This window comes from Schistocerca americana, chromosome 8 (assembly GCF_021461395.2).
Source record: "Schistocerca americana isolate TAMUIC-IGC-003095 chromosome 8, iqSchAmer2.1, whole genome shotgun sequence".
Taxonomy (NCBI): Eukaryota; Metazoa; Arthropoda; class Insecta; order Orthoptera; family Acrididae; genus Schistocerca; species Schistocerca americana.
Window position 1 is genome coordinate 47,791,555 of NC_060126.1, and position 72,089 is coordinate 47,863,643.

Here is a 72,089-nt window from a genome sequence, read left to right on the forward strand (position 1 = left end):
AGCACTTCACTGATAGACGGTATATTCAAGTCCTAATGGTTTTGTAAATCCACAGTTTTGTTTAATGTATTTTGTCTACTTCCTTTTGATTGATTGAAGTGCTTCAAAATAAAGCCAAACATGCTCAGTGTATATAAAACTTTTGTTACAGTCGTGGAAGAAGGAATATTTCTCAATGTTACATACGACACCTTTGTGGTACTTAAATGAGATATTGTTATACAGTCAATTTAATATGAAATTTAGGTATCTTGTCCACATTTCATTCTCAACATTGTGGCAACTAAAATCGACTATACGGAAAGTATACTCTATGGACTTTTACCTCTGCAAACTCTTCAAAATTTCGTGCAATGGTTTACTATATTCAATGCTGCGTAATAACTGCGTTGAACATCGAAACAAAATTAAGTCATTTATGGGGGGAAGGTATCAGTCAAGAAGATGTGTAAAAATCAAATTTTTGGGCCAAATAGTTTTTGTGGAATCGAATGATAAGGGTGTCAAAGCAGTCGGAACACGATGTGTCTGCACAGGCGAGCAGTGCAGTGACAAAATCACGCACGGCGCGGATTGCAGGGAGCACGTCTTCGTAGCAGCGAACGGGTTAATGCGGCCGTGGTGGCTTTACTTCATGAACTGCGCGCTTCCCCCTAAACGTAAGCTTGCGAACTATGCTATACTATGTTGCTGCTTCTATTGGCGCGTGTGTCGTGTGCAACTGGCAACGCAGCAATCTCCCGCGTCTGGGCGGGCATGCGCGAGCCGCCAAGATAAAAGAATTGAACTATAGTACAACCATTCACATCAACTCCAACCACCCACCAGTACACAAACTCTCAAGTTTCAGACATATGCTACACAGGCTCAACAGAACGCCACTGGACATACTCAACTACACACAGGAACTAAATACAATACACCAAATAGACAGAGAGAATGGGTACAACACACAAATGATAAACAAACTGAACAACAAAATTAATCCTGCCGGCCGCGGTGGTCTCGCGGTTAAGGCGCTCAGTCCGGAACCGCGCGACTGCTACGGTCGCAGGTTCGAATCCTGCCTCGGGCATGGATGTGTGTGATGTCCATAGGTTAGGTAGGTTTAAGCAGTTCTAAGTTCTAGGGGACTGATGACCACAGAAGTTAAGTCCCATAGTACTCAGAGCCATTTGAACCATTTGAACAAAATTAGAAAACAGATTAAAAGAGAACAAACCATCAACAAATCACCAGCCGCAACACAGAACCAAGAACACAAGCTCCAGACAAACACAGGATATCAGGAACACCCTACAACGAGTACAGCTTGGCACACACTAACATACAGCAACAAAAACGTAAACAGGGTGGGAAACATGCTGAAGAGACATGGGCTACAAATATCATTCCGCACAAATAACACAGTACAGAAGAATCTAAGACCTAAGATCACCTCTGCAGGCAAATTCTCCGAATCTGGAATATATCAGTTAACCTGTAGTTCATGCCAGTCGGTCTATATAGGCCAAACAATCAGAAATTTCAAAACGAGGTACTCTGAACACCTCAGAGCCCTAGGAAGTGATAGTACACACTCCACTTTTGCAGACCATCTAATACTAGAAAACCACCACCCAAAGAACATTGAGACTGATCTTAAGATCCTCAGAGAAAGAAACAGTCTCTACCAAAAACTCACAATAACCTACCACATACAAAAAGCAATAATACAGTGAAAGAGAGTCCTGAGTGAAAATACAGCACTGTGCAACAAAACACTGTCTGGAACACTCAATGAACTACACAAAAGTGACTACCTACAAAAAACTTAACAGGAAAAAAAAAAGATCTGTTTTCTTGGCTCTCTCCCCACCCCTCTTTCCATCTCTCTCTCTCCCACTATCTCTCTCTCTCTTTCTCTCTCTCTCTCTCTCTCTGTCTCACACACACACACACACACACACACACACACACACACACACACACACAAATTCAAAATCAGCGCCATAACACACACAAGACGGAAGATGAACAAGTGAGCAACGACAATAACATGACACATCTCACTGAGTGTATTGCCGTAAGTATCTGCTCAGATCACATTTCGCCACGTTCTGTGTAAGTGCTTGTGAGCTGAAGTAGTGGAGCGGAAATTTATGAATAACTGAGTGAAAGCAATGCACTAAATAGTAGCTGATTGAGACACCAACCAGGGACACGAAATAGGACGGGAAATGTAAGTACATAACCTCTAACTTCGAAACGTAAAAAAAAAAAAAAAAAAAAAAAAAAAAAACACGACGAAAACGAGCACTAAAATCGATGTATAATAATACAGTTCAATTAGCGATGTAATTTGAAGGCGAGTATCCAAACAAAACGGCAAATATTGTACTTCTTAGGCCTACAGTAGTTAAATTATTACAAATGTGATACTGTACTTTACTGAAAATAAAAGTTCACCCACAGAAAATGATGCATTGGTGTCGAAACATGTCTGGGGAAATATAAAAATTAACTAGTTGTGTTTGCATAAGGCTGATTTTCAAAATAACCCAGCTGTAGATAGGTAATTATGTTATTATAGTAGTGTATAACTTATCGTAACGCAAGTGGAAGAATCGGTTTTCCTCTTCTTCATTGTTACAGGCATATCCATAACTAGAAACTATCATAACAGCACCCAGCACATTAAATTCAACTCCAAGTAAGAACTCCGCTGCAGAGTGAAAATTACATTCTGGAAACATTCCCCAGGCTGTGGGTAAGCCATGTCTCCACAATATCCTTTCTTCCAGGAGCGCTAGTTCTGCAAGGTTCGCAGGAGAGCTTCTGTGAAATTTGGAAGGTAGGGGACGAGGTACTGGCGCAATTGAAGTTGTGAGGACAGGTCGTGAGTCGTGCTTTGGTAGCCCAGGCGGCAGAGCACTTGCCCGGGAAAGGCAAAGGTCCGGCACACAGTTTTAATCTGCCAGGAAGTTTCAAGAACTGAACTGATTAAGGAAACAACAAATGAGCTCAGAAAGGCCAACGATGTGCTGTAGTTGGTTTTGGTTAAATTAGAGATGAGCGATAGTCGACTGTGCTGTCGATGTATAGATAGTTTAAATCTATCGAAGCCTTGTTGACTATCCATAGTACGTAACCCTTTCTCGTCGTATTATTGAGAATCAAAAATCTTTCGATTACACGACGCCAGCACTAGGTCGTGTGTAACTTCATTTAGGTGATACGGAGGTCCGGATATCCTGGAGCCCTCCTTTGGCTATGCCGTTGGTGGAGATCAGTCTGACGTTCGGCGCCCTTAGCAACGTCAGAAATGTGTGTCATTCCTAAGGATAGTGATTCTATAATAAGTAAACTGCACCAAATTCCTGATAATAATTTTTCTCAATTAGCTCGTTCCTTGTCATTTCAAAAAAGTGTCGCTTTTTTTATTCCGTAACAGGGATACAAGAAATTGTTTATGTATTCTAAACGTTGCTAGAACTTCGAGCCTTAAACTGATTTAATAAAGCATACAGTAATCGACTTCAATTCGATTTGATTTTATAGGAAAGTAATAAAAATGTAATCGGTGTCGCCGCGCTTATTAAATAACAGTTACTTGCTTTTGTACATTAAAATTATGTTTTTAGGTTACATACCTTTCTTAAACCAGATTTTTAATAATGACCTTGACAATCAGACACATTTTATAATCTGGCAGTGGCAGGTTCCCGAGCATGCCAGACTGTGAAGGTCCTGCGTTGCTCGAACCCTTGAAACGCATCACATTAACGGTTATTATTACAGGAAGCACTACTGTCATATCTGAGAAACGGTTAGTTGCTGTCGAGGACTAACGAGATGAGCGTCAGCGAGGTTGTCCAGACATTTGGGTGCGTACCCTCATTAATAACATCCCATCTAGGATACCGAAGGGAAAAAGCTTTTGAAGGTTAGCGTCTGAAGCGAGCTAGGAAAGTCCCACATTTGGTCGTGGCAAGAAGGCTCCGCCCAAGTGTGGAAGTGTAGTTAAGCTACTGAGGCATAACGCCGCCGACGGAGACAGTTAATTCATGGGGAAGACGGCACTGTTCCTGGGCGTCAACGATATCTCACAGGTCAACCGCAGTGGTCTCCACCCTGTAACACGAGAAGGCAACTTGACTGTAAAACATACCCCTCAATAGAGAGTGCTGTGTGGGTTTTGTCTGCAATTCACGTGTTAGCAGCTCCCTGATGGCTGTATGGTTCTGTACCCCACAAGTCGAGTCCATCAGCACTGACTCCGGCAGTTCGCCGGCACCCTCATCAGAGCCGACACCAAATACTGTTGCGATTCAACCATACCCAACTGCCGATAGTATTTTCTTCCACTTCTTGAGCCGGCCGCTGTGCCCGAGCGGTTCTAGGCGCTTCAGTCCGGAACCGCGCTGCTGCTACGGTCGCATGTTCGAATCCTGCCTCGGGCATGGATGTGTGTGATGTCCTTAGGTTAGCTAGGTTTAAGTAGTTCTAAGTCTAGGGGGCTGATGACCTCAGATGTTAACTCCCATTGTGCTTAGAGCCATTTGAACCATTTTTCTCACTACTTGAATTTGAAACGATGCGACACAATACACACCACACTTGCAGTTGCGTGCTAACCCCTTAATGACGGCTGCTGCGAATTCGCATCATAGCAGTGCAGTGCTAATATTGTTAGGTTAAATGCTTTTGGACGCCAGTGCCGGCAGATGTTGAATCTTCATGAAGTTACGAACGCTTCTAACAAGTGCTGCATTCTCCTGAGTGCTTCGGGTACCTCTAAGGCGCCTCTGTTATTGATCTTTCATCTGGAAATTTATTCAGGTACTGAGGGGTTAAGCAACAGGGCCGTCGTCTGGCGCAGATGATGACGAGGGCAGTTAACAGCTGACGCTCGCTGCGGTATCTGTGGGAGGGCGAGAAATATCGGATTCCTTGTTCACTTTCTCTTTCAAACACCGACCAACTAAACGTATTTCTTCAGTAATATGCAACACTACTTGTCCTACGCTGAGCATATTCACTTTTCTGAACAATTAACCTGGAAAATGCGTGCGGATTACGCTCAGCTATGACATTTATGGGGAAGATTCTGGACAGACAAAGCAATTTTTACATGCAAGAATTTCTTACAGATTTGCTGGAGTTTCTTAAATTGTTACGTGTTTCGTCAAGAATTACATTTAAACTATGCAAATTCGGAACTCCTTACCGGGACGATTTGTGCTCCACATTCTCTTCAGCTGAATTTAATCAACATTAATGCCCATAAAAAAAGCGTAATAAGTAACGACACAGCGGATATCTTAGGGCAATCGCAGGTCTTTACCGCGGAAGACGCAAATGTAATTTCTTTTCATTATCTTGAACAAGTCACTCCCAATATTTTTGACAAGAATATGTCATCATTTTCTCGGCACATAAATACTTGAATGCCACTGTTCAAGTAGTATGAACAGCCGTGCTTTACGCTGTAGCAGTTCTAAGCAACGAGCTCTCGAAGCATTGCCTGTAGTCTTCACGATGGTCTCTCCAAGATGACGATGCAGCATACGTAGCGCAGTAAGGCCTCAGAGTGGGAACTGCATCTGGAAAATTACAAGTAGTATTAAACTCATATTATTGACCAGCTGCAGTATTATTCGCTGTGTACGGCTGCCAATGTTCCGCTAGTAAATGCAATTGTTAGTGGGGCGAAGTGTATCATGACACAAAGTTATCTGCAACTTTTACAGATTAAATTTATAAGAATCGAGGGACATGTAAGGGAAATGATAACTGAGAAGGAAGCCCTCGATGTTGCTTAATCGGAGCAAGCTGTGAAGGAAATAAAGGGAACTTTGCAGGGAAATTAGAATTGAGGGAGAAGAAAGAAAAACTTTGAGGGTAGCTGATGTCATGACACTTGTGCAAGAGACTGCAAATCACACGGAAGATCACTTGATTGGAATACATAGTGTGCTGAAGTGTTGAGTGGTACTTAAGTAAATAAATTAGTGAAATCAAAGTGAAGTAGAAATTAGAATATAAGTGAAAAAATTGGTTTAGTTTAGAGAGTTACATACTGGCAAACAGTGGGCAGAACAGCAGAGCAGAAGACCGTGAAGTCAGCAGGTTCCACATAAGCAGACGCTGTCAATTCAGCCATCAAGGCATCGCCCGACCGGCTCACGTGTTTCTCAGTTGTCACATGTGAGCAAAGACCCTTGCCTACATTGCAAGAGCAAATGACCGACGTTAAGAAGATTCTTCGAGAAGCTTTTCAACGTGACAGAAGAGGCAATGTCCGGCTCACGTGTTTCTCAGTCGTCACGTGTGATCAAAGGCCCTCGCCTACACTCCAAGAGCCAATGACCGACGTTAAGATGAGTCTTCGAGAAGCTTTTCAACGTGACAGAAGAGGCAATGACCGTGAAGTCGTTCACCTCCAGTAAACTGAAGTGAATAAATACGCGAGACGCAGTGGGCCCGACAGACGAAGAAGTGAAGAAGAGTAGATTTGGAAGTAGGCTGTTTAGGTTTTTTTATTGGTAACGCCACCTGTGTATGAAAATCACTGGCTGTGCTGTGTGCAGTCTGTGGCTAGTTTGCTTTGTTGTCTGCCATTGTAGTGTTGGGCAGCGGCAGCTGGATGTGAACAGCGCGTAGCGTTGCGCAGTTGGAGGTGAGTCGCCAGCAGTGGTGGATGTGGGGAGAGAGATAGCGGAGTTTTGAAATTTGTCATGAACTGCTATATTTATATATGATGATATCAAGGTAAATACATTGTTTGTTCTCTATTAATATCTTTCATTTGCTAACTATCCCTATCAGTAGTTAGTGCCTTCCATAGTTTGAATCTTTTATTTAGCTGGCAGTAGTGGCGCTCGCTGTATTGCAGTAGCTTGAGCAGCGAAGATTTTTGTGAGGTAAGTGATTTGTGAAAGGTATAGTTTAATGTTAGTCAGGGCCATTCTTTTGTAGGGAATTTTGAAAGTCAGATTGCGTTGCGCTAACAAAATATTGTGTGTCAGTTTAAGCACAGTCATGGATAATTGTTTAAAGGGGACGTTTCATATGTCGACCCTTAGCCGAGGATACCTCACTGGAATCTTCTGATTTTTTTTTCCTGTAGTTTGTGTAATTAGTGTAGCTTTTGTTTATTGCTAGCGCGTAATTGTAGAGAAAATCTCCTTTGTAGTTGCAGTCTTTCATTGTTGTACAGTAAAACAGTTGTGGCATGCATGTAGATTTGCACCAAGTATTTCGCAGCTGCAACTAACTAGATATTATTTTCAGTGTTATGTTAATGTGTTCTCTTATTTTTGCTCTTCAAATTGTGCTTTTCTGTGTTATCGTGAAATATTGTGACAATAATGGCGTGTGAAAAACGTAATACTAGGCTCCAAAGTAAATTGAGAAATGACAGTGAAGACGAAAGCAGTGTGTTAGCGCCGCAGAGTAATGAATTAACTAATGTTCAAAGTAGTAATTTGGTAATTGTGCATAGGGAAATGGAGCGGGCGGCAAACAATGGTGTGGACAGTGAAACAATTAGAGAACAGGGAAGCATTATCGATCGATCGGTCGGCAACAGCTCGCCTCAGGAATCCGAAATGACAGGAAACAATCTCGCAAATACTGTAGATTCAGGTTTTGGATCCTCACCGTTTTCTCAAATAAGTCAAGACACATTTTCTGCTTGTCAAAATGTGAATGTTTCCGGTGCAAATTCGCTGCCGAAAAGCACTGAGGAACATGTTCCAGACACCAGTGCATTGTTATTACAATTAATACAGCAATTGGGACAAAGACAGCAAAAGCTTCAAAAGTTAGACACAATGGAACAAAATCTTCGAAAGTTAGATACAGTGGAACAAAATCTTAAAAAGTTAGACACAATGGAACAACATCAGAGACAAACACAGCAACAGTTAGACACAATGGAACAAAATCTTCAAAAGTTAGACACCACACTTGAACAAACACGTGAAGATTTAACTACTGAGTTACATAACATTGAATCGAAATGTCAAAAAGTCTGTAATGACGTAAAAACACAAATTTGTGAGCATTTTCAACCTATTTTTTCGCGGCATGAAAATGCATTACAGAATCACGAAGCAGCCATAAAAGAACTGCAAGCCATTGTTCATGAAAATCATGAGACCTTGTGGGCTAAAATTGACTCAGTTGCATCTACCGATTCGGTTACGCAACTTGCAATAACTCAGGAAAACTTAAAGGACACAGTAGATTCGATTTCAACACAAATGGACACTCTGAAACTTGGTTCAGAAAAACACACTGAGGAAATGTGTTCACTATCGGAGAAAGTAGCCGAACTTTCGGATCAGGTCACTAACTTATCTACAAAGGTAGATGATGATCTGAATGACACAAGACCTGTAGCCTTCACTGACACAGAAGAGTATGAACAAATTAGAAAATTCAAACAGAATCAAAATCAAATCAATACAGAGTACAAAAGAGAAATCCGGGAAGTACAGGATCAGCTGACACAGGTAATACAAGAATTACGTATTTCAGAGGATACTCGCGCCCCAATACGGGAAGAGGGACACAGAAATACGGAACAGCCACAAGATAATAACACAGGGAATTTCGGAAGTTATGAAAGAAATTGGCAATGTGCACCGAATTTTGATATGGAACGGCCGACACGACCTAACAATGACCGATATGCGACTCGCCGACATGATGATTTTGACTATAAGCTGTTCATTACTACACGTAAATTCAAAACATTTAAGAATTCTGGCAACGACATTCATCCACAAGCATGGCTCCATCAATTCTCGCATTGTTTTCCTCCCAACTGGTCGTTAGAACACAGATTAGAATTTATGTGTGGCTACTTGGAGAATGAACCAGCTGTAAGAATGCGATCGGTAATTCACGATTGCCACAGTGAAGGAGAGTTTTACCATGCCTTCCTCTCAGCATATTGGTCTCAAGCCACACAAGACCGAGTATAACATAGCATCATAATGATGAAACGTTTCGAACAATCTGAATTTTCCAGTCTTATGAAATATTTTGAAGACATGTTGCATAAGAATCAGTATCTTTCAAACCCATACAGCCCCTCAGAACTCATCCGCATTTGCTTAATCAAACTGCCTGAACATTTACGACATATTATTTTGGCAGGACGTTGCAAAGACGACATTGAAGCATTTCAGGGACTTTTACAAGAATTAGAAATTGACACTGACAATCGCGGAACGCGAAACCAGGAACACAACAATTACAGGTCACATCCGTCGCAATTCCGCGATGAAAGAAGTAATAACTGGACACGACAAGGCTATTGTCACAACACATATCGTGACCAAAACAGACACCACCCGTATGACAACCGTTGGCAGAGTAGTAATAACTACAGGGAAAGATCACCTCTCCGTGGTAATGACTATCTCAGAGACAATAAGACAAACAGACAATATGGGAACCAAAATAAATACTATCAAGGGAGGCAGAATAACTTCAGACGCAACAGTTCGGCGCAGAGTTACGATTCCGGGAGAAATTCTCCACCACATGACCGACAAAAAAGAAACTATGTAAACTACCGACAAAACGACAGACCTGAATTGCATCAGAACTGGCGGGATTTAAACAGGGCAGGGCCCTCTCGTCACGGTGAATTTGTAGAAGTTAGGTCTCCAAATCCCAAAAACGACGCGCGCCAACAAAGAGACAATAGACAATGACTCGCGCCGCAGGCACCCACGTGCGCCGGCTGGCTCACAGAAAAATAACATAGACGCTAACCTTGAGCAAAATTCCAGTATTCTTTACCGACGTATACCACATGATAATTGCGTTGAAGTTGAAACTCTGCGTACTAGAAAGGATAAAGGATTGCACCGTTTATTGAAAGATAATCTGCTTTTTAACTTTGTCATTGCCATATAACTTTTCACTTTACATTACTAGTATGCTTGTCAGACTTAGAATCTGTTAACATGCAACAATGTTTGAAGTTAAATATCCAGTCAAGAACCAAGAGAACTTCATGAAACAGAAATGACGAATGCATTGTTATAGTGAACAGACGTCACAGTGTTATTGTGTGTGTACATTCTTGCTTGTTAGTTGCACGATTATGGAACGACTATAAGGCTTACATACTTAGAACATTTACCAGTATTGCTAATGAGATATTAATGCAACATTTTGGTTTACTTGAAAATATATTCTGGATTTAAAGTACTTTCAGTGAGATACCAGACGGCACAGTGGTTAGTTTATGTGACAGCTACACGATTTTATCACGACGCTACTAATGAGTGACAATTTACAATGTTGCTTTTGCGCTATATCTGTTTTATATCTGCACAGTTTTTCTGAATTATTCTGGAAAGTAAAACAGATTTTAGTAGTAACTTTTGTGGTATAGCTACAATGAGACTGCCTTTTCCGTAGCACAACAATACGTTACAGCACAGTACTTTCCTCATCACGGCAATAAGCGTAATAACTAAGACATTTATACGCAAAGCATTTCACTTTTGTGTATTATGAGGTAAGTACATTGACTTCTGCAGAACTTAGCTTTCGGAGGACGATAACTACGACACTTCCACACAGATTATGTTGCAACAAGACGCACATTTAGCGCTACAGTACACGTATTTGAGTGATTAATTTTGTACTTAAAACATTTATTTTTAAAGACTTTTGAATTACAAAGAAAGTTTTCCGTGATACATTTCATTCCATTGCTGTAATCTGTAACACCTGAGGGTATAATTACATTAATCCTCAGGGGGGTATACGCCTACTTTGTGTACCATGTGTGTGGCAACCACAAGGAACCCTAGCTAATATGGTATTTGCTTATACAACTTTACACATCGGTACCATATTTCTCTAACACACAAATTACACAGCTATCTGATCATGTAACTGAGAGATAAACTTTTTTTATTACATCAGTGACAGATGTTTACGCAATTAAACAGTTGGATAACTTCACACTTATGAAATTGTATTTTGTCTGTACTTTGTGAAATGCTTATATTTTTTCGGAACCATTGTGATACTATGAGAGCTTTGAATGATATATTTGGTAAGGGAGCATGATTTTAAAGTACGTTTGAGGTAGATGACACTATTGAAATGAGCAGAGAATTTTTTTTAGGTTTTGAAATTATTGGAGGAAGCTACGACGATTTTGAGAATTGACTGAGATGTTATGATATTATTACGACGACGAAGTGTACTATGCTGTTGAGATATGTTTATGATCAATAAGATGATGCTACCGTATATGAGGAATAAGAAGTATTTTGGAAACCAAGAAGCGTACTTTAAGAGTTATGAAATGTGCGTAAATGCGTGACTGTATCACAATGCTGACGAATATTTTATTTGGACACTTATATTTATAGGATTTTGTTTGTACACATTTGTAACGCAAATTTGCGACCTATGAAATTTTTATATGAGACTGTCACAGTAGCAGAAACTGCTGTCGTAAATATTTCCGTAAGAAAGTTAAGTGACCACCTGCATGTAATGCGTTGCGGGCACCCACCTGGGCGACAGCCGCCCGAAAAAAAAGCCATTAGCCTTTCAGCGGCACAGGTAGGAAAAAAAAAGGGGAGGCCATTAACCTTGCTATTGACATTCCTTTGTAGAAAGCATCGCAAATATGACACGCTCATTACTTTGTGCTACTTACTGAAATGCTTATGAACTGATGTGAAATATTTGTACATCTGCACACCTGATTATGACAAGTGTCTTTCTACGAGAGTTGAGAGCTACTGACTTATGAAATGCCACATAGTTATTGAATGATGTTTTTATGCTTCAGTTTGTGTAATTGCTTATTTCATTTGATATCTGTTTTCCATCTGTGTTGCAGCATTGGTTTCATAAAATAAAATTAAATGCATTTGCTAATGTGAACACTTTCTGTCAACAGATCTATTAAATAATAATTTTGTGATCCACATTCTTCAAAAAAGGAGCACTTGGAAAGGAAAGAACAATAATAAGGGACTAGTAACAGTAACTGCATACATAATATTCTTTTCAAGTACATGGTAATATTTCTTTTACAATAAGTTGTTGTGGTGCACCACTTTAATTACTTAGACATTAAGATGTGATTATACATTTCCCTGATCTGCATTGTTATCTTTAGTGTACTATTTTTTCTGCTTGAGCTATGTCATGTTTAGATATAAGCTGCTGTTTGCCAGGCATAGTGCTTCTGAACTTTAATTTGTGTTACTCTGCTAAGCCAGATTTATTTTTTTGTTTGCTGCGCATTGCCTCATATTTGTAGTAATGTTGAATTGCTTGGTAATTTAGATTTACTGTAGCTTGCTTTGCGATTTTCCATTTTTTCATTGCTGTTTATATTAATTGTTTTATGTGCTGCTGCATTGCCTCGTCCCTTAGTTTAGCATCTGAGATCAGTAGATTTAAGTTAGCTTAAGATGGGGTAGGCTATATAAGAGAATGAGTTGCGATGAATTGGAAGAAACACATTGAGAAGATATAGGAAACAGATTTGGCAAAAATGAGTATTGTGCACTGAGAAATAATTATTTTGAAAGAAATATGAATAGAATACAGAAAGCAGGTATAGATAGGACTTTTTGGGAATAATGATGAATGAAGGGTGATCTCCAAGAAGTAAAGAAAGTTTTGTTTGCAAAATACTACAGTAAAACAAACCCTGTCCTTTCCTTTTGTATTATTATGCTATGTGCTTGTGTACCCTTGTGTATTTGTGTACTTCCTGTCTTTATATGTTTATTGGATAAGACTTATGTTGTAGAATTTTTCTAATATTAAGCTACATTCACTATGATGAGGAATACTGTTATCTTCAAATATAATTTGCATTTATAATATGTTATTTACCTTGTAAATATGCTTAGACATTATTTGTTCTGTTTTGTTTTAATGCTCATGTGTGAAGTTTATGTTTCGAAAGTTATTCTGATCTTTTATGTATGTACTCATGTCATAATTCCTGTAACACTGACGTATATGTCTATTTCTATTCTTTTGTAACGCCTGTTTTACTACAAATGTTATCTGTATTGTTATGTTCTTTAATGATGTATTTTGTACCTTTGTAATTGTATTCTCATGTTATAAAATTGTAATTGACACCAGTTCATCATATTATTAACTTGTAAGTTACATTTCACTGCACATGTTTCTGTTGGTCATAGTATATGGACAATATGTGAGAAGTAGGGACTGTTAGTGTTTGCACGTGTGTTAATAATTCAGCAAGGGACTGGATAACAGCATTGTTGGTTCTAAGGACAATTCCAGAAACTTTGTGAGTGCACAAGTGGTGGTTTATGGACATGCTTTATTCTCCGCAAGACTCTTCAATGGTGATTGTGGACCTGCACAGTCACAACAGATGGCTGCTGGCTATCTCTACCAGGACTACAGCGTGTCTACATCTTTGATGATCCATCAATACCATTATTTCTACAAGGACTGCAGTGGGTCTGCACCTCTGGTGGCCCACCAATACTATAATCTCTACCAGGACTACAGTGGGTCTACTCTGTGATGACCTGCCTACCAATACTCTTCAAAATTTCGACTGACTCTGCTGTGGGTTTGCTCTGTTGTGGCCCATTACCGGTATGCATGTCAAGAGTCAGCACTGTCTTTCCGTTGGAAGGACAACACTACTTCTTCGAGACTGCATGAAAATCCACTACTTCTGTGTGCATTTTCTTTTACTGCTCAGACTTTGAGAAAAACTCTGCATTTTTACTGTGATGAACAATCTGGACTGTCTTTATGGACTGTGAGAAATTTTTAGCTTTTGACCAACATTGTATCAATAAGTGTGTGCATTTGATTTCTTTGTTATTGTAATTATGAAAAATTTTTTTCAAATTGTATTGGCCACTGCCCAATCCAATTTGTAAAATTTTTTGTGGGGAGCATGGGGGCTATGTAAGCAGGCTGTTTAGGTTTTTTTATTGGTAACGCCACCTCTGTATGAAAATCACTGGCTGTGCTGTGTGCAGTCTGTGGCTAGTTTGCATTGTTGTCTGCCATTGTAGTGTTGGGCAGCGGCAGCTGGATGTGAACAGCGCGTAGCGTTGCGCAGTTGGAGGTGAGCCGCCAGCATTGGTGGATGTGGGGAGAGAGATGGCGGAGTTTTGAAATTTGTCATGAACTGCTATATTTATATATTATGATATCAAGGTAAATACATTGTTTGTTCTCTAATAATATCTTTCATTTGCTAACTATCCCTATCAGTAGTTAGTGCCTTCCATAGTTTGAATCTTTTATTTAGCTGGCAGTAGTGGCGCTCGCTGTATTGCAGTAGCTTGAGCAGCGAAGATTTTTGTGAGGTAAGTGACTTGTGAAAGGTATAGTTTAATGTTAGTCAGGGCCATTCTTTTGTAGGGAATTTTGAAAGTCAGATTGCGTTGCGCTAACAAAATATTGTGTGTCAGTTTAAGCACAGTCATGGATAATTGTTTAAAGGGGACGTTTCATTTTCAGTTCACTTTCGGTGCTGAAGACCGTCATGCAGGAAGAGACTACATCGTACACAGAAGCACCAAGTCCGCCGCTGTAATGCAATAGCAAGCAGCAGTCTCGGCGCCAGAAGACTGATTTTTACATACCCGGGTGACTCGTGAGGACGGGAAGGAGACGGCCTCACATCAGCAGTCACCTGTGAGCTAGGATGAAGATCTGACAGCCGAAGACTTGCGAGCTAGAGTCCGTTGTTCGAGTCCGGGACACTGGCCTTCCCCTGCCGCTCCGCTCCGCTGGCTGACGCACAACACTGTCACACGCGGCCGCTTAGAGAAGAGAAACACTGGGACGCCACATCCAAGATATCACCGTCCGATGCACGACTTCGTTCTCAATAATTAAACGGGCCACCTCGCGCTGCGCGTCTCCAGTCAACTGGGCGAGACGGCGGCATGAGATACACACTGCCATGCGTAATCAGACGCCGCCGCTGCCGCAGCAGAAGGCTTCGTAAGAGACACAGCTGCCGCTCTCCGAGCCAGAACATGGAGTAAGGAAACAGTTGTACAAATCTTCAATAAAAGTTATTTTATGCAAAAATGCTGTTTCATTCTACCTCATACCCGAGCCAAGGAAGAACCCACCTTGCCCACATGTTGATAAGAGAGAAAAATTAATTAATTTAGTATTTTCACCCTGACATAATGCTTTAGAATCAAATGCCCTTTGTAGTAAAGCTCATCCTGACAATTGACTAGCACCAAAAGAGAAAACCCAGATACATTTAGTGGCAGAACTGTTGCATTTGGTGTCAGAGAAAAAACCCTTGGCTCAATGTGAGGTGTGAATGATAGTCACTAAAGGTCCACAGTTAGTATTGTCTAATGTGTGAAAGGATAGAGGTTTGCATAGCAGTCGTAATGTTTTCTTTATTTAGAAGTGTATTTTCTCTCACGATTTTAAGAGTTTGTCGAAAATATTTAAACATCTTTTTCATTCAGTGTAGTAAGATTGTGTAACTAACAGTTTGTAAAATGATGACGCGAAATCGTACAAAGTCAGAGTCAGCATCACAAGCGGTTTCTACTGAGGAAGCTATTCAGAGCTTAGTTAATCAAATATCAGCCGCTTAAAAATGATAATAATGCATTATTTAAACAGTTGAGTGAGATTAGGCAAACCAGTTCAATCCCTCCTACCATAGATTCCTCAGCAGCAGCCTTAGTAACTCCTTTTTCAGGTAAGCCTGGCGAGGACATAACAGTCTTTCTTGATGATTTAGTAGCAGCTACAAAGTTAGGATCATGGTCAGATGAACAGCTCTTACAAATGACAAAGTTAAGATTGATAGGAGAGGCTAAAGCACACGTATTATATCATGAAAAATTACGGAATTCTCCAACATTTGAGGAATTGAAGAAAGGATTACTTAAACGTTTTCAAAAACAGAACAGCTGTAGATTTTATAGGGAACAGTTAAACACTATCACTCAGAGGCAAAACGAGTCGTTAGAAAGCTTTGTAGATGGGATTAGAAAAGTTGATATTAGCACCTATCAGTTGACAACTAGTGATGAAGCAAATAAAGTTATTTTACAAGAGGCAGAAGATAGAGCTCTGGATACATTTTTACGTGGGTTACCTCCTGAAACATCCCGTCGTGTCAGGGCAGAGTTTCCTAAAAATTTAGCAGAAGCTGTATCTGTGGCGACGGCTTTCGAAGAAATAGACATTGCCACCAGATACAAGGAGAAGCGAAATGTATTTTCAGCAGGAGTACGATGTTTTAGGTGCAATCGACAGGGACATATAGCAAAAAACTGCAGACAACCTCAATGAATTAATTGTCAAAGAATAGGTCACACATTCAAGGAATGCAGGACTAAGAAAGTTTTTGGAAATAGAAATCAGTTAAACTCAAACGGGAATGTCGGAGCCGCCGCCAGGCGTTCCCAATGAAATTTCATGCCATTAAGGCGAATGTGAAGGCGGAATGCTGGTTATCTGCTACCATACAGGATAAAGAGGCAAGGATACTGGTGGATACAGGCGCAAACGTATCAATAGTAAGTAATGAATACATTGGAGAAAAGAAATATGACCCTCCATGGTATAGATTGAGTGGAGTAGGAGGAGGTAGAGTGAAGTCATTAGGATGTACATCATTGATTTTCTATATTCACGGTGTACAATTTCAAGGAAATGTAGAAGTGGTAACAAAGGTAACGGAAGGGTACGACGCGATACTAGGGCTGGATTTCCTGAATAAACATCACGCTAAAATCGACCTCAGACAGCAAACTGTAGAACTTACCGGAATAGTGTTTCAGCTAGGTGACACCGCTGCAAAGGGCCTGCTGCCGCAAGATTTCCCTAACCGGAAGGCGAAATCAACTACACTGCGTGCGACGTCCTTGAAGGTTGATTCGCGGGATAAGATACCATTTGGCTCAGGAAAACTTTTCTGGATGACCGTTGACCCCGAGGTACCTATAAATACAATATGTCTAATAGAGCCACTAGAGGAAAATGAGGAATTAGATGTATCACATTGTTTTGTACGTAGAAGTGTTGTACGGGTTCAAGAAGTTGAGGGAGAAAAAAAGGTACCGGTACATGTTGACAATTTCGGAGTGGAGGACAAAGAGTTCCATAAAGGAATGTTAGTAGCTACAGTCAGTACTTTTGAAGAAGAAGATTTCATTTGGTCAGATATTACTGATGGTCAGAAACCAGATGCCTATAAAACCGCATTACGCCAGAAGATTGAGCATTTGAAAGGAAATGATAGAGACACGATAGAAGCAGTTTTAGTTGAGTTCCAAGATTTATTTAATGCAGAAGGTCCACTGCCAGCAACAGATATCACACAGCATAGGATCCCAACAGGAAATAGCCCCCCAGTTTATAGGAAGCCTTATAGAGTTCCGCATCACTTACAGCCAGTACTGGATGAATTTTTAGAACAGCATCTAAAAGATGGAATTATAGAATATTCTGATTCGCCTTATAATTCAAATATTGTAATTATTCCAAAGAAGTCTCCCGACGGTGCGAAACGATATAGATTTTGTTGTGGCTACAGACACCTTAACAAACAAACAATCTCAGATGTTTATCCTCTTCCAAACATTACAGATATCACTGACAGTTTGGGTAACAATAAATATTTTTCAACAAACGATTTACGTAGCGGATATCATCAATTGGAAGTTGCACCTGAAGATAGGTATAAAACAGCATTTTCTACCCCTGGGGGCCACTGGCAATTTGAAAGAATGCCTTTCGGTTTGAAAAATGCACCAGCAACTTTTCAAAGACTACTCGATGGATTATTGCGAGGACTCGAAACTCAGCAATGTTGTGTATGTCTAGACGATATTATTGTATTCTCCAAAGACATTAATGAACATGCTGTGCGTCTGCGTAATGTTTTTCAGAGACTTGGAAAAGCTAAATTAACATTAAATATGGAAAAATGTAGTTTTGCATTGACAGAGGTTACATACCTAGAGCATGTCATTAGTGAAAAGGGAATTAAAACAGGTCCTCGATTAATTTCGGCAGTTAAGGACTTCCCAACACCACAACGCGTTAAGGAAGTACAAAGTTTCATTGGTCTCGCATCGTATTACCGAAAATATGTTCAAAATTTTGCTGAAATTGCCCGACCCTTAACCCAATTATTGAAAAAGGGTGCAAAATTTCATTGGTCTGAAGATTGTGAATCAGCATTTCAAACCCTTAATGATAAGTTAACACACAGTCCAGTATTAGCCTACCCAGATTATAATAAAGAATTTATTTTATCCTGTGACGCAAGTGGTCATTCAGTAGGAGTTGTTTTGAGTCAGAATATTAATGGCGTGGAACACCCGAAAGCCTACACTTTGAGACAACTAACAACGGCAGAAAGAAATTATTCCACAACGGAGAAAGAGTTGTTAAGTGTTATTTATGTCATCAAATACTTTAAATGCTACTTGTATTGTAGGAAATTCAAGGTTATTACAGACCACACAGCTTTAAAATGGTTGCTTGGATTAAAGGATCCATCTAGTCGTCTCACCCGTTGGGCCCTACGTCTTTCTGAAATGGATTTCGAAGTTATCCATAAACCAGGCAAAAAACACACGAATGCAGATTGCCTAAGCCGGAAAATAGCACTTTTGGAAGCAACAGGCCGAGATACTGAGGACTGAAGAAAGGCACAAGATAGGGATACAGAATGCAAGAAATACGCAACTCAAAAACAATTTTGCTTTGAAGATGGTGTATTATGCCGTAAAACAAAACTTGGACCGCGAATTGTTGTTCCCCAACACCATAGACAAGAAATAATGGCAGAGGCCCACGATCATATCCTTGCAGGACTCTGTGGACAGCGGACAACCGAAAGACGTGTAGCAGAGCGATTTTGGTGGCAAAGCAGAAAGCAGGATGTTGCGCAGTACTTTCGTAATTGCATTGCGTGCGCACAACGAGCTGAACTTTCTCGTTTAAATATACCCTTACAGAGGCTCCCCGAGGCTTCATGTCCATTTCAAATCTGTGGACTGGATCTCTACGGGCCATTTCATAAAACACCTGCTGGTAATAAGTATGTTCTTACGATTATAGATCACTTTTCACGTTATCTAGCTATGGTGAGTCTCCCAGATCAACAAGCAAATACAGTTGCCCAAGCTTTAGTCAACAACTGGATACTTAAATTTGGCGTACCTGAAGCTATTAACACAGATCAGGGCTCTAATTTTATGTCTGAATTAATGAAACTGCTATGCCACTTACTAAAAATACGTAAATTACGCACAACTCCGTTACACCCTCAGTGCAATGGACAATTGGCAAGATGCTTAGTTATTATATTAACGAACAACATTCTAATTGGGATACGTATTTACCAATAATCGTGTCGGCATACAACGCCAAAACGCATGAAGCAACTAGCATGTCACCTTATGAAGTGGTCTATGGGAGAAAAATGCCGTCCCCTTTTGATGTAATCAGGCAGAAAAACAGAAAAGTCGGAGAAACAGTAGGAGATTTCAGTCGAATGATGAAGGATGTATGGAAAAAGGTTAAAAAATCTAATACAAAGTCTTTGGAACGACAGGAAAGATTAGGTAATCCCCAAGCTAAATATCCAAATTACAAAATCGGTCAGTGGGTGATGCTGTCAACCCCACACATTGCGAAAGGAAAAACGAAGAAATTTGTAACAAACTATAGAGGTCCTTATCAAATTATTGAGATCACGTCACCAGTCAACGTTAAACTGCAACTGCCAACCCGAACTACCATTGTGCATGCAAGTCATTTAAAACCTTTTAAGGGCGCTCCGGATGTAATTCCTTCGACAATAGTGCCTGCTTTTACGAAGGGTGGAGGCAGTTCCCGAAAAGGAAAAAGAGTGGCCATGCCAGCACAACATACAGACATGGCACCACACAATCTTCGACCAAGGGTGCGAATGTCCTAGTTGAATCTTAGTACACTGTGGGTAGTATACAAATGTAAATAATTAATAAATGATAATGGTTTATTTTTTAAGAAAAAGAAGTGAACATAGAAACATGTTGATCTTGTTTTTGTTTTTACTAGGTTGGTAGGTTCATTACCATGTTGTTTGCTCTTTTCAGAAAACGCCATGCAAAGCATTTTCTACACAAAACCTATCCTACCTCAATGACTCCCTTCACAGTTCCCTTCTGAAGTCATTAGATATGTTCATAAATTCACAGCAAGGCAAAATTGATGCCAATGTTATGATGCAACATGTCTTAAAATTAAAAACTGAACACAAAATTAAAATTATAATGCTAGGAACGGGTATATCTGATACCTTTGTGTTGGTGTTTCTGCTTTGTACAGTTTTCTTTTATTTAAGACGAAAAAATAAGCCAAATAATAATATACCACTTCATCAAATCCCTGTTAATTGGATCCACACTCTTAACTGGTGTACTTCAGTGGTTACTTTTGAGCATTGGTGTATTAATTTTGTTTATTGTGCTTCAATCTTTACTAAACTGTCTCATGTCAAAATAAACAAAACTGTATAACAGATATTCTTGCATCAATATAGGGTAGATTAAACAGGTGTTGCTATGTAATTTGCTAAGTGAAAAATCTATTTTTTTGTTTATTCATTGTCATCAAGATTTGTTACACTTATTACAACGAGTTATGTGTGAACTATGTGATTCATGAGCGCACAGTGCTTTCGTAATGTGATAAAGTATTTTCAACATACTTAATGTGAAGCGTGTGTAATCGTATAAGTCAAGAGTTTTCACTGCTTGTGTTAGTGCTTTTGCTGTGTGAAGAGTGGAGGAATGGTGACTGGTAAATTCGAGGGCGAATTTCCCCGAAGGGTGGAGGAATGTTGAGTGGTACTTAAGTAAATAAATTAGTGAAATCAAAGTGAAGTAGAAATTAGAATATAAATTAAAAAAAATTGGTTTAGTTTAGAGAGTTACATACTGGCAAACAGCGGGCAGAACAGTAGAGCAGAAGAGACAATGACCGTGAAGTCAGCAAGTTCCACATAAGGAGACGCTGTCGATTCAGCCGTCAGGGCATCGCCCGACCGGCTCACGTGTTTCTCAGTTGTCACATGTGAGCAAAGGCCCTCGCCTACATTCCAAGAGCCAATGGCCGACGTTAAGAAGATTCTTCGAGAAGCTTTTCAACGTGACAGAAGAGGCAATGACCGTGAAGTCGTTCACCTCCAGTAAACTGAAGTGAATAAATACGCGAGACGCAGTGAGCCCGACAGACGAAGAAGTGAAGAAGAGTAGTTTTCAGTTCACTTTCGGTGCTGAAGACCGTCATGCAGGAAGAGACTACATCGTACACAGAAGCACCAAGTCCGCCGCTGTAATGGAATAGCAAGCAACAGTCTCGGCGCCACAAGACAGCAGTTAAAAGGTATTTGAAGTCTGATTTTTACATACCCGGGTGACTCGTGAGGACAGGAAGGAGACGGCCTCGCATCAGCAGTCACCTGTGAGCTAGGATGATCTGACAGCCGAAGACTTGCGAGCGGGAGTCCGTTGTTCGAGTCTGGGACACTGGCCTTCCCCTGCCACGCCGCTCCGCTGGCCGACGCACAACACTGACACACGCGGCCGCTTAGAGAAGAGAAACACTGGGACGCCACATCCAAGATATCACCGTCCGATGCACGACTTCGTTCTCAATAATTCAACGGCCCACCTCGCGCTGCGCGTCTCCAGTCAACTGGGCGAGACGGCGACATGAGATACACACTGCCACGCGTAATCAGACGCCGCCGCTGCCGCAGCAGAAGGCTTCGCAAACGACACAGCTACCGCTCTCCGAGCCAGAACATCGAGTAAGGAAACAGTTGTACAAATCTTCAATAAAAGTTATTTTATGTAAAAATGCTGTTTCATTCTACCTCATACCCGAGCCAAGGAAGAACCCACCTTGCCCACATGTTGTTAAGAGAGAAAAATTAATTAATTTAGTATTTTCACCCTGACATAATGCTTTAGAATCAAATGCCCTTTGCAGTAAAGCTCATCCTGACAATTGAATAGCATCAAAAGAGAAAACCCAGATACATTTAGTGGCAGAACTGTTACAGAAGAAATGTTACAGGAAAGAATGTCAACAATCGTAAAACACAGGTAATGAAAAATGGTCAAATCACGCGATGATGGCGGAATTAGCTGGGGAAGTGACACTAACAGTAGTGCGTTGGTTTTGCTGTTTGAGCAGAATAGTTATTGACGACAGCCAAATTAGAGATAATATATCTACAGCTCCATATATACGCCTCAAGCCACCATACGGTACGTGTCGGAGGGTACCTCGGTACAGTCCCAATCGTTTTCTTTCTGGTTCTACTCGCCAACAGAGTGAGGGAAAACCGACTGTCTGTATGCCTCCGTATGAGCACTAATTTCTCTTATCATTTCGTCATTACCTGTAATTTACGTTGGCTAGAATCGTTGTGCAGTCAGTCTCAAACGGCGGTTCCCTAAATTTTCTCAATGTGTTCCTTGAAAAAAACCTCACCTTCCCTCCAGAGGTTCCTAGTTGAGTTCCTGAAGCACCTCCCTAATACTTGCGTGATGTTCGAACCTGCCGGTAACATACCTAGCAGTTCGCGTCTGAATTGCTTCGATGTCTTCCTTCAATCCGACCTGGTACGGATTCAAAACACTCGAGAAGTACTCAAGGATAGGTCGCACCAGCGTCCCATAAACCGGTTTCCTTCACAGATAAACCGCACTTTGCCCGCATCTTGTGGTCGTGCGGTAGCGTTCTCGCTTCCCACGCCCGGGTTCCCGGGTTCGATTCCCGGCGGGGTCAGGGATTTTCCCTGCCTCGTGATGGCTGGGTGTTGTGTGCTGTCCTTAGGTTAGTTAGGTTTAAGTAGTTCTATGTTCTAGGGGACTGATGACCATAGATGTTAAGTCCCATAGTGCTCAGAGCCATTTGAACCATTTTAAACAGCACTTTCCTAAAATTCTCTCTCTGCCATTCGCCCTAAATACTATCATCACTTGCTCGATCCATTTCATATCGCTTTGCAGCGTTGCACCTAATTAATTAACAGACGTGTCTATATCAACCAGCACACTCTTAGTGTTGTATTCGAACGTTAAGAATTGTGTTTCCTATTCATGCGCATTAATTACATTTTTATAGATTTAGAACCAGTTGCTATTCATTACACCAATTATAAATTTTGTGTAAGACACCATGTATCTTCCTAAAGTCATTCAATGACAACGCATTCTCGTACACCATAGCATTGTCAGTAAATAGCCCCGAGGTTGCTGCTCGCCCTGTCCGCCAGATTTATGTGTATCGAGAGCAGCAGCGCTCCTATCGGACTTCGCTGGGGCTCTCCTAATGACAACCCTGTGTCTGACGAACTCTCGCCGTCGAGGACAACGAGCTGGATGTTGTTACTTAAGAAGTCACCCACATATCTGGGAACAATTTCCGTAATCTCGTACCTTCGTTTACAGTCTGGGGTAGGCTGAGAATAGCAAGACATATTTTTCTCAAGTACTGAAACTTGAAGCACCAGCGAATCGAGAGTTTGATAGTTTGGTTGAGAGATGTAGACGATAAGAACTGTAGAGGGAGACCTAGCGGTAGGTTGAAATGGATGTGAGGTTGCAGTAGTTATACGGACGGAAGAGGCTTGCAGATTTCAACAACATCGTTGTTGACACCGCTTATTTGATGTGAAATTTCAAATTTTCCCGGGGAACTAAATATTCAAAAAGATTTCGGGCTTGCAGCCGGTCGTCGTTAGCTTCCATCCACGATATTTCGACGGGACAACTGCCAGCCATCCTCAGGTGAGCCATCGAAGACTGACGAAGACGCCCTCCGTTCCGTAATATATAGCGTGCAGCGAGTATTCCGCGCATGCGTCAAAGTCATATGGGCAGACGAACGACACCGCCCGCCAGCAGCGCCCTCGCTGGTGGAACTGCAGAACTCAGCTGTCTTCGGCGTTGTCAACTGCCGCGGCCATCGGAGTACTCTGACGTCTTCGTCTGGAGCAGATCTTACAGATGACGGGGTTCCACGCATTATCTAGCTGGTAGCCATTGACACGGTTGATAAGATTTTCTGTCATGCGAATTTACACTGATTCTTTTATGACGGAGTCCCAAAAGGATGTTGCTGTGGCCAAAATTGTTGTCTTGTCACACTCCATCTAGTGTCCAGTGGAAATGCAATGCTCAACAATTGCAGACTTGCTGGGTTGCAAAAGGCGAGTACAGCATTGATGTTGAATGCAACGTTCTTCTGCTGTTAGCAATGTTTGTCCTATATATGACATGCCACACTGACAAGGTATTTTATAAATTCCCGCCTTCCGCAATACCAGATCGTCTTTCACTGATTCCAGCAGGTAGGAAATCTTCGACGGTGGATGGAAAATCACTTTCACTTAGAAACCGTGGAGGATTCTTTCAATTTTGAAGGAAATGTTGCCAACAAACGGAAGAAAAGCTAAAGATTTAGTAGGCGTGCTCTCTTCTTTCTCCACTCCCTGTTTCTTTGGCTTAATTGCAAGTGCCTTGCTAATTTGCTGGGTAGAATACCCATTCTCTTTGAAAACCCTCTTCAGATGGGCAAGCTCTTCAGGCAAACTATCTGCATCTGACCCTACATGAGCTCCTTGTACAAGTGTTTTAAGTACACTCATTGTTTGCGATGGGTGATGGCAGCTGGACGAATTTAAATACAAATCCGTATGTATGGGCTTTCGATAAACCGAATGCCCCAGAGAGCCATCACTCTTCCGTCTAACTGGCACATCTAAGAAAGGGAGGCAACCATTTTTCTCTAATTCCATGGTAAACCAAATGTTCTCATGAATGGAGTTCAGGTGATCTAAAAACTCCATTAATTTTTCTTCTCCATGAGGCCACACTACGGAAGTGTCATCCATGTACCTCCAAAAAACGGATGGTTTGAGGGCTGCTGATTCCAGTGCTCTCTCCTCAAAATCCTCCATAAAAAGGTTGGCCACCAAGGGAGACAAGGGGCTACCCATGGCGACGCCGTCAATCTGTTCAAAATATTCTTGGTTGAACATATTTTTGTTGAACACTTTTTTGAATACCGCTTATTTGATTTGCAGCTTAATATGGAGGAGAAGCTTTGTGTTTAACGTCCCGTCGACAACGAGATCGCTAGAGACGGAACATAAGCTCGGATCAGGGAAGTAGGGCGAACGAAATTGGCCGTGCTCTTTCCAAGGAAGGCAACGGCATTGCCGCAGTGGTTACACCGGTTCGCGTGAGATCACAGAAGTTAACCGCTGTCGGGCGTGGTCGGCACTTGGATGGGTGACCATCCAGGCCGCCATGCGCTGTTGCCATTTTTCTGGGTGCACTCAGCCTCGTGATGCCAATTGAGGAGCTACTCGACCGAATAGTAGCGGCTTCGGTCAAGAATACCATCATAACGACTGGGAGACCGCCCCTTCTATCCGCATCCTCCACTGAGGATGACACGGCGGTCGGATGGTCCCGGTAGGCCACTCGTGGCCTGAAGACGGAGCGCAATGCTTTCGAAGGAACCATCCCGCCATATGCCTGAACCGAATTAGGTAAATCACGGAAAACCTAAATCAGGATGGCCGGACGGGTCTTTCAACCGCCGGCCTCCCGAATGCGAATCCAGTGTGCTAACCACTGTGCCAGCTCGCCCGGGCTTGCAGCAGAGGGTGGCAGTATGGGCAATCTGCAGGAGAGAAACAGATTTTAGATCCGTGCTGTCTTTTTCTCTATCTTCATGAACAGTGCTGGAACATCGGCACTCGGCGCCGCCCCGGCAGTATTTTCGCGCAACCTGTTTACATTCGTCAAGCCGGAGCCTGACAGTGACGGACTGCCGCGTGGCAGTGCCTCCTCCGGCCACTTAATGGAGAGCTGCGGGGATTCCCCGCGCGTCATTAATCTCGCGGGTGGCGCGGGCAGCGGCCGGTGGCAACAGGTGAGGCGCGGCCGCAGGTGCGCCTGGAGCCGGCCGGCTTTTCACCTCATAGCGCGCGCCCCGCGCGGCTTTGTCTCGCCAAATAATGGCCGGCGCCAGAGGGCCGCCGGACGCAGCCGGCTTTTGGAGGCGGCCGGCCCAGCTCTGTAATACACTGCTCGGGCCGCCGCGATACAAACCCCGTTTGGGTAGGTCGTTGTGTGGCGTACACCATCTCTTCAAATTCATCCGGACAACTACTGCTGGGACATTGCCGGCCGGAGTTACCGAGCGGTTCTAGGCGCTACAGTCTGGAACCGCGCGACCGCTACGGTCGCAGGTTCGAATCCTGTCTCGGGGATGGATGTGTGTGATGTCCTTAGGCTAGTTAGGTTTAAGTAGTTCGAAGTTCTAGGGACTGATGACCTCAGGAGTTAAGTCCCATAGTGCTCAGAGCCATTTCAACAATTTGCAGGGACATTAGAGTAAGGTCGGTCCGCCACCTTAGCTGAGGGGTGACAGCGCGTGTGCCTAGCGTCTTTGAAATCTTCAACGATCAACCTGAAGCGGTCTCATGCGACGTCCGCCAAAGCAAATTACGGGGTCGTTTCCAGGTCCCACACGCCAGATTTTATGGTCTGAGACGAATGACGACGATTTGTCTGCACCTCCGTACAAAACTGAGTTGTTAGAAGTTGTTAGAAAAACAAGCGAAGTCAGACAAACTACCAGCAGCGAACAGTACGGACTCTCTAGGCATAGACTGGAGTTTATCCATGCCATGGACATCAGAAACAACCAGATCGAAATGCAAGGAGGGGTCAGATATTTTGAACTGCCCAGCATGAGACGAACTCTCTGAGGAGCCTCTTGCAGAAAACTGGTTCAAGTGTGATGATTGGGTTATGAATGATACTGTGAATTTTCTTTAGTGCGTACTCTTCGACTACATCTCTTATAGTCTTATCAGACGATGCAGCTAAGAGTATATACGAGCAGAAACTTACATGCATGAACATTTAGGGTTTGTGCTAAAATTTGGTGGCTGTAACTGATACATATTGTTCCTAGATAAACCAACAATAATTTGGTATAATAAAATTTTGTTTTAACCTTCTCAATTACTAGAAATGGGCGGCTAAATACTAAACGTGTACTGTTTCCCGACATTCCCCTAATGTGAGGTGTGTCCATCTTTCTCCTTAATGACTGCTTGACCTCTGTTGGGGACACTTTCAATGAGGCGTCATAATGTTTGTGCAGCAATAGCAGCCTGTTCGTTCTAAAGAGCCGAAGCTAGAAGAGTTAGCGCTGTTACACAGCGGGATCTGGATCGAAGCTGCCGCTACAGTGCGCTCTCCGTCCACAAGATGTTGCACTGAGTTCGGGTTGGGACTCTCAGAAAGGCAGTCCATTCCAGGAATCTTATTTTTCACAAACCATTGCTTCACAGATGCTATTTTCAGACACAGTGCACTGTCGTAGTGATACAATCGTAGTCTCTGAACTGTTCTTCCACCGTGTGCAGCACACAGAGCTGCAAAACGTGTGTTCATATTTTTCCACATTTAGCATTTTTTTAAGAGCAATAAGAGGACCACGTTGTGACTACGAGAACCACTCCATACCACGACACCACCCCCTCCGTACTTCGGTGTTTGCATATGACGGCAAGTAAGGTCGTTCAGGCATTCAGTAAAGCCAAGCCCTTCCATCGGACTGCCACAGGTTACAGCGTGAGTCATCGGTCGAAATCTCTCTGTCAGCCAGTGCCCAGCACAGTGCGCTCTCCACACCACCTCCGCCGTCGCTTCGAGTGGCCTACAGCAGTGTATGGCGCGATGAGGACCCGCTCGACTGTCGTTTCCCATTTATTTTAACTCGCCATGGGCAAGTCGTGGAGCGAGAACCAGCCTCCTCTCTGCCATGAATCGAGCTCCAAGATAACCCACTAATCTCCGACAGTTGACCTATCGTCTGTCGAAGGTATGTGAGCGCAAGCTCTCAAATGTTTTCAATATTTTCATCGATTAGGGCATACCAGAACGACGTTTGTCATCAAACGTCATGTCGCCATTTTTAAATCGAGCAGTACAGTTGAATTTTTCCTACAGACCAGTGGTCCCCAACATTTCATAGAGCGTTACTGCTGAGTGCAATCAGAGATTAGCTAATATTCCCTCCCTTAAACCTGCCATCTTTTGGTCCCTCTCCCCCACATTTTCACCAGTTTTTGCACCTAACTAAACTGTAGAATGAAATATTTTTCTTGCAACACTATCATTTTTGAAGTGATGAAAGATGAAAGGTATTTAGCTTGTGTCTGTGTATGTGTTACAATGAATGACGAAGGCATTTGTGATGCATCATCAGTGCTACCCACTCCTCTTTCTCGGAAAAGAAATCTAACCGTCCACATTGAAGGTACCACTTGTTACAAAACAAGCTTCCCCTGCATTACTCTTCTCCGTTAAAACTATTGTAATACAAAGCAATGAGTAAAAAAAAAAACTATGTTCAAAACATCTAGTAAACATCGTTCTCGTACTGCGCAAACCATTTAACTACAGAGGAAACATTAGTAAAATTCGCAGACTACAACCATGAAGTCCTGACTGGAATTGGGGGAAAAAGGATCGTGCGAACAAGCTTCCGGAAATGCATCGTCGCCACGGTAGATATCGCTGACGAATGACAGTTCCTCTGACCACGTGCCATGTGTTTCTCGTGTGTTATAGGCTGTGTGATGGGCGCAGCCTAGTGTAAATCCGGTACTCATATCGGCAACGAGCGGAGATGTTATTTGTGGACGGCCAAGCAGATGTATCCTCACCGACACCAACCACATCACACAACGTTTCAAAACCTTTTTGGGAGTTTTTGTGATTATGGGTCCTTTCAGATAAATTCTAACATTCTGCGTGGTGTCTGTTTGTTCTAAGTCGTGTCTCCCTACCACTTTCGCGCAACGACGCTCTGAGCGTGTTTTTTTAGGGAATTGACTGGTTTGAACCTGGGATCTGCTGCTGGTAAGGAGACGCCAGATCACACATGACATGTAGAGTTCAGAAGAGTTCAGTCAGACTAACGATGATATAATCAAATACTTAATGATTTCAGCCTCAGCTGCACTGCACTTCCTGTGAAAGAATCTAACTAAATTTAGTGGAAGGGGTTCAAGGCTTTCCTATTTTTAGTTATCTGGTAAAATATCGTCGAAAAAGCAGTTAAGTTTACCATTTAAATTTTTATTCTACTCACAAAACATTGTCTATAAATTGCGCTATTGATGAAAGGAAATATTTTAATACAGGATGATAAAAACCAACTACATTCAACAAAAATGTGAAAGAATATTCCCTGAATGGGTTTCCAAGTTCTATAATGGATCGAAAGATGACCTATGCCATACCACATCTATAATCTAGGTTTAAGTTTCATAAAAGAGAAAACTATCAAAATGGTCTACAGTGACCCTCAATTATCTTTAATAACTTATTTAACTTGTCGTAAATTACAGTGGCTGATGTGGCTTCTCAATAATTGTATAACAGAAAAATCATCGCGTTTCAGAATTTAACTTCTAGTAGCAAATGTGAATACCATGAGCTTTAATTGACGATCGACACTAGTATTACGCAAAAAGAGGATGTAAAAGATGAGACTTCTGCAGTTCTGAGTGAAGCCTTATGTGCTCTTACGTGGCACCGCGTGCATTCATTACCTTGTCGGTGGTTAGGCAGCATCAGGGGCGGATGGTGGCGCAGCTCCACACAACTCTCCGTCTCGGAAGCAACTCTCTCTAGCCTCTCCTTACTACAATTTACCGAAGTTGGTTTACGAAAAGCTATCTGGCTGTGTTTTCAACTGACCAATCAGGGTCTCAATGTTAACCTTGAGCTCTGCCTACAAAAATTCTATCTATCCAAAGAGAAACGTTATACCTTTCGTGGTGGGGCAATGATTTTAATGTTTGCTACGTAACAGAGACGCGTATAGTCTCACGCTAAAACTTGCAGCTGGTGTGGACCTTTTAGTGTTATCGTAACATCTATACTGTTTTTCTGGAGGGCTCTATCTTATAACATGGGCTGGGGGGGGGGGGGGGTGGTCTTGGCGGTTGGCGGGCGATGTGGATGTCCCTTATCGTAGGACCTCCTAGCCTACATGACTCTGCTCTCGGCTTCTGTTCTCGTTTCTCCCCTAAGAACTGCGTCTGTTTCACGGTGGGAAGGTATGACATGCATTTAGGCATTCTTGTGTTAGTCTGTGGTATTCCATTTGCTCACTCGTTGATCGTATTACTTTGGTTAATTTAATGTCAGGATTTATTCGGAGCTATGTGACATACTGCTGGATTTACTGTCATGTCAGGGTTTTCATGGAAGGTGTTGGATTTGCCTGACGCCTTACATATCACCACCCTTCGAACTTAATTTTTGCACTGAAGTTAGGCAATGATTGAATCGTTGTCTAAGTCAGTCAAAAATTATTCCTTTATCTAAATTTTGTTGCCTACTGTTCAGCCACGTTATTCTAGTTTTATGCTAGTTTGTATTACTAATTTATATTTTCATATTCTTCCACATAATTCTCAAAAATATGTTATATTGACAAGAGAAGAATGTTTTTATGCTATTATCATTATTAATTTTTAATTATTATCTTTCTTTATTTAAGTGTGAAGTTTGTATTTTAACGAACCATAGTACAAACTCGAAGCAAGTGTCCCACCAACATGCTGTAAGCCAAAGCACGATTATGTGTATCCTGCTCGACAACTGCTACTACCCTTATCACCTGCAAAGGGTGCAAGGATTATCAGCAGCATATTTCCCTCTATGGGAATTATCTTCTCGATGGTTTTTGCACCGGACCATCACAAATACGAGACTGGAATAGAAGGGAGAACCGATAGAGGTACTCAAGGTACCATCCGCCACACACCGTCAAGTGGCTTGCGGAGTATGGATGTAGGCGTGGATGTAGATGTATCATTTGAAGTCTGCTGAGCGAGCGTGCCAAGTTTCCGTCACTTCCGGCAGGTAGCGTAGCTGGAGGACAGTTTCAAAATGGCGTCTGTAGGTGATGTAGGTTACAAGCAACTTGCCATCATTGAATTTCTTCTGTAGAGAAAGAAACTTCTCGTGCAGAGTCTCTGGAGCACCTGCTGTCGGCAGAAGTACAGTTAGTCGCTGGGCACGGAGGGTGCGGTCATCAGAAGGCGGTTTGGCGGAGCTCCACTATTTGCAGCGGTCGGGGAGACCATCGACGGCTGTCGCACCTGACATGTTGAAGCGAGCTGATGTTGTAATTCGCAAGTACAGATTGAAGAACGCCATTCGTGGACGACATTTTGAGGATGGTGAGGAGGTGATCCACGCAGTGAAGCACTGGCTCCGCCACCACAAGGATTGGTACCGACAGGGCATACACGCCCTTGTTTCGCGCTGGAGGAAGGCCATAGAACACTATGGAGATTACGTGGAAAAGTAGGGTGTGCAGATAAAACACCATTCTTTCGTGTGTGTAATTCTCATTATGTTCAATACAGAATTGTTGAAGAAAAGAAGTGCGGTGCATTACTTTCTGAGAACCCTCATACATGCTGGAAATACCCCGTGTACTTTCAAAACGAATTTTCGCTTTGTAACTTCCTGGAAGATTAAAACTGAAGTGTGGAAGGGAGGAGATGAGTTACTGGTGGAAGTACAGGGTGACACACGGGAGACTGACGGTTTTTAATGAAATAATACTTAGCCAACTTTAAAATTAAGGCATGTTTACTTACAGAAAATCAAAACTCATTATTAGCCATTTTAGATAACAAAGTTATTTGTGAAAAATAATGTCGTCAAGGTGATGTCCATCATTTCGTATGCAGGACTCAAGTCACTTCTCAAAATCCTCCATCACACGGACTAAAATCTCTGCAGGGATGGCAGCAATTTCTTGAATGATTGCATTTTTCAACTCGTCCAAATTTCGTGGTTTGTGGTTATAGACACAGTTCTTAAGGTACCCCCACAGAAATAAATCACTTACTGACAAGTCGGGAACATTGCCAAAACGTGAGATAATCCGGCCAGGAAACATGCGTCTAAGAATTGTCATTGAAGTGTTTGCTGTGTGCGATGTTGCCCCATCCTGCTGGAACCAAACGCCTTTTAAAGGAATTCGCCATCTTCTTCTGGTTTCAAGAATGTTTCAAGCATACGAATGTAACGAACCGAATTAACAGTGACTGTGGCCCCGTTCTCTTCAAAAAAATAAGGTCCAATAATGTCAACAGAGCCAAGAGCACACCAGACTGTTACTTTTTCTGAGTGTAGAGGACGCTGGTGGAAAAGGGGTGGATGCTCTGGAGCCCAGTAACGTACGTTTTGCTTATTCACGGTCCCTTTTAAATGAAAATGAGCTTCATCACTCATCAATAAAATTTCATTTTCATTCGATCCCAAAATAACTTGCATTCTGTAAGCGAAGTCTTTTCGTACAGCAAAATCAGTTTCCTTAATATGTTGCACAATTTTATAGGGATGGAATTTTAATTCTTTATGCAACCGATTCACGATTGATTCGTAATTCACTAGCATAACGTCTAGCTGCCCGTCCTGGGCTTGACTGCCGCTTGCCTTACCCTTTCAACATTTTCTAGTGTCGTTATTCTGCGTCTCGGGCCAGGATGCTTCTTGTCCAGTATCTTTCCAGTTGATCTGAAGTTTTCCACCCATCTGAGGATTGTGTTACGCCTCGGAACAGCTCCATGTGGACCGACATTAAACCGCACACGAAACAATCGCTGCGTAGGAATAATAGACTCACCACTTTTCACGACTGTCACAGACAAACACTCGACGTTGCAAGTCCCACTGCTCCATAGTGACTGAGTAAATGAAATGGCGTCTTGTGTGGACAGAACTATCCCCACCACGACCACATCCTACCACCGCGCCCTCAGTACTACGCACTTCAAAACCCTCCGTCTCCCGTGTGTCACATCTACATCTACATCTTCATCTACATGATTACTTTGCAGTTCACATTACAGTGCTTGGCAGAGGGTTCATCGAACCCTGCCACACTCTCTCCCCTATTACGTGATAATACAAAACGAGCTGCCCTTTTTTGCACCCTTTCGATGTCCTCCGTCAATCCCACTTGGTAAGGATCCCACACCACGCAGCAATATTCTAACAGAGGACGAACGAGTGTAGTGTAAGCTGTCTCTTTCGTGGAATTGTTGCATCTTCTAAGTGTCCTGCCAATGAAACGCAACCTTTGGCTCGCTTTCCCCACAATATTATCTATGTGGTCTTTCCAACTGAAGTTGTTCGTAATTTTAACACCCAGGTACTTAGTTGAATTGACAGCCCTGAGAATTGTACTATTTATCGAGTAATCGAATTCCAATGGATTTCTTTTGGAACTCATGTGGATGACATCACACTTTTCGTTATTTAGCGCCAACTGCCACCTGCCACACCATACAGCAATCTTTTCTAAATCGCTTTGCAACTGATACTGGTCTTCGGATGACCTTACTAGACGGTAAATTACATCATCATATGCGAACAACCTAAGAGAACTGCTCAGATTGTCACCCAGGTCATTTATGTAGATCAGGAACAGCAGAGGTCCCAAGACGCTTCCCTGGGGAACACCTGATATCACTTCAATTTTACTCGATGATTTACCGTCTATTACTACGAACTGCGACCTTCCTGACAGGAAATCACGAATCCAGTCGCACAACTGAGACGATACCCCATAGGCCCGCAGCTTGATTAGAAGTCGCTTGTGAGAAACGGTGTCAAAAGCTTTCCGGAAACCTAGAAATACGGAATCAACTTGAGATCCCCTGTCGATAGCGGCCATTATTCGTGTGAATAAAGAGCTAGCTGCGTTGCACAATAACGATGTTTTCTGAAACCATGCTGATTGCGTATCAGTAGATCGTTCCCTTCGAGGTGATTATGAATACAGCAAATGCTCCAAAACCGTACTGCACACCGACGTCAATGACATAGGTCTGTAGTTCGATGGATTACTCCTACTACCCTTTTTAAACACTGGTGCGACCTGCGCAATTTTCCAATCTGTAGGTACAGATCTATCGGTGAGCGAGTGGTTGTTTATGATTGCTAGGTAGGGAGCTATTGTATCAGCGTAATCTGAAAGGAACCTAACCGGTATACAATCTGGACCTGAAGACTTGCCCGTATCAAGCGATCTGAGTTGCTTCGCAACCCCTAAGGTATCTACTTCTAAGAAACTCATGCTAGCAGCTGTTCGTGTTTCACATTCTGCAATATTCCATTCGTCTTCCCTGGTGAAGGAATTTCGGAAAACTGCGTTCAATAACTCCGCTTTAGCGACACAGTTTTCGGTAACAGTACCATCGACACTGCGCAGCGAAGATATTGACTGCGTCTTGCCGCTTGTGTACTTTACATACGACCAGAATTTCTTCGAATTTTCTACCAAATTTCGAGACAATGTTTCGTTGTGGAACATATTAAAGGCATCTAGAATTGAAGTCTGTGCCAAATTTCGCGCGTCTGTAAATTTTAGCCAATCTTCGGGATTTCGCGTTCTTCTGAACTTCGCATGCTTTTTCCGTTGCCTCTGCAACAGCGTTCGGACCTGTTTTGTGTGCCATGGGGAATCAGTTCCATCTCTTACTAATTTATGAGGGATGAATCTCTCAATTGCTGTTGCTACTATATCACCCTGTAGAACTGCGAGGGCGAGAGGTGAGCTGTGGTCGTAAAGTTCATTCGGTACGGCACTTGCACCCTAAAGGGGAAGGTCCCAGTTTAGAGCCGCGGTCCAGCACAGCGTCTGAACCTGCCAGGAAGTTTAGAACCCAGCATGTTGGTTGTGTGATTTCGGTTGTCGGTGTAATAGCTTGTTTGTTATGGTGACGATACCCTGGCCGTACTCCATTTGACATAGGTGAGGTTTTGTTATTTTAGGCAGACCAGCACGGTGCTGGCGTTCTGCCCGGGCCGCGCGCCTTGCTCGTCCGCGCCGCTGCTCCCGTGCTGTGCTGTGAGCCGCTCTGGTCTGTCCCCTTGAAGAGCCGCCACAGCCGGGCCTCCTCATAAATTCTATTATTTTGCTATAAATGAGATATCGACCGGCGGCGGGCGTGCTCTGCTGTGCCGTGCCGCCTCCCCGCCCCCAGCCGCCCCCTCCTGCCGCCCCCGCCGCTGCCGCCGCCGCCTCCCGGCCGCAGGCTGCAGCATCCGCTGCCTGCAGCTCCCCACCACCACCCCCGCCCCGCGCATGCGCAGAGAGTCTCGCGCCGCAACAGCCCTGCAAACCACTTTCCCTGCCACGCCGCTCACCAGGTGCTGGCTGACACACGGCAGCACAGCTGACGGTGGTTAAACCTGCGACGCGCGCCCGCAAAAGTACTGCGAATTCTATCACGGAACAAAGACATTGGGCCACACGAGCAAAATATCGAAGTAATGGGTTCTGCCATCAATCACGGGTATCAATACTCGTTTCATCTATACTTAGTCCTTTATTACTGGAACACTATCGGTTTCGTGACACTAAAAGACGCATCCTCAGGTGAACATCTGTATGACAATAAATCCAGATGGAAATACAGCCCTAAGATATACACTGGTATGGTAAATTCTAAGACTAAAATTTTTTTTTTAAAAAAATATTAAGAGCTTTCACATGAGGATATTGAAATGTTAGTACTCACAAGACTAAAACACTAGAGCGGAAAAGTTCGGAATCTTTGTACCCAGCATTAGTTGTCCGAAGTGCCGGGTTCCAAAATAGTGGAAGGGTCCTAAGCAAATTGTACCGTAGTGATCCACTGATAAAGAGAAAATAAATGAAAACTATTAAGACCTAATTTTGGGCCAGAACGAGAAACCATGTTTATAATAATTTTTAAAAAAGCTTTATAAAATGTTAGGTACCATACCAGTGTATATCTCAGGATTGTGGATAAGTTGTTAAACTAATATTCACCTGAAGATGTGACTTTTAGTGCCACGAAAGCGGTAGTGATCCAGTAATAAAGGACTAAGTGCAGCTGAAGCGGTTGTTGATACCCAAGACGAGCACTCATAGCTGTGGTTGCCACACCCACAGCGTTGTCTTCCATCGCTGTCTGGGGATGTAGGCACAGACTCAGAAAATATCGTTGTTGTGAAGCACAACTGGCTCTTTATTCGCTCGAAGTAATGAGTGCAGTCGACAGAGAATCTCAAGTCTAGTGTTACTTCACGGTATTTTATGGCTGTTGCTGTTTCCAGTAAATTAAATGAAATGATCGTACGGCATTGTTGGCCGGAATGTCCCAATCGGGTTCGGTTGCCAAGTGCAAGTCTTATTTCAGTTGGCATCACAAAGGGCGACTTGCGGGCGATGATGAAGACAACAAAATACCCAGTCCCCGAGCGGAGAAAATCTCCAACCCGGCCGGGAATCGAACCCGTGCCCAGTGCATAGAAGGGAAGTACGTTACCACGGAGTCAAATCAATAACGTAATCGATCTTTTTGCATGTAACACCCTCAATATTAAACGCCTCTGCCGGCCTTTCTACATTTCACTAGGCTTCTGGTGTTGCTACCCTCCAATAGACAACGGCGTAGTCTGTGAACAGCACCACGGAGATTCCGACTTTACCCATGCAGCATTTAAATATGTTTATGGCGTTTTCGTATCCAACTTAAAATTAGCGGAAAGTGAACCCCCTACATAGAACGTATGAAGTGGCGTGCTTAAAGGCAGCAACGCCCTTGTCTCAGAGCAATATTAGACTACAACGGAAATAATATTGGCAACACGATGAGGAAACTGGGGCGCCCGCGGTTTTTCATGCCTGTAGGGGCAAAACCTTTCCCCTTACACGTGATTTAGAAACTGCAAGGAAATCTTATCGTCTCTTCATTTTCTCCTATTGGTTTCTACAGTGCGCATTTAGTACCAGATGAACATGTAGAGATAAACAAGCTAAGAGTACAATTATAGTAAAATCTGGTTTTAGATCCCTAAATTTTATATTTCCACGCAATTTAAACTATTTTCTATCGATGCCATCGCACGCCCCGTTCTTTCAGTTAATTGTTTTACTGCCCCTAACATTTTACGATAGATGACATTTTCCACATTTCGCGCTTTTGAACTTCTACCATATGGTGTAACAACAATTTTCAAATCTACGAGTATTTACCATATTTTACATACTATAAGGCGCTACGGATTATAAGACGCACCTTAATTTTTAAGCAATTTATTTTAAAAAATGACATTTTTACCATTTTCATTATTAGAGTGCAAATCAATACTAAAAAAAAATTCCTTACTTTATCAAACCTAACTGACCTTTAAGATCCCTGGTAATCGTCATCTGAACTTTCTTCTTCTTCTTCTTCCTCTTCGTCGTCGTCGTTTTCATATATAAAATGGGCTTCACTGCCATCGCGAGCGTTACTTATGCCGCACTCCTAGAAAGATTTCACAATAACGTCTTCTCTCACTCTAGACGACGACCGTTTTATCCACTGACACACTTATTTGATTGTAGGTCGTTTTAAAACGCCCTACCGGCCACTGTGGCCGAGCGGTTCTAGGCGCTTCGGTCCGGAACCGCGCTGCTGCTACGGTCGCAGGTTAAAATCGTGCCTCGGGCATGGATGTGTGTGATGTCCATAGGTTAGTTAGTGGACTGGTGACCTCAGATGTTAAGACCCATAGTGCTTGGAGCCATTTCATTTTTAAAGCGCCCTCAGGCGTGTATTCATGTTGGGTTTCATACATCATCCATTTGTTCCATTCCTCCCACCCGTGCACTTTAAATGGTTTATTTATCCAGACATCAGGAGGATCTGCAACGAATTGACGTCTAATGCAGGGAATGTCAATTGAATCTCAATGTAGACAAGTGTAATGTGCTGCGAATACATAGAAAGAAAGATCCTTTATCATTTAGCTACAATATAGCTGGTCAGCAACTGGAAGCAGTCAATTCCATAAGTTATCTGTGAGTAGGCATTAGGAGTGATCTAAAATGGAACGACCATATAAGATTAATCGTCGGTAAAGCAGATGCCAGACTGAGATTCATTGGAAGAATCCTAAGGAAATGCAGTCCGAAAACAAAGGAAGTAGGTTACAGTACACTTGTTCACCCACTGCTTGAATGCTGCTCACCGGTGTGGGATCCATACCAGATATGGTTGATAGAAGAGATAGAGAAGATCCAACGGAGAGCAGCGCGTTTCGTTGTCGGATCATTTAGTAATCACGAAAGGATAAACTCCAATGGAAGACTCTGCAAGAGAGGCGCTCAGTAGCTCTGTACGAGCTTTTGTTGAAGTTTCGAGAACATGACTTCACCGAGGAGTCAAAAAATGTTCAAATGTGTGTGAAATCTTATGGGACTTAAATGCTAAGGTCATCAGTCCCTAAGCTTACAGACTTCCTAACCTAAATTATCCTAAGGACAAACACACACACACACCCATGCCCGAGGGAGGATTCGAACCTCCGCCGGGACCAGCCGCACAGTCCATGACTGCAGCGCCTAAGACCGCTCGGCTAATTCCGCGCGGCTCACCGAGGAGTCAAGGAGAGTATTACTTCCTCCTACGTATATCTCACGAAGAGACCATGAGGATAAAATCAGAGAGATAAGAGCCCACACAGAGGCATACCGACAATCTTTCCTTCCACGAACAATACGAGACTGGAATAGAAGGGAGAAGCGATAGAGGTACTCTAGGTACCCTCCGCCACACAGCGTTAGGTGGCTTGCGGAGTATACAGGGTGTTACAAAAAGGTACGGCCAAACTTTCAGGAAACACTCCTCACACACAAATAAAGAAAAGATGTTATGTGGACATGTGTCCGGAAACGCTTAATTTCCATGTTAGAGCTCATTTTAGTTTCGTCAGTATGTACTGTACTTCCTAGATTCACCGCCATGATTTCATACGGGATACTCTACCTGTGCTGCTGGAACATGTGCCTTTACAAGTACGACACAACATGTGGTTCATGCACGACGGAGCTCCTGCACATTTCAGTCGAAGTGTTCGTACGCTTCTCAACAACAGATTCGGTGAGCGATGGATTGGTAGAGGCGGACCAATTCCATGGCCGCCATGCTCTCCTGACCTCAACCCTCTTCACTTTCATTTATGCCTCGCTAACGGAAGACATTTTGAAAATTTCCTGTAACAAAGTGTTTGAAGTCACGCTGGTACGTTCTGTTGTTGTGTGTTTCCATTCCATGATTAATGTGATTTGAAGAGAAGTAATAAAGGAAGCGTTTCCGGACACATGTCCACATAACATATTTTCTTTCTTTGTGTGTGAGGAATGTTTCCTGAAAGTTTGGCCGTACCTTTTTGTAACATGCTGTAGATGTAGATGTAGATGTAGAACTCGACGTGACATGGACTCGTTAAGTCTTTGGAAGTCCCCTGCTGAAATATTGAGCCATGCTGTGAACATACACGTCCATAAGTGCGAAAATTTGCGCTCGAACTGACCTCGCGATTACGTCCCATAAATGTGCGATGGGATTCATGTCGGACCCTCTGGCTGGCCAAACGATTCGCTTGTATTGTTCAGAATATTCTTCAAGATAATCGCGAACAATTGAGGCCCAGTGACATGGTGGATTGTCATTCGCAACGTCTCGGGGCCACAACTGGTATTTATGGATTGTCATCCATAAAAATTTCATCATTGTTTGGGAACATGACGTCCATAAATGGCTGTAAATAGTCTCCAAGCAGCCATTCCATGTAAATAAGGCCCACACCATTATGGAGCCACACCCTGCCTAACGCATACGTTCGTCGTACGTCCCACATTGATTTTTGCGGTTATTGCACCCATCGTTGCTTGTCTGTTTGCACTGACGCCTCAGCGCAAACGTCGCTGATCTCGGTCGTTAAGTGAAGGCCTTCAACTACTGTGTTATCCGTGGTGAGAGATAATGCCTGGAATGTGGTATTCTCTGCACCCTTCTGACACTGTGGATCTGGGAATAATGTATTCCCTACCGATTAACGAAATGAAATGTTCCATGGCTTTAGCTCCAACTACCATTCCACGTTCAAAGTCTGTAACTGCGCTCGTGCGGCCGTAATCTCGGCGGCTACCTTTTCACATTCATCACCCGAGTACAAATATCAGCTCCGTCAGTACAGGACCCTATGTACGCGCTACTACCGCCATCTGTATATGTGAATATCGCTATCCTCTGACTTTCGTCACTGCAGTGCATGCGCAGGATTTTCATTCTCCATGGTCATAATATGTGAGAGTAGGGCGTATTCAGTTCTTTTATAACAGACTGGCGTCAACGACAAAGGAACACTATTTCATGCGTCTGTGTGACAACTCCTCTTGAGAATGGGAACAATCTCAGCTTCTTTCCAATGTTCTGGAACCCCTCATCCCTCTATCGATATGTGATAAAATGCTCCCCAATCGGGAGCAAGGTCATTCGAATACTATATGTGAAATGGTGCAGTCATTTCATCCTGGCGAGACTGAATACAGAAGCCCTATTTCGATTCTGATGCATAAAGGCCGAGTTAAGTATTTCGTCACCTTCCGTTTCGCTGTCGGTGCGATCACTGGGCGACTGAACAGACGATTTTGATCACACCAAAATCTTAGTAGGATTTTTGGTTAGTGCACGCAAGCTTGAGAGGTGGCATGAGCCCCCTCTCATATTTCTGAGTAGTTCGATTTTCCTCTCTAATTGCATGCGGTGTAAAGTTGCTATTCCTTCACACGCGGACTTCCCACGCAGCGTCTCTCGTCACGCGGGTGGTCTGGTGACAGGCGACTACTGCTGAGCTTGAAAGGGTTAAGCCGACGGGTGTGAGGAGTGGGTGCTTTCCAGACTCCAACATTCACATAAGAGCGGGAGAGACACGCCCAGATGGGCTGGAAGGGGCGGCTGGGCTAGAGATTCCGTTATTTCGCAGAAATTTAGTGAAAACCGTTTCTGGCGGGCTACCAGCGAGGCGTGGGAATAACTTATGTTCCCAGGCAGTCTTGGCGAGCAAATTCCCGCGTTTTCTGCAAAATCGTAACTGTGATTGGCTTGCTCAGGGCACAGCTCCGTGACGTAGCAAAATCGGCGCAGAAATTGGCGCCAAGAATCTACATTGGTGGAAAGGTAGTGCTTTGGCAATAGAGTGGAATTTTCCGCCGGTTTTCGAGTTGCTGATTGGAACGTTTAACCACGGCCTCTGTCGTGGGGGTGGGAATGTTCTGTGTTCGTCTTGTACGGGTGCTCTTGAGAGAGTCGGCTCTCGCCTTTCGGTCGGAGTAGGTTACAAGACTGAGCTCTCGCTGCTCTGGACAGCCTGCCTTCCGTTGGCCATCTAATATACTTTTATTTAATTGTAGCTGTTTGACGAAGTTGCTGAAGTTTCGACTTCAACATAACTTTCGGAGTAAAGTTGGCAATTGTGCGTTCTGCGTACAAGCGACCTATGTTGTCTGTCTTAAGCAGTTTTGGCTAAAGTTGACTGTATCAGAGTTACTGTGTGACTTCGCTTGTTAAAATCAATCACTGTACCGTCAGTGATTGCGTAGCGAGCCTTCTTCGTCTCCCTCAGAAGCGTATTTGTATTGATAGGAAGTATTTAGTCTGGAACAACCAGACCAGGATAATTTGTTTTGGGCTATACTCGCGACATTATCATCACCACGACGGGACGTCGAAGCAACCAGCCATCGCCTCCGGTACGCCAGATCGTGTTCTTGCAGTTATGAAGGCAGTTTGGTAATGTATGTCCGCAGCACCGGCAGATTAGGGATTTTCCTAGGTGATAATCAGAGCTCAGCAGAGCGCGCCTGTTCGTCTTTTTCTAACTTTGTTCTGTCTTGGGTGTTCATTGTCTGAGTTCTCACTACTGTAGCAGCAATTAATGTTGGGTTGGCTGTGTGTTTCTCTTAAGAGTTGAGTTGGAAGGAATTGGCTCCACATACCACTTCGTCATAAATGTCACAATCTAGTTTTGGGACAACTTCACAGCATTTATTTGAGTATCCAATTTGATGTATTGTAAATGTTTCATGTGTTTTGTTTATTATTTTGAGTTTAGTCATAATGAATCAAACTGTTATTTTGGACAGAACTTTCATTCTGTTAATCGGTAGAGCAACCCTTTCATTTCTCACTACGTTAATGAAACTTTCCTTTATTTAATTAATTTCTATGAAATGAAATTGTTGCAGGTGCCGAACTCTTTTCTACTGCACTTGCAGGGTCGATTACAGTCAGTTCGCGTTTCTTCTTAATTCACGTGCAACAGCAAAAGTAGGAGTTAGAAAAGGGGAAGGGGGGGGGGTTTAGAGCATCATTGACGTATGGAGATTCTAGAAGAATTTAATGGTAAATACACTGCTAGCCCCGGCACCTCGCAAGCTGCATTTTCAACTTCGACTTCACAGGTAAATACGAATAAGTAAATGAATGCCGGTATTACCCCATTCACTGAATTGTGTAAAAACACCTAGGTTACTTCTTACACTGAGAGTAAAACTGATGTTACGGAAAACCGGATGAGACATCACAAGCTGTCATCCCGTTAGTGGCCCGGCTGGACGAATAGTAGAGAACGTTCCTGCTGCTCTGCTGCTGTTGTTATTTTACGCGATTTTCCCCTTTTCATTCCGTCTGGACGCTGTTCATGTAGACGAAAAGAAAGTTGACATCTTGGGTTGTCGGGTGTTCTGCCGGACATCAGCGTCGTACTTGCACGACATTTCGGTCACGTAGCTCGTAACCTTCATCTGGTGCGACCTGAGACTGCTCCTCGAGTGGATTTTTTTTTTTGTTTTTTTTTTTTTTTTTTAGCACATTTCATTCCCTTCCCTTAGGGGGGAGGGCGGGCTATTCTAGTGCTTGCGTTGCACTTTTTAGCCTTAGGTGAGATTTACGATTTTATTTTATTTTTAATACAATTTAAAGTGCTTGCAGAAAGGTGCTTTACAGATTTTTTGCACTTTTGATGTGGTCATTAACAATTAACATTTAGTATTACAATACATAATAACAAGGTTATATTTTAGTTTAGCAAAGTATATAGTAGTAGAATTTGACAACGAGATATGATTTACAAGGTTATATTTTTGTTTCTCAATATATATAGTACTAGAATTAACAATGTTTATAATAATAGAATATGGAAAGGGAGAGGTTAAGGGAGAGATTTGGGGGTGACAGTAAGAGATACAGATTTAAGCATTGGCATTTGGTGAGATTTGAAGCAGTAAACATTGGCATATGGTAATATATAATTGTGGTTATCTGCGTTGGAGTGTGTAGTGTTTCTGTGTGTGATTTGTGTGTAACATTTCCTAAATTAAATCTGTGTTCGGTTGTGGAGCAGAGGGGAGGAGAGCAAATGAGAAGAGGTTTTTTGAAGTTAGTCTGTGAGTAGCGTATAATGATGTTACTATTGTTACTTGTTTTGTTGTACAATTATGGCTATTTTCTACCGGCTTGTTTAAGTGTGCGAGTGTTGTCGTTTTGTTGTTTGTGTGTGTGTGTGTTGTGTGTGAGTGTGTGTGTGTGTGTGTGTGTGTGTGTGTTTGCGTGTGCGCGTGTGTGCGAGAGAGAGAGAGGGAGAGGGAGAGAGAGAGAGAGAGAGAGAGAGAGAGGGAGAGAGAGAGAGAAAGAGGGAGAGAGGGTATATGTCTGTCTGTGTTTTATTGTCTGACGTCTAGGTGGGGAGAGGTGGTGGTATGGGTTGTCAGCGGTTCCATAGTTGGGGCTAAATCTGGGAAGTGGTTTGATGTGTTTTGTGCTACCGTACGCGCTGGGCAGATATACTTGTGTTTGGGGAGTCGTTGAGTACGAGGTCGTGTTGTAGTTAGGTTTTCCATGTCAGGTCTTTGCGTTAGTATTCGTTGTCCGTAGTTCGCGCGCAGTTTTGTCAGTCGTGTCTGGAGTGGTTCCACGTTAACTATTTCGTATACGTCGTTGCTGGGCGTCCTTGCCGGGAGCCTCACGAGGTCGCGGAGCAGTCGTCGTTCCGTACTGTAAAGTCTGTCTGCTACCGTGTGCGGAATTCCTCCCGGCGGGGCGCTGGAGTATTCGAGGACAGGTCTGATAAAAGTTTTGCAAGTGTGTATGGCTGCACGGGGGCGTCCTTGTACTTGTCGTATCAGTCTTTGGCGTTTTCTGGTCTTGTCGAGGAGGTAGTTCAGGTGAGTCAGCCAGTTCATGTGTTTGTCTAGAAATACGCCAAGGTACCTGGCCGTGTTGACAAAGTCCGCAGCTCGTGATCGTGCGGTAGCGTTCTCGCTTCCCACGCCCGGGTTCGATTCCCGGCGGTGTCAGGGATTTTCTCTGCCTCGTGATGACTGGGTGTTGTGAGACGTCCTTAGGTTAGTTAGGTTTAAGTAGTTCTAAGTTCTAGGGGACTGATGACCATAGATGTTAAGTCCCATAGTGCTCAGAGCCATTTGAACCATTTTTGACAAGTCTGAGTGGCGTGTTCCAGAGTGTTAATTTTATGTCGTTGTCGTTTTGCTGTCGAAGTTTCTGTGTCGAAAGAGTACTGTTAGTGTCTTTGCTGGGCTTGGTCTGATTCTCCACTTTTTCATCCAGTCTTCGAGTCGTTTTAGGTATGCGTCCGTCTTTCTCTGCATAGTTGTTGTCCTGAGTGATGTACTCCAGTAAGCTGTGTCGTCTGCGTATAGGGCTATTGTTTCGTCTGGGGATTGGGTGGTCGGTATATCTGCTGTGTGCAGGGCGTACAGCAGCGGAGACAGGATGCCGCCCTGGGGCACTCCTGCTTGTGGGGTGAAAGGTTGGGAAGAGGTGTTGTGTACGTGTATCCTGCATACTCGGTCGGTGAGGTATGCTTTTACGAGCCGGACCATTTTGACAGGGATCCCTATCTCGCACAGCTTGTGGAGGAGTCCGTCATGCCATAGCTTGTTGAACGCCCTTTCAATATCCAGGAATACTGCGAGGGTGCAGTGTCCATTGTTAAAGCCCTGTGTGACTCCGTTCACAAGTTTGAACAGTGGATCATTCGTGGAGTGCTTACTGCGGAAGCCGGCTTGGATCATGGGAAGGAGTTCTTTCTGTTCTACGTATGTCTTGAGTCTGTCTGTGATGATTCTTTCATAGGTTTTTCCCAGCACGTCTAAAAGAGAGATGGGTCTGTAGGATCGTGGGTCTTAGTTTGTCTGGTTTAGGGATCATGATTGTCTTGCTTCTCCTCGAGTGGACCTGGTCCAGTATTTATGCCTATGGCCTTCCCCCTACACCAACGGCTGCAGGCGCTTCCTCTGTGGGCCGCGCCCATTCCTTGCGACCTGCTGGAGCGTTGCTGCTCCGTTTTCCGTCCGCTGCGGTTCTAGGTGTTCCCTCTGTGGTCCGCGCCCACCAAACCCGCTCCTGGGGGTTTCATCTACGGTCTGGGGTACCAAGCGTTCCCCCTGCGGTCCGCGCCCGCTCACCACGACCTGCTGGAGCGTTGCCGCTCCGTTTTTCGTCCGCTGGGGCTCTGGATGTTCCCTCTGCGGTCCGCGCCCACCAGTCCCACTTCTCGAGGAGCAGTCTCAGGTCGCACCTGATGAAGGTTACGAGCTACGTGACCGAAATATCGTGCAAGTACGACGCTGATATCCGGCAGAACACCCGACAACCCAAGATGTCATTAGATCGCCGGAAAGCCTGAAGAGTTACATGAAAAGAAAGTTCTTTTGACGACGGAAGTGTGGTCTGCATTTCCTAGAAATGCTGAAATGTCCCAACACAGTACAAATGTTCGGCACGGAGGGAATGGTTGCTATTACCCGATTCAGAGTAACAGAAACCTGGAAATACCAGATTAATGAGAAGAGTTGGCTAATTCCTCCTTTCCTGAACAACTACCAGTATGTACATTCGCACATCAGTTTAAATGCTTCTATACTTATCTGCAGATCAAGTAACAAATCTTATAATTTTGTATGTATCTTCAATAGTCAATAATTTTCGAGGCACTAAATATGAATAAATTTTGATGTACTACAGTAATCACTGTTCAGATAGCACCTAAGAATTATACATAATTTCTTACCTACATTTTATTTCTCTGCCATTTTGTAAAATACGTTTTGACACTGTAATTTACAAAATTTCATTCCTCAGTGTCTATTTAATGACCTAAATTTAACGTAAATTACTTTTCAATTTAGCATAAAAACGATTTCTTTCTCTTTACCAAAATAGCACATTATTGTGACATATCTTTGTATAGCAGCAATTTTGACATTCATGTACTTTTTAAACTCTATATTTACGCTGAAGAGCCTAAGAGACTGGTACACTTGCCTAATATGGTGTACGGCCCCTGCGATCACGCAGAAGTACCGCAACACGACGTGGAATGGTTCGACTAATGTCTGAAGTAGTGCTGGAGGGAACTGACACCATGAATCCTGCAGGGCTGTCCATAAATCCGTAAGAGTACGAGGGGATGGAGATCTCTTCTAAGCAGCACGTTGCAACGCATCCCAGATTTTCTCAATGATGTTCATGTCTGGGGAGTCTGGAGGCCAGCACAAATGTTTAAAGTCAGAAGCGTTTTCCTGGAGTCACTCCGAAGCAAATCCGGGGAGTTGCATTGTCCTGCTGGAATTGTCCAAGTCCTTCGAATTGCACTATGGACATGAATGGATGAGGGTGATCGGACAGGATGCTTACCTACGTTTCACCTGTCAGAGCCGTATCTAGACGTATCAGAGGTCCCATATCACTCCAGCTGCACACGCCCTGCACCGCCCTCCATCAGCTCGAACAGTCACCTGCTGACATGCAGGGTCCATAGTCATGAGGTTGTGTCCGTACCCCGGCCGGGGTGGCCGAGCGGTTCTAGGCGCTACAGTCTGGAACCGCGCGACAGCTACGGTCGCAGGTTCGAATTCTGCCTCGGGTATGAATGTGTGTGAAGTCCTTAGGTTAGTTAGGTTTAAGTAGTTCTAAGTTCTAGGGGACTGATGATCTTAGAAGTTAAGTCCCATAGTGCTCAGAGCCATTTGAACCATTTGTCTCCATAGCCGTACACGTCCATCCACTCGATACAATTTGAAACAAGATTAGTCCGACCAGCCAACATGTTTCCAATCATCAACAATGTCTGTGTTGACGGGCCCAGGCGAGGCATAAAGTACCGATCGCGGTGGCCGTGAGGTTCTAGGCGCTGCAGTCCGCAACCGCGAGACTGCTACGGTCGCAGGTCCGAATCCTGCCTCGGGCATGGATGAATGTGATGTCCTTAGGTTAGTTAGGTTTAAGTAGTTCTAAGTTCTAGGGGACTGATGACGTAAGATGTTAAGTCTCATATTGCTCAGAGCCGAGGTATAAAGGCTTGTGTCGTGCAGTCATCTAGGGTACACGAGTGGGCCTCCGGCTCCGAAAGACAATATCGAAGATGTTTCGTTGAATTGTTCGCACGCTGGCACTTGATGATAGCCAAGCATTGATACCTGTAGCAATTTGCGGAAGGGTTGCACTTCCGTCACTTTGAAAGATTCTCTTCAGTTGTTGGTCCCGTTCTTGCAGGATCTTTTTCCGGCCGCAGCGATGTCGGAGATTTGATGTTTTGCCGGATTCCTGATATTCACTGTGCACTCGTGAAATGGTCGTACAGAAAAATCCGCACTTCAGCGTCGCTTCGGAGACGCTGTGTCCCATCGCTCGTGCGCCGACTATAGCACGACGTTCAAACTTGATAACATGCCACTGCACCAGCAGCATCTGATCTAACCACTGCACCAGACACTTCTTGTCTGATATAAGTGTTGCCGACCGCAGTGCCGTATTCTGTCTGTTTACAGTCTCTGTATTTGAATACACATGACTATTCCAGCTTCTTTGCGCTTCAATGTATTTTAGTGAGTTGTTAATCAAGAGATGTGGTGCGCATTGGAAATTCGTTTTGTGACCAAACAAAAGTGTTAAATAATGCAAAGTGATGTATATTGTTGTAAAAATGGCTACAACAATACGGACAGAATCCGCTGGAAGACAACTTTGAAAACTGCAGATGCATGTTTCACGTAAGTCGCATTGTATCACAAGCGTGTACCGCAAATATCTTTTTTACTCGCTCGTAACTGTGAATTATTGTTTATTATCGGGTAACTTGCCAGTAACGCGGTGTATCGCATGTTTTGAGGAAACCATGAAACCGTCTGATGAGGAATTGTATATCTTCGATAATGGTAACGGTAGATGTTTTAAAAAGTTACCTAAAACCAGTTCGTGACTGGCCGCCTTATCCCATCGACAATTTATTTCATATAACAGTCTCGGTCTCCAAATATGCATTTATCCGACAAAATTTCAACATTAAGTCTATTATGAAAATTGTTCTTTCGCAAGGTTATCTGTTCATGCACTATTCTCGCACATAAATGTGAATTACATTTACAGTAAAATTACACAAGTCAATCGATCGCTTTCTCTCGTGCATTATCTACTACTACGAAGGGCGATAACCATTTAATTAGTTTAACTAAGAAGTTTTTGCCTAAAAGTTCTCGGTTTACTTGCCAAGTCAATTTCGGATAAAATTTCAAGCGTTCGATGATTGCCTCCATCATCATTAAAAGCTTGGAATTTTATCTGAAGAACATTTTACGCACTTAATTAGTTATTAATTACCACAATGAAACTTTCACGCTCAGCGTAAATACACAGGACAGTATTCTCAGTTATTTCTTGTGATACAGATCACTGTTCAGACACACGGATTAATCATCACGGGTGGCAGATGTACACGAGCATAACAGGCTCGAGTTGTCTCAGATTATGCATTGAAATCCATTGTTTGCCCTATTACGCGGCACATTCATCGTGATTCAGCTGCCCCTGCAGACGTCGTTTTATGCAGCCCGAAGTGTCATACTTTGCCTTCAAAAACCAAGTGCGGGATATTCACAATCTTTCCCTCGCTACGCGCAGAGTTGAATTCTGGGAGACCACGGTTTTCGAGATATTCAAGAAAAAGGTACAAAAGTGATCTTCAAACACACGTGCACATCCACCCGCATCCCTCATCACTGTACAAAAATTTCCGACTACATGCACCACTCCCGATATTCGGTCTTTTGTGGTCACTATTGTTTGGGCTGTTACATTAGCACCATTGACGACTATTTCGCCAACGTTATTAACTTAAACTTTTACGCTAAAACTAATTACCTTGACAATTCGATCCAAATAGAATCCTTACAGGGCATAGTAGTTTCGTAGTCTGAAGGTTTGACGAACACAGTGATGTAATTGTTTACTTTATGTTGTCTGGTAAAATTTACAGAAACGTCTGTGATCGACTAGGCCGGTGACGTAATAAGGCCAGTTTAAATTTTCATCTTATTTCTATAGCACCACATTTCAAAAGTTCCCACTATCTTCTTTTCTGCACTGTATATCATCCCTGTGTTGCTCCCATACAACAGAACACCGCAGACAAATACCTTCAGAAAAATTTCCTAACACCTAAATTTACAACAGAAGTTAAAAAATTGTGAATTTCAGAAAGGCTGTGTTTTTATTGACAGTCTGCACTTCATATTTTGTTTACTTCCTCCATCGTCTGTTACTTTGCTCTCTAGTTTCTCTACTACATTTAGTGCCTCATTCCGAAGCCTAATCCTCTGAGCATCACTTTACTGGACTACACACCATCAACCTCGTTTCGTTTTCATTTGTCTTCAGCTTATTTTATTTTACTTTTCTTTACAGGACACTGTTCAGTCTGTTCAGTTCATCTTCCAGTCCATTGCAATCTGTCATAGAAGTACTGTGTAATCAGTGAATCTTAAAATTTTTATTTCTTCTGGTACTCTGATTCTCTTTCCATGTATCTTATTAGATTCCTTTAGAGATGCATCATTGCATAGTACTTTCCTATTATCACCTTCCTATTAAATCCTTTGACACTCAGAACAGCTTCCTGGTTTCTATACATACTGACGACCAACTTTTCCTCCCAGGTACTCTGGCTCTCATAACTTCATAATCCCGAAAGATTTTTTTGCCATTATACATCACCAAAAGTTTTTCTACGTTAAGAAAAGCTATAAATGTCGGTTAGTCACTCTCCAGTCTATAAGACGCAGTGTCAGATTTGCCTCACGTATTCCTACAATTCCTTTGAACCAAACCTGACGGTCTCGCAATATTTACTTTCTTCTGTAACCGATCCTCTAGTACGAACCCTACGGTGTTTATCAGCGTGATTAACTGTTGGCATGCTTCTGAGTGTTCAGCCGATTGCTGAATCCATTTTTCTGCACGAAATTTCGGCTTCCTATGCAGTCATATTCTTCAAGTAATGCGACCCATGTCACAATGACTACGACCCGGCTACACGAAATGTATTCGCAGTTGCAAATACAGGCAGCCATCAGCTATATAGCGGAATGACGACAATGATAATTTGTGCCGGAGCGGGACTATAACCCGAATTTCCCTCTTTACGCGAGTTGTCGCCCTAACAGCTTCGGCTATCCGTGCACGACTCACGGCCAGAACCAACTCCCATGTGTCGTCTTTCATGCGTCAGAGACTGTACTCGTACTTACATACGAAATTCCCTTGCAGGGAAAGGACGTTTTTATTGACAGTCGGTGCCTGGTATCCGCCGATAAATTTGATACTGCAGTGCCTGTGTTGTTAAGAAGTGCTACACTGTGTTACATCGGACATGCATCCGCGTCCGAAGGAACACTACTTGGTACTAGTTCTAGTACAATCGTACGATCAGAGCGTGTGGTTGACGTGCACGCAGTAGGTGCTCCTAATAATACACGTCGTATTACCCGAAGAATACGACTGGATAGGATGTCTAAACGTTGTGCAACTGGGCTGAACTTTCAGATGCACGATTTTGAGACTTATGAAACAGATTGATTGGTAATATTTACCCCATTGTGCATCTGCCATTTTCGGTCCTCAGTTTCTTTTATTTATTTATTTATTTTTCTCGTCTTACCCCATGTCGCTACGGGGTCAGCATTGGATTTGGCCTTGTTAGTGATAGAGGATTATTTATTTATTTTTCTCGTCTTATCCCATTTCGCCACGGGGGTCAGCATATCATTCTGGATTTGGCATTGTTAGTGATAGAGGATGGCCCGATGCTGGCGCTGCTCCCTCCCCCCTCCCAGGACAGGTGCGTATTCATAAGTAACGAACAGAAGTACATACTCTTCTGCATAAATCCATTTGTGCTTTCACTGAGCATTAACAATCGTTACTGAAAAGAGAGGCAGTACCGCACTCACCTTACGACTTATCTTAGTAGGTTGGAAAAACACTAACCTACATTTCTAACATTTGTATATTTGGAGAAAGCTTTTGACAAAATCGACTAGGATATGGTCTTTGAAATTCTGAAGGTGCCAATGACAGACCACAGAAAGGAAAAGATTGTCTACAAACTGTACAGAAACCAGACGGCACTTATACGAGTCAAAGGATATGAACGGGAGGTACAAGTGGACAAGGCAGTGAGACATAGTTGTAACCTGACCTCGAAGTTATTCATTCTCAACTTTGAGCCAGTAGTAAAGGAAACCAACCAGAAATTAGGAAAGGGAGAGGAAATAAAAATTTTAAGCTTTGATGATGACACTGCAGTTCATTCAGAGACTTAGAAAAGTAGTTGAATAAGGTAGATAGTGACTTGGAAGGAGACGTTATATGAACATCAACAGAAGTAAAACGACGACAATGAAATGTAGACGAATTATAGCAGGAGATACTGATACTTTAAGTAGTCAAATATTTTTGTTATATTTGTGTTACAAAATAAGTAATGTTGTGCAAGTGGAAAAGACATAAAATGGAGACTGGGAATAACAAGGAACATATTTCTGAAGAAAAAAGAAATATTTTAGTATGTAATGTAAATTTCAGTGTTAGGAGGTCTTTTTTGAAAGTATCTGCTTCCACTGTAATGTTTTATAAACAGTACAGATAGGAAGAGAACAGAAGGTTCTGAAATATGGTGACATATTAATATTGTAGATTAAATGGATGGATCGAGTAACTACCGAAGTGGTACTGAATTCAACTGCAGAAGTAAGGAATTTATGGCAGAATGCGGGAAGAGGAAGGGATCACTTCATAGGACGTACAATGAGGCTTTAGTTATTAGTCAGCTCAGTAGTGAAGCAAAGTATAGAGGGTAAGTTTTATAGATGGAGACCACGTCTTGAATACAGCAAGGAGGTTCAAATGGATGTAGTTTGCAGTGGCAATGGACATATGAAGAGGCTTGCACAGAATAGAACAGATGTAGAATTGTGTGAAACCAATCCTTGCACTCAAGACGAAAAAAATTTTCGACGTGGTCCAGTCACTGGTGACGAACTCCTGATGTATGAAATGTGAAATGAAAGGTAAAACCGTTGTAATGTTTCACTATAGGACTGATAAGTTACAACTAGGGTTGTTGTTGTTGTGGTCTTCAGTCCTGAGACTGGTTTGATGCAGCTCTCCATGCTACTCTATCCTGTGCAAGCTTCTTCATCTCCCAGTACCTACTGCAACCTACATCCTTCTGAATCTGCTTGGTGTATTCATCTCTTGGTCTCCCTCTACGATTTTTACTCTCCATACTGCCCTCCAATACTAAATTGGTAATCCCTTGATGCCTTAGAACATGTCCTAACAACCGATCCCTTCTTCTAGTCAAGTTGTGCAACAAACTTCTCTTCTCCCCAATTCTATTCAATACCTCCTCATTAGTTATGTGATCTACCCATCTAATCTTCAGCATTCTTCTGTAGCACCACATTTCGAAAGCTTCTATTCTCTTCTTGTCCAAACTATTTATCGTCCATGTTTCACTTCCATACATGGCTACACTCCATACAAATACTTTCAGAAACGACTTCCTAACACTTAAATCAATTCTCGATGTTATCAAATTTCTCTTCTTCAGAAACGCTTTCCTTGCCATTGCCAGTCTACATTTTATATCCTCTCTACTTCGACGATCATCAGTTACTTTGCTCTCCAAATAGGAAAACTCCTTTACTACTTTAAGTGTCTCATTTCCTAATCTAATACCCTCGACATCACCCGACTTAATTCGACTACATTCCATTATCCTCGTTTTGCTTTTGTTGATGTTCATCTTATATCCTCCCTTCAAGACACCATCCATCCCGTTCAACTGCTCTTCCAAGTCCTTTGCTGTCTCTGACAGAATTACAATGTCATCGGCGAACCTCAAAGTTTTTATTTTTTCTCCATGGATTTTAATACCTACTCCGAATTTTTCTTTTGTTTCCCTCACTGCTTGCTCAATATACAGATTGAATAACATCGGGGAGAGGCTACAACCCTGTCTCATTCCCTTCCCAACCACTGCTTCCCTTTCATGCCCCTCAACTCTTGTAACTGCCATTTGGTTTCTATACAAATTGTAAATAGCCTTTCGCTCCCTACATTTTACCCCTGCCGCCTTCAGAATTTGAAAGAGAGTATTCCACTCAACATTGTCAAAAGGTTTCTCTAAGTCTACAAATGCTAGAAACGTAGGTTTGCCTTTCCTTAATCTAGCTTCTAAGATAAGCCGTAGGGTCAGTATTGCCTAGGGTAAGTCGCTTGATATGAATATTTACGGGCTGCACTGTGCAGAAATGTGAGGTGAACAACCATCCAAGATGAGTCGTTGCAAGTCCAAGTGGCACGATTCTGGCAAATGTAGTTTGTCTACAAAAGACCTTGCATACGAAACACGTATGAGGAGCATACTCGAATCTCGTCAAATCGGACAACGCCATTTCCACATCCTACATGTCAACATTCTTTTCCAGCGCACACATGAAGTCTGAAAGGCCGCGAGCGCAGTTTTGTGCATCACCCCCGTCCCCACAGAAGAGGGGGAGGGAAATGCCACGTGTTAGCCGCTCTGTATTCCGCCACGTTCTGCTGCTCTCTGCGCCGACACCGCAGCCCAAATGACGTCCCCCCCTCCCCCCTCCCCCGCCACCAGCAGTGTTGTGGCGTCGACATCAAGGCGGCCCGCCTCATTTCCCGGACTTTCCGCTTTTCCTGAAAGCCGCGCCTTCCCCCTCTTCTTCTCTCTCTCTCTCTCTCTCTCTCTCTCTCTCTCTCTCTCTCTCTCCCACACACATGTGCACGTCTCACACAAAGCACCCCTCACCTGACCCCGTCTCATTACTGCTGGCTGCGACTGTTGCCCACGACTGCGTAATATATTTTGCAAAACACGCCTGCCCGCACATTCGCGAGCTGTACAGAGACAGACACACTCGTCATTCTCTAACACGAGCTCCCATCTGAAAGTAAACCGCAAAAGGAGGGCTGACAGACGGAACGGCGAGTGCAATTCCGCCGTGCAGTCGGTAATCTCTGGAAATACGTTTACCTGTCGGACGGGGAGAATTCTAATTTACCTTCGGCTTCAAAGCCACTAAGGAATGACGCAACTGATAATTTACTGCTCTTACACCACAGAAAGTGTTACTACACTGATGGAAAAAAGTTGCAACACCAAAAAATAATGAATGCAAAGTAATAAAATTTCTGAATACGTTTGTCTAGGTAACATACTTTTGTGATTAACCTTGCTAGATCACAGGTTGATGTAAGCTAGATATTAGCCATCGCAAATGTGAAATGCTGATACAATAACAACCGGTGCAACTGCCAGAATGTTGAATGCAAGCAGGAAAACGTGCGGGCATTGTGATGTACAGGTGCCGGATGCCTTATTATGCGACGGAGTTCATGCCTGTTGCAGCTGGTCTGTCAACCAGGACCGAGCGAGGTGGCGCAGTGGTTAGCACAACTGGACTCGCATTCCGAAGGACGACGGTTCAAACCCGTGTCGGGCCATCCTGATTTAGGTTTTCGGTGATTTCCCTAAATCGCTCCAGGAAAATGCTGGGATGGTTCCTTTTAAAGGGCACGGCCGACTTCCTTCCCTAATCCGATGAGACCAACGACCTCGCTGTTTGGTCTCTTCTTCCAAACAACCCTACCCTGTCAACCACGAACGGTTAATGCTGTTTGTGGATCACGCTGAAGTTGTCGCCCGATGCTGTCCCATACATGCTCGACTGGAAACAGACCTAGTGTTGGGTTACAACAGCGGTATGTGAGCGAGCGTTGTTCTGTTGGAAAACGCCCCCTGGAGCTTCTTGGAGCCAAATATGATGCCTGACTAAGCTAAAAGTATTCCAACCATGAATAGTATGTGGCACGGATCCAAGACTGAAGAACAGTATTCAAGTACTGGTCGAATTAGACTTTCGTAAGCTACCTTCTTCGCTGATGTATTGCACTTGTCCATCTCAGGCTGGCATATGTCACAGTTGCGACTAGTTTCATGTGTTCGTTCCGCTTTAAACCGCTCAGTACAGAAACTCTCGTATGTACATGGATGTAACAGCTTCCACTGACTTTTCTGTGACAGAATAACTGTGCAATAATTGTTACTTCCACCTATTTATACGCATACTGTCAACTGCCAGTCTGTGCATCAAGCATGGATCTTCTGCACCTTGCATTCTGCTACAGATTTATCAGTATACACTAGCATCATCCGCGGAAAGTCTTATAGAGATTGTGACGCTGTCCAACAGCTTATTTCTGTACATTGTGAAACGTAATAATCCTATATCACACCCTTGGAGTGTACATTTTTGTACTGCCAGTATGTGAGGAATCGCGCTGCGAATCCCGAGTGCGCGAATTTTTCTTCCTCCTTTATCAGCTACATTAGGACTGAGGAGATTATTCATTTTTTATGTGAGATATATTACTTTCTTCATAAAGTGTTATCTACTTGTCATGTAAAAGATAGGCAAAATAATTCAAAAACGTCTTAAAGTCGCGCTGTGCGAAATATAGAAAAGCGCCTACACTCTTCAACAAGAGCCAGCCAACTAGAACTGTATGATCAAAGGATCTGTGCTGTTTCTCCAGACACCCGGATGCGGCGCTACCAGTAGCCGGTTGACCATCGGCGGCAGCGGTCATCGGAGGGTTGCCTAGTGATCGGGGGGGAGCGTGTGGGGGTGGAAGGAGTCCCCGGAGACGGCTGGCGCAGACACCAGACACGTGCGCGGCACGTGGTGCAGATAAGCCGGCGCCGCCGCCTCGGCAGCACGCGCCATTGTGCGCCCCGCGCTTATCGCGTTCCGCCTTCCCTTTGGCGACCGACGACGCACGCTGCGTATGTGGGGTCGCAGGAGCGCCTGCGTGCGCTAGGCGTACACACTCACACACACGTCATGTGCTAGTGGCCAACGACGTCAAGATACGTCCTCGAGCAACAAAACACTCCAATGTTTGTTTACTCGGACCTTATTTACGGCAATATTTGCCCTGAATATTGCTCCAGTCAGCATTGCTGATATGTACCCAAAATACACAGCAACAACGCGGGACTCCAATACTGGTGATGGAGCAACTTCCTGCAGGTACACTCCGCAACAAATCTGAAGGATCACTTTTACGAAACCCCCCTTAACCGTCTTCCATTGCGACGCCTAAGTTCGAAATTTGACTTAAACGTGCTTACAGCCACTGTAATTGTACGAAAGCGTGGTGTCCTGTGAGATTACCACCCGGCTCAGCGAGGCTTCAAACGCCAAGGTGTCCACACTGATGGAGAAAGGGTCGTAGCTCAGAAGTCCGTGTGAACCTGAAGGTAGGCAATTTCACAACAATTCTACTCATCGCCACCAAGGGGTGTCGTAGGAGGGAAAGGTCGTCACACCCCCTCTTACCCACACTGGAAATTTTCTGAAATTTGTGGTAAGTTCCTGTGGGATCAAAGTGCTGACATCATCAGCTCCCTGGCTTACACATTGTTGTTGTTGTGATCTTCAGTCCTGAGACTAGTTTGATGCAGCTCTCCATGCTACTCTATCCTGTGCAAGCTTCTTCATCTCCCAGTACCTACTGCAACCTACATCGTTCTGAATCTGTTTAGTGTATTCATCTCTTGGTCTCCCTCTACGATTTTTACCCTCAACGCTGCCCTTCAATACTAAACTGGCGATCCCTCGATGCCTCAGAATATGCCCCACCAACCGATCCCTTCTCCCAGTCAAGTTGTGCCACAAATCTCTCTTCTCTCCAATTCTATTCAATACCTCCTCATTAGTTATGTGATCTACCCATCTAATCTTCAGCATTCTTCTGTAGCACCACATTTCGAAAGCTTCTATTCTCTTCTTGTCTAAACTACTTATCTTCCACGTTTCACTTCCATACATGGCTACACTACGTAAAAATACTTTCACAAACGACGCATTACGTAATCTAAAACTAAGGACAACACACTCACCCATGCCCGAGGAAGGACTCGGACCTCCGGCACGAACCGTGGCTAGGCGTCCTAGACTGCACGGCTACCCCACGTGGCTTACCCACCCTTCTTATGCCGTAAATGACATTGCCGAACTGCGTGGTCATCGCCATTTTACTCACGCGCGTGTCAAAGTGGAACACATCCGTGATTACGCCACAGGATGGTGAGAAATAGGTTGGCTGAAAAAGCATAAAAAGGCTTTACTGCTTCGGATCACGTCCAGATTTAGTCAGATGGTTTTGAATGATCCCTAGTGTTTCCATCCGGTCTATCACTACAAAAATTGTTGTCACGGTACACTGCAAAGGGGTTATATCACCTTCAGTTCAGAGATGAACTGAAACGCACACGGAGTGGCAGCAGTGGGCAAATTCGTCAAGAACATTGTCTTGCTGCTCAGTGCACTGCGAACCGTGATATTCGACAGCGAAAAATGTGGGAACCAACGCGCCAAGTGAATGAATGATTCCATTTACGCCCTTTACGGCACTCTCTCGTGTCGTTTCTCGTAGGTTCTAGACGGTGTTGTGTCTGTAATGTTTTCCGCGGCCACCCATACGAAAACCACGTGATTTCAACAGTGGATGTCGCGGTCTGACCTGCATCACAGAGTCCTCAGAAGATGGTGTGAAATTTGGGCCTTCCCAACGTGTGACACGTCTACGGTGGTGATTGGTAGACTTATGGGGATGTTTGGTGCCACGTAATATCATCCCAACTTACAGCCCGCATGGACTTCGGGGCTGTCACCATTCCTCACATTTGTCGACATCTTGCTGTATGAAGCGTCGCCGATTTTGAGGGTGACGTCACAGGGCGCCCCTCTTTTGTGCCACTACAGAGGGAGATTGTACACAGAGCCAAATTTCAAACTTCTGCGCTACAATGGGAATCATATAATATGAGTGCGAAACAATTTCCTTCGTTGGGTCACGTACATAGAGACACTCGATTTGTTTGTCATCTACAAGAATGAAGTAGTCGCCAAACGGCAAATCCATAAATTTCACAAATGTGGTACATCTAAGACCACAGCTGCGAAGTACAGAAAGTAACACAGACATTAACAAACATTTTGTATCACCCTTCTATTTCGAAATTCATGGCACATGCGTATATATTCATTGGCAATCGTCCAGATCACCAAATTAAAAAAAAAATAGCATCTGTGTAACGCAAAGTCGCCTCCTTCCCATGCGAGGATTTTCGCAGGGCACCTGAGCATCGTCAGAATGTGTTGGAACGCCCGCTCGCTCGGAGGCAAGCTTGAATCCGTCGCAGCATACCACTGACCAGATCATCAGGCCAGTCCTAGTCCAAACTGTCTCACTCTTCAATGGCGACATTACGTAAGTCGCGTAGAGTAGGTGGCCGTTGCGGACGTCCGAGAGAAAGCTCGTTCTAATCGATTCTACACCTGTTCGATTGGCTTCATGTCCGGGAAAAAGGCTGGCCACTCCAGTCTGGCAATCATACCATGCTGTCCACGAGAACAGCCCGATGGAGACCCATCATCCATCAAGGTGAAATTTTCACAAAAATGTAGACGATGCAGTCCCACTATTGGTTGTAGACTCTCGTTCCTCTACTGTAAAGCAGTGAGAGTGCCATCAACAAAGGCGAGGTGTGTATGGTGGTCATACGTAATGCCAACCTAGAACTTCACTACATCACCACCTTGTTATATAAGTGGGCATAGTGTTGGCAGCGTTCGATATTAGCAGTTTGCCTTCAAACACTGTGGTTCCGATTATCAGGACGAAACAGAGCGGTGTTTTGTCCACAAACAATACCCGACGCCAATCTTCTGGAGCCCATTCTGCGTGATTTCATGCCCATTTGTAACGGAGTCCTTGGTGTTCTGGTGTACGACGCAGTGCTAGCTGTTGTAGTCTGCAATGGATATCCGCATCATTCAATCGTCTCCTAAGAATTTGATGCAATGCATCTTTTCATGCCTAATTCAGTGCTGAAACACTCAGTTCACGGCTGCTCCGATATATCGAACATCCTGTGGATAGTCGAACGTGGATGGATAATTGGAACCGATTCCATGTCCGCATCACATAACTTCGATTCCAGCGCACACGTCGAGCAAGTTCCCTGGCCGACAAGCCCTCTGTTCTTAACGTGATGTTGCGGACCCGATATTCGTCGCGACTCTCCTTCGTGGCATGACCGATGTTCACTCTACTGTTCTGCGAGCGTCTCTAACGCGTCTCTACTCATGCTTTACGTTCAAAAGAAATGCTGCAATCTACTCGAATGCAGCGTTCTACCAGTAGGTATCGGTCATAGTAACTATGCGTATGTTTAGAAACAACGTCAGGTTGTTGGTTGTTTCGGGGAAGTAGACCAGACGGCGAGGTCATCGGTCTCATCGGATTAGGGAAGGACGGGGAAGGAAGTCGGCCGTGCCCTTTGAAAGGAACCATCCCGGCATTTGCCTGGAGCGATTTAGGGAAATCACGGAAAACCTAAATCAGGATGGCCGGACGCGGGAACAACGTCAGGGCAGACCTTCCAGTACATCTACGTCTACATGATTACTCTGCAATTCACATTTAAGTGCTTGGCAGAGGGTTCATCGAACCACAATCATACTATCTCCCTACCACTCCACTCCCGAACAGAGCGCTCGCATTCGGGAGGACGATGGTTCAATCCCGTCTCCGGCCATCCTGATTTAGGTTTTCCGTGATTTCCCTAAATCGCTTCAGGCAAATGCCGGGATGGTTCCTTTGAAAGGGCACGGCCGATTTCCTTCCCCATCCTTCCCTCACCCGAGCTTGCGCTCCGTCTCTAATGACCTCGTTGTCGACGGGACGTTAAACACTAATCTCCTCCGAACAGAGCGCGGGAAAAACGAACACCTAAACCTTTCTGTTCGAGCTCTGATTTCTCTTATTTTATTTTGATGATCATTCCTACCTATGTAGGTTGGGCTCAACAAAATATTTTCGCATTCGGAAGAGAAAGTTGGTGACTGAAATTTCGTAAATAGATCTCGCCGCGACGAAAAACGTCTTTGCTTTAATGACTTCCATCCCAACTCGCGTATCATATCTGCCACACTCTCTCCCCTATTTCGTGATAATACAAAACGAGCTGCCCTTTTTTACACCCTTTCGATGTCCTCCGTCAATCCCACCTGGTAAGGATCCCACACCGCGCAGCAATATTCTAACAGAGGACGAACGAGTGTAGTGTAAGCTGTCTCTATAGTGGACTTGTTGCATCTTCTAAGAGTCCTGCCAATGAAACGCAACCTTTGGCTCGCCTTCCCCACAATATTATCTATGTGGTCTTTCCAACTGAAGTTGTTCGTAATTTTAACATCCAGGTACTTAGTTGAATTGACAGCCTTGAGAATTGTACTATTTATCGAGTAATCGAATTCCAACGGATTTCTTTTGGAACTCATGTGGAGCACCTCACACTTTTCGTTATTTAGCGTCAACTGCCACCTGCCACGTCATACAGCAATCTTTTCTAAATCGCTTTGCAACTGATACTGGATGACCTTACTAGGTACAGCAACATTCACAATAACATCACACACCTGCACGAAGCATCGGGGTGCTGCAAACCTTTGTTGATTTCTGTGTAACAAAGACCAGAGTCTGAATAAGGGCATTCTGTCTGCTACCGCCGTAATCAATGAAGATCTTCAACAACGAGCCGTACTTGTCGTTTACATAGCTTCTTTAAACTTCTAAACTTTCTTAAGTATAATAACATTTGTTTTAATGTACACGATTTATTCGAAATATTCTAGAACTGATATGTCTGTAGCATCATTTCACTAGGTCAAGTTCCCGATACAGTTAACACAAATAAAAATAGCGCATCTGCCACATACTTTTTCTTTTTTTCTAGCTAACTTTTTTCATTGTGAAATGCAGACAGGAGAGCCGAAATGGTTTCCTGCTTTCGCTTTCGTCCATTCTGTTTCTATAGACACTTCAGACCAGGAGAAGTCTTCGTGCAGTGTTTGTGTGTATAGTTGACGTCATTTTTGGGCGACTATTTTAGATGTTGTCGGCATTCTGAGGAGTCGGTCGGTTTTTGCGGACGAGGGGAGTTATCTCCCCACGGTGCAGTCGGCTGGGGCCGCTGGCGGTCCCTGCACACTGTCGGAGCGTGTGTGGAGCTGAACGATCGCTACGAGCTTCGTGGTTCGCCGACTCAGGACGTCAAAGTTGAGTAGTGGTTTCAACTACCCAAGCCACGTCTATTCATGTTGTGGTGGTTGGCTTCGGTGGTTTTCTGTTGGGAAGGTTTCCCGGTGAGCAACACCGAGTGGTTCTACTGCTGAGATTTAGCCACCATGCGGTGCAATTAACTATTTTGGGCTACTACAATTTGAGTGCACCAGTGGAATTTACTGCCTAGTGGCTGTTAGTGTTCCGGTTACCTGCCCTGGTCACGAACGTAATTTCAGGCAGCGTCTTTTCCTCGCCTGTTGTCGCTGTCCAACATGGTGTGTAATTTTGACAGCTAATACGTTCTCCATTGTGGATTATCACGTTTGTAACATTGCCAGTTGGGGTTCTTGTGTACTGATTGACGGGAAGCAAGTTGTTGTGTCGGTTGGTCCGTGGCTGTCCCCTGGTTGTGTTCCGACGGACCAAGTATAGCTGGGCTCACCACCTGTCTCACCTAAGTGAACGAGGGCAAACCGATTTCCCTGGAGGCCTTCTGAGAGCCACAGGTGTTTAATTACCTGTTGTGAGCTATTTTAAATTTTAGGCTTGTGGTTATTGTTTGTTTCTTAAAATTTTGCAAAATTAATTTTTAAATTTATCTTTCAAGCTTAAACACTGCGGCCTTCTGCCTTTAAAGATTATGGTAATATATTTGGAAATTTTGGGTTGTTTCCCTCAGCCATTGGTATCGCACTTTGCATATGTTGTTTCTTTAAATTATTTTATTGCTATCTTAACTGGATTTTTATCTTGTTGATTTTTAAGATTTCTTGTTGTTAAACATGCTGGCCTTCCGCCTTTGAAGGTCTATGGTACCATATTCTGAAGTTTTGAAATTTAATTGTGGCCCTCAACCATTTGTATTGCACTTTGCGTGTGTTGTTTTTTGAATTATTTATTGCTATCTTAATTGTATTTTTATTTTGTTAAGATTTCTTGTTGGAGGCCTTCAGCTTTGAAAGAGCTGCTAAGTTACAATAAATGACAATTAGAATCAGAACCTGACTTCAACCTTTGGCCCTCTCCACAATCCTATCACCTGTTCTGCCCAGCGTGTTTATCGGGCGTCTCAAATACACCCATTTCAAATTTAGCTAGCACAACATATCTCTAGAAGTATGAAGCAAGAGTCGGGAAGCGGTTTTCAGGATACCCTACCTCAGTCGGCAAAATCGAAGCTGTTATAAGATCTGTTATGTATGAGGCGGAACTATGGGCCTCAAGGAAAAAGGGTGACCCGGCTGTCACGCAGTTTGACTCTTAGTCTGATCGCGAGGGGTGACAATTAATTGCACGCGTTGATCACGTAGGCTGACGTGAGGATCAATGAACTGTACTTGACGGGATGTATCTGGAACATCTTAGGTGATTAGAAAGTTAGTAGACAGGAATACAATTAAATACTTAGCTTTAATTCAGCATCAGCGGTGAACGTCGATCTTGATGTTGTACAATAATATTTACAAGTGCAGTTATAGGCTGAACTGCGAAGACTTCTTTACGATTCTAATTACTTCACACATATAGATCAATTGTCAATGCATAAACTGTATGTGGCCCTTGGCTAAGTCGTAGCTGCTGACTTAGCTGAAGGCTATGCTAACTAGCGTCTCTGCATTTGAGACCTCTGAAGCTATAAAAGGTGAACCATTCCTATTAAAGTCGGCTGTAGAACTGGCCAGAGCGCTAGCTTCTCTCGTAAGACCAGCCGAGTGGCGGCGCTCGGTCTGCTAGCGTCGACAGTGGCGACTCGCGGGTCCGATGTGTACTGACGGATCGCGGCCGATTTGAAGCCTACAACCTAGCATGTGTGGTGCCTTGCTGCGACACCACAGGATCACTTTGCCGTCCTATTTACAGTTATCCGGATTTTTCTTGTAAGGTCTTTGCATAAAAATTCTGCTGGAAACAAAGGAAAAAACAATTTATTAATCCGATACTTAGACAAAAGAAAACTGAAATCTTACAGTATACAATTTTGGTGAGAAACTTATTAAATAATTCTGTATAAGTAAAACGTTATTTCGTTTTGAGCGCTTACTGTACTTCTATTCTTGGAAACGATCAATCCTGCGCCACTGAAATTGCAGTCTGCAGAGCCGCCAGCGGCGGAAATAGCGAAAATCTTGCGTGCCGGCCTACTGAGGTTTGGATAACAGTGATACAGCAAGATTCATATGTGATGGTTGATCGGTAACAAGTACAGCATTTTGAATGTCGTTAATAATATCGTATTCCTCCCTTTGTGCAAATGTCTCTCTTTTAATATTTAGTCCTGATTTTGCCACCGCGAAAGGCAATTCGGATGTACATAAATTTCGAGTCTTCATTACGAAATTCTTAGTTAAACTCTGAAATGCTATTGTCAAATAATGGATTTTGGTAAATTTTTCTGACCATAAATCTGCTTCAAAAGACAACCTCGTTCGTCGATACACAGTTTTATTTGTGGTGCGACTTTAGATTCTCAGGATACTGTCGACGGATAGAGGCAGAGTGTCATTGACATTCACACGGCCTACTTTCGAATACTGGAAATCGAAATCAACGAGATTTTGAGCTATCTGACGGAACCCGGCTCCACTAAGAAAATTAAATGGGCGCAGATCTCGAGCACACAGCTGCAGATAAGCATTGTTTCCATCGCTGCTGAAACGGTAAGAGTCTTCTCACTTGGTTTTTGTCGTGGAAAGTCTACGCATCTATGCCTCATCAGCGTGGAAGTTGAAGAAAAAGATGGCTCTGAGCACTATGGGACTTAACATCTATGGTCATCAGTTCCCTAGAACTTAGAACTACTTAAACCTAACTAACCTAAGGACATCACACAACACCCAGTCATCACGACGCAGAGAAAATCCCTGACCCCGCCGGGAATCGAACGGAAGTTGAAGAGCCTATTGTAAATTAATATACCGTGTGCTCCAGTGTGGGCTGTAATTACCGTATGGCAGCAAAACTTGGTAGACACGCTAACGCGTTAGTGCGTAATCGATATGCGCTGGAAAAAAATAATTACAGTTGTGGCTACCAGGTGAAAATCTAGCGTTGTAGTGTTTTTATGACAGTGTGATATCCATACATTCATTTGAGAAGGCATAACGTGAGTGAACAGTATGGCTATTGAGAAGAGAGACCGTGCGCTGTTAGCGAAAGTGCTTTACGTGGACGTCAACAATTGAGAGAGTATCGCACTGAAGGCTCTGAAGAAAAGCATAATGGGGTTGGGGGTTGGGTTGTTCGGGGGAAGAGACCAAACAGCGAGGTCAGCGGTCTCATCGGATTAGGGAAGGAAGTCGGCCGTGCCCTTTCAAAGGAACCATCCCGGCATTTGCCTGGTGCGATTAAGGAAAATCATGGAAAACCTAAATCAGGATGGCCGGACGCGGGATTGAACCGCCGTCCTCCCGAATGCGAGTCCAGTGTGAAAGCATAATGTCATTAAGTGGTTTAGAGAAGATGCCAATGAAATTCGAGAAAGATTCTCTATGGGGAACACACTTTGAAGATGCAATGAAAACATGGCAACGCTTGCAAGACAGGTGCTTTTACGAGCAGGGAATACCCGCTCTTCCACAACATTGGCGTACGACCAGAGAGAGCGATGGAGACTACGTAGAAAAATAGGAACTGGACAAGAGTTGTATATTATCACCCAAATCTGACTCGAACAATAAATATGTTCTTAGACAAAAATGTGCTCACTCACTTACTGAACGACCCCCGTAAAAACAACACTTGTTTCTTTTTAGTTCTGCAAACTTAGAAATAAAAGAAACCTGTCCTGGAACTTTTCTGACAAGGGAGTATTAAGACTTGGTGGGTTTTTTGTATCTGCTGAGAAGTTTAGTTTTTTGGATGTGCGGCGTTTCTGAATACTCCCATTCACATACAAGTTAATTGACGTGTTAGAACGCTGGCGAGACAGTCGGGAGCGTCGCTGCGCCTGCGGCGCGGCAACCCGCCCAGCAGCGGCGTTCTGCGGGCCAGCCGGGCCCCCCATAGGCCGCGGGCGCGTGAAACGCGATTGGTGGCGGCGGCGGGCGGGCTGCGCACGTCGATGCGACGCGGGCTTGTGTGTGCGTGTGTTTTGGGAAGGGGCGCCATCTCACGCGCGGTTTGCCGCCGTAATAGCTGCGCGCGCTGCGGCCCAACCTCTGCCCTGGACCGGCAGCCCGACCACCCACCCAGTGCAGTGTAGAGTAGTGAAGTGTAGCGAGGGGCATCCTAACAGAAGCGAGTGCCACTCTGTCCGCTGCAGGTTTCTGACCACTCACTCATTGTTTATCATCGAAGGATGTGCCGACTGCTCCTGTATTTTGAAACGAATACTTTACTTTGCAAGATTATATCTCTCTATCTATGTGTCCTAAAACGACAGTTTTCTGTCGGCACTATGACGTTATATCTGTCAATCTATGTGTCCTTCAACGACATATTTCTGTCGGCTTGTTCAGCAGCGTATGTTGGTACTATCTGCAAAACATGTTGCGATTAGAGTTAGTAGGGAAAAAGTAATAAATTTACACGTCGTGCATGATGCGTCAGTTTTTCACGTATCTAGTTGTTTATGGCGTCATATCTCCTGAACCTATTACGGGTAGGTTGTCCTTACCCCCACGGCGATTGTTGCCTGACAGTGAGGGATATGTGTACCGGGTTTGTTTGACATCGGTCCAGTGGTTTAGGGGGAGATGTGCAACCTACATACACACGTACATACATCCATTTCGTAATAGGTGTGGATGAATACTTTTTCTTTATTTATAATTGCCTAGTTTCGTCCCATTGTGCATTATTAAGTGTCATCAAATGTTATTTGACATGGATACCTAGCGGCGCAAATTAGTGTAATATGATTAAAATGCGAAAAAATACGCAGTAGACTATTCTTCTTCTTTATCTTATTATGGGTACGCATTTGTCTAATGAACCTTGTTTCTCAGCGCTCAATAGTTGCTGTTAACTTAAAATTTGAGTTTTTAATAAAATATGTGGCTTATGAAAAAGACGTAGTAAAAAATAAAAATTCCTTACCAGCGGCAATACTATCTAACAGACGTCACAAATGAGCTTTCTAGAACCTAAATAACAACAGTGACGTCCGTGCCAGAGCTTCTCGCACTTTGCACATAGAATCCAGTCTTCTGCTGGTGGTTTGTTGTACAACAATTAAAATATTATAGGCTTCGCTTTCAATTTGTTTGTTTCAGCAAAAGCAAACAGATTCTTCAGTGGTTTATTTCTTTCCTGTTTCTCTTGATTGCAATTTGAGTGTCTTTTCTTCACGTGGTCTAGATACTATACCTGTTTTCCCAAGGTGTCTTTCTTCGTGATATTTTTCTCTTTGACAAGGAATTATTTTGTTACCTGATCCTGATCGTGGCTCCTTTGTAGATGCTTCGGAACTTAGGCTCTGCAGTTATTTCTCTTCAAATATACACAACACACTACGCAATTTTACCCCATTTGCAGAGCGTAAACTTACCTGTACCTTGTGGCGCTTAGTAGTAATCTCGATGCGTTAACACATCACAGTAACAACAAATCATCGCAATACCGGGCGGTGAAAACTTCGTAACCTCATTATTCTACAATCTACCGCTTATCTACGCCAGGTAGGATTTCTTCCGATAATAACGTGAACCGCACCGCTCAGCAGCCAAAATACGGCAGCGAAAGGTGAACTACTTGTTCGTGTACAGCAGGATAGCCAACTGCTGGATCATTAAAACTGACAACAGCGTCCAGCAGACGTATCCAGCTCGACTCTACCCGCTATGTGTACGTACTCAAGATACAAAGCCACACTGTTTCCTTAAAGGCTGCCGGCCGCTGGGGCCGAGCGGTTCTAGGCGCTTCAGTCCGGAACCGCGCTGCTGCTACGGTCGCAGGTTCGAATCCCGCCTCGGGCATGGATGTGTGTGATGTCCTTAGGTTAGTTAGGTTTAAGTAGTTCTAAGTCTAGGGGACTGACGACCTCAGCTGTTAAGTCCAATAGTGCTCAGAGCCATTTGAATCATTTGAACCTTAAAGGCAAGTGAATACTCATTCATGTACAACAGATAAAGATTCGCACGATTTTGGTTTATGGTTCCCCACAGCTTGTATGCTATATGTCATGCATAGTGTTGTTATTACAATAAAATGAAAACTTATGATCCACGATGTGGGGTACTAGGGTTACACGTGAGTTGTGTTGCAGGGTTGTTTCTGACATCCGGCGCCAGGTTTGACATCCGGTGTCAAATTACCCACATGGGCTCGTTATATACAAAGCCGCTCTTGCTCCCGAGGGGGGGGGGGGGGGGGGAGGGGGAACGATTGAAGTCACCCAGGAGAACGTTTTCGAAATCGTTAGGGAATTTAATATTCCGCGATCAATAATGTTAAGACTGTGCCAAGACTACCACATCTGAGGTATTGCCTCTCACCACGGATAAGGCAGTGGCCGGCGACCTTCACTTAACGACCATTGTGTGTGAAATCTTATGGGACTTAACTGCTAAGGTCATCAGTCCCTAAGCTTACACACTACGTAACCAAAACTATCCTAAGGACAAACATACACACCCATGCCCGAGGAAGGACTCGAACCTCCGCCAAGACCGGCCGCACAGTCCATGACTGCAGCGCCTGAGACCGCTCGGCTAATCCCGCGCGGCTTAACGACCGAGAGCAGCAACGTTTGCGTAGAGCTGTCAGTGCTGACAGACAAGCAACGGCGGGTGCAATAAACGCAAAAATCAATGTGGGACGTCTGACAAACGTATCCGTTAGGACAGTGAGGCGAAATATGTCTTTAGTGGGCTGTGGAAGCAGACGACTAACGCGAGTGCCGTGCTAACAGCACGACATCGCTTGGAACGCCTCTCCTTGACTCGTCACCGTATCGCTTGGACCCTAGACGACTGGAAAACCGTGGCATGGTCAGATGAGACGCAGTTTTTGGATAAAGGAAGCTATCATCTTCGCAAACAGTGGGAAAGGCTTATTTCTTATATGTCGGATTCCGTTGAGGGCACCAACGCATGGTCTTCTCAAGTTTCTTGAACGACGTGTTCATCAACCCTGAATGTATGAACGAAAGGAAAGTATAGTTTCCATGTGTTTTGAAGTGTCGGCCATTTGGCACGAACCTACAAGCCACGTAATAAACTGCTACTTCTGCACGGGTCTTCCGCTAGATAAATAATTTAAGGAGAAGAAGAAGAGCATCGTAATGTATCCAAGTGCTACGTGACCAGTTCTTCATGGAGTGACTAACAGTTCCAGATCCTATAGTATCCACAACAATAAACTTTTGTAGTGTCAGCGAAGATGACCAGTCAGACACGAGCCGTCCTTCCGCGTCTAACGAACACATCTTTACATCAACATCATCTAGTGAAATGCACAAAATTCGCATCAGTCAACTCAGTGACCTTGTTAAAGACATAAAGCGGAAATACTAGCTTCTCGTTTAATGGAGTGGAATATTCTGAAAGATACGATTATCTAATTTTCGCCAGAGTCAAAATCCACTCAAAAGGGCTTTCAGCACAGTAAATGTAGTGAAATACTGTACCGATGTTAGGTTTAATTCAAGAAACTGTCGTATACAAATAAGACGATTGGAGATTTTTCATAGATGGTTCGAAAAGTGGTACATTACGTAACTGCAACGTGGTTCCTTCGATTGAATGGCATGTACAGCCCTAGCAAAGGAACGTTACATCACGATACGACATATTTCACACAGCTTCGACAAATTTTAAGCGTCAATGTCTCATATGTATGCTTATGGGCCTTCAATATGAGTACATTAAGTACTGTTGCTACATTTGTGTGTGAGGCAATCTTGTTAAGGATTTACATTCCAAACAGAACAACTGACCACGACGAAAAGCTCTATTGCCTGGCAAGAAAAATGACTCATGGTAGCCATTTCTAAATATCGGTATAAAGTCATGTTGCCACTACTACATATGAAGCTAGTGTTCATGAAGTTATTTGCAAATCCATTGAATAAGTGCAAGGAATGAGCATTTGAACAGCTGCGTGGAAAATTCTCTGAAAAGATCAAGCAGGGAGTATCCATGGGCCCACAAATAGACTTGGTCGTTGGAGACCAGCTGTTCGAGTGTACTCTCAGTCCCGGAGAGCTGAACGCTTGGCAATGCTTTCAAAAGTTACGGCATTGCTCTTGGGCAATAGGAGCGCTGAAAATTACGTTGAACTTGTGAATGACCTTAAATGTGCTTACGAGATACTGAAATGCAATATGTCACTGAAAATGCACTTTATTCACTCACGCATCGATGTTTTCTCCGAAGACTGTAATGAATACAGTGAGAGCTGCCACCAACAATTCTCTGTAATCGGTACCAAGGGAGATTCAGTGCTTCAGTGTTGGTAGATTTCTGGTGCAGTCTACAGGGAGATCCACATCTTCTCCATTAGCGACAGACAGAGAGAAAGCGCGCGTTGTAAACAAGGTAGCTGCTAAAGGTGTGTCTTAAATTGAGTAGCTTTTCTTGTACTTGACCTAACGTACTTTGATTTATTTATTTTCAGAGGATTCATGAATAGGTTGTACTTTACGATTTTTCGTTGCTCATATTATAGTTCAGTGAAATAGCCTAACAAATATCTAAAAACTAGAGTCTATCTGCATTCTTTCAATTGTATCAATCCGTTTAATTTTCTTGTACCTATTAAAATAATAATTTCAATAACTTCCAAACCTCAACTAAGCTAGAGTTTTAACTGTCATTTTCAACTTCAGCTCTCTCAAATCCATGTAAGTTAACTATTTTGGTCTTTGTATAAAACATAAAGTTAAAAAAAGAAGTTCAAACGTGTGTGAAATCTTAAGCTTACACACTACTTAACCTAAATTATCCTAAGGACAAACACACACACCCATGTCCGACGGAGGACTCGAACCTCCGCCGGGCCCAGCTGCACAGTCCATGACTGCAGCGCCCCAGACCGCTCGGCTAATCCCGCGCAAACATAAAGTTAAAATTTGTTGCCTAGTGTAATAGCAAAACTAATATTTGTATGACATGTGTAGTGGCGTGGTATGGTTTCAGCTCTTGTCTAGCGTACGGGTGGATTACTTTAATTACAATCATTAATTAGGTATCTTAATTTTGCCCACTAATATCTTACACAAGTAAACCATCATCCATAAAGTCGATTATAAAGGAAATCACCTGACTACGAAATTGAACAATGATAAATGAACTCATTTTCTTCCACGTAATAATCTGGTTGTGACGTGGGATTTCCTGTGCTATGTATTGTACAATGATACAATATTGCAGGTACATCAAGTGTTACATACGGCAGCTGCCTGCGAAATGTGTTGTTAATGGAATTAGTATTAAAGAAGTAATAAATAAGAATGTCACACATGATACGGTAGTTTTTCACGCATCTGGAGTATTTGACGTCATATATTCTGAACTACGTGTCGTACATTGATATAATTTTGTTGGTACATTCAGTGGTACTTGCGAATACTGCCTGCAAAATGTGACGCCGAATACAGTTGCCCGCCGAGGTGGACGAGCGATTCTAGGCGCTACAGTCTGGAACCGCGCGACCGCTATGGTCGCACGTTCGAATCCTGCCTCGGGCATGGATGTGTGTGATGTCCTTAGGTTAGTTAGGTTTAAATTGTTCTAAGTTCTAGGGGACTGATGACCTCAGAAGTTAAGTCCCATAGTGCTCAGAGACATTTGAACCATATTTTCGAATACAGTTAGCGGACAGTGGGAAAATAAAGAGTGACGTGGGTCATAATACTTGAAAGTGATGATCAGTAGGTAGTACTCGCACGTTTTGTAACCGAGTTCTAAGACAGTCGCTAATGACATATTTTCTGGGTAAGCTGTGAACGCCCCAGATGCCGGCAAGAGCACGCTACGCCCCACTGCACCGCTCTCGCGGCTTAACCCGCAGCGCTGGAACACTTTGAAGGCGGCGGCCCAGCTGGCCGGCAGGTGCGCCCGCCGCTTACACGGAACGAATCGCCGCCCCGGCGCGTGCCGCCCCCGCCGCCGGCCCCGCCGCCCCCAGGCGCCGGCAGACGCGCCGCTCCGGCTGACTGGACTTCCTGCTCGGCAATATCCGGCCGCGTCCCGGCCCGAATTAAAGCGGAAGCGCCGACGAGCCCGTCCGATGCAATTTGCGACAGAAAATGCCGCGTTTCCGGGACGCCTCCAGCTCCAGCTGCAGCTGTCGAACGCAATTAACGGCCCGGCGTGGCGCGGCGCGGCGCGGCGCAGCACGGTGCCGAGCTGCGCGGCTCTTAGCCGGCTGTCGGCCGCGGCCGTTGCGGGTGGCGGACAGCGTCTAACCGCTGCATACTGGCAGATTCCCCTCATGCTGTTACAGACTTCCAGGGATGAAGGCGAAGAGCAAACTGAGGTAAGAGGCGTTGGTCCGGGAACGATCGAGTCTATGTTACAAGCGAAAATCGTCCTGACACCTCTGACACTGGATGTCTTGTACCGGACGTTTTTTGCTT